At 46.2% G+C, this 72,089-nt stretch overlaps 1 protein-coding gene and 1 long non-coding RNA gene across 2 annotated transcripts; both read left to right on the forward strand.

Moving 5' to 3' along the window:
* Positions 1 to 11,771: 11,771 nt before the first annotated feature.
* Positions 11,772 to 17,296, forward strand: LOC126993007 (uncharacterized). Its single transcript, XR_007747245.1, has 6 exons — positions 11,772 to 11,915; positions 12,246 to 12,371; positions 15,168 to 15,338; positions 16,029 to 16,124; positions 16,687 to 16,909; positions 17,018 to 17,296. It is a non-coding gene; the product is annotated as an uncharacterized LOC126993007 (long non-coding RNA).
* A 6,804-nt stretch (positions 17,297 to 24,100) lies between these two features.
* On the forward strand, positions 24,101 to 48,327 carry LOC126993003 (uncharacterized protein DDB_G0290685-like). Its single transcript, XM_050851827.1, has 10 exons — positions 24,101 to 24,255; positions 25,616 to 26,417; positions 26,462 to 27,468; positions 27,985 to 28,178; positions 28,880 to 29,084; positions 29,753 to 29,865; positions 30,363 to 30,451; positions 31,105 to 31,365; positions 42,610 to 42,784; positions 47,781 to 48,327. Exons 1-3 carry the CDS (start codon positions 24,101 to 24,103, stop codon positions 26,669 to 26,671), a joined length of 1,167 nt encoding a protein of 388 aa, XP_050707784.1. The 3' UTR covers positions 26,672 to 27,468; positions 27,985 to 28,178; positions 28,880 to 29,084; positions 29,753 to 29,865; positions 30,363 to 30,451; positions 31,105 to 31,365; positions 42,610 to 42,784; positions 47,781 to 48,327.
* Positions 48,328 to 72,089: the final 23,762 nt, after the last annotated feature.

A 72,089-nucleotide genomic window follows, 5' to 3' on the forward strand; every position in this document is an offset into this window, starting at 1 on the left:
AGGGGCGTGAGAGGGGAGAGATGTTAGGGTGGGGCGTGAGAGGGGAGAGGTGTGTGGGTGGGGCGTGAGAGGGGAGAGGTGTATAGCAGGGGCGTGAGAGGGAGAGTGTGTGGGTGGGTCGTGTGAGGGGAGAGGTGTATCAAAGGGGCGTGAGAGGAGAGAGGTGTGTGGTTGGGGCGTGAGAGGGGAGATATGTGTGGGTGGGGCGTGAGAGGGAGAGGTGTGTGGGGCGTGAGAGGGGAGAGGTGTGTGGGTGGGGCGTGAGAGGGGAGGTATCAAGGGGCGTGAGAGGGGAGAGGTGTGGGTGGGGCGTGAGAGAGGAGAGATGTGTGGGTGGGGCGTAAGAGGAGAGGTGTATCAAAGGGGCGTGAGAGGGGAGAGGTGTGTGGGTGGGGCGTGAGAGGGGAGAGGTGTGTGGGTGGGGCGTGAGAGTGGAGAGGTGTGTGGGTGGGGCGTGAGAGGGGAGAGGTGCGTGAGAGGGGAGAGATGTGTGGGTGGGGCGTGAGAGGGGAGAGGTGTGTGGGTGGGGCGTGAGAGGGGAGAGATTTGTGGGTGGGGCGTGAGAGGGGAAAGGTGTATCAAAGGGGCGTGTGAGGGGAGAGGTGTGTGGGTGGGGCGTGAGAGGGGAGAGGTGTGGGGCGTGAGAGGAGGTGTATCAAAGGTGCGTGAGAGGGGAGAGATGTGTGGGTGGGGCGTGAGAGGTGAGAGGTGTGTGGGTGGGGCGTGAGAGGTGAGAGGTGTATGATAGGGGCGTGAGAGGGGGAGAGATGTGGGTGGGGCGTGAGAGGGAGAGGTGTGTGGGTGGGGCGTGAGAGGGTAGAGGTGTATCTAAGGGTCGTGAGAGGGGAGAGATGGGTGGGTGGGGCGTGAGAGGCGAGAGGTGTGTGGGTGGGGCGTGAGAGGGGAGAGGTGTGTGGGTGGGGCGTGAGAGGGGAGAGGTGTGTGGGTGGGGCGTGAGAGGGGAGAGGTGTATCAAAGGGGCGTGAGAGGGGAGAGGTGTATCAAAGGGGCGTGAGAGGGGAGAGGTGTGTGGGTGGGGCGTGAGAGAGAGGAGTTGTGTGGGTGGGACGTGAGAGGGGAGAGGTGTATCAAGGGGCGTGAGAGGGGAGAGGTGTGGGTGGGCGTGAGGGGAGAGGTGTGTGGGTGGGTGAGAGGGGAGAGGTGTGTGGGCGTGGGAGCGTGAGAGGGGAGAGGTGTGGGTGGGGCGTGAGAGGGAGAGGTGTGGGGGGGGCGTGAGAGGGAGAGGTGTGTGGGTGGGGCGTGAGAGGGAGAGGTGTGGGTGGGGCGTGGGGAGAGGTGGGGTCAAAGGGCGTGAGAGGGAGAGGTGGGGGGGGCGTGATAGGGGAGAGGTGTGTGGGTGGGGCGTGAGAGGGAGAGGTGTATCAAAGGGCGTGAGAGGGAGAGGTGTGTGGGGCGTGAGAGGGAGAGGTGTGGGTGGGGCGTGAGAGGGAGAGGTGTGGGTGGGGCGTGAGAGGGATGAGAGGGGAGAGGTGTGTGGGTAAGGCGTGGGAGGGGAGAGATGTGTGAATGGAGCGAGAGAGGGGAGAGGTGTGTGGGTGGGGCGTGAGAGGGGAGAGATGTATCAAAGGGGCGTGAGAGCGGAGAGGAGTTGTGGGTGGGCGGGAGAGGGAGAGGTGTCAAAGGGGCGTGAGAGGGGAGAGGTGTGGGGGTGGGGCGTGAGGGTGGAGAGGTGTATCAATGGGGCGTGAGTGGGGAGAGGTGTGTGGGTGGGTGGTGAGAGGGGGGTGTGGGTGGGGCGTGAGAGGGAGAGGTGTGGGTGGGGCGTGAGAGGGGAGAGGTGTGGTGGGGCGTGCGAGGGGAGAGATGTGTGGGTGGGTCGTGAGAGGGGAGAGGTGTATCAAAGGGACGTGAGAGGGGAGAGGTGTGTGAGTGGGGCGTGAGAGGGGAGAGGTGTGTGGGTGGGGCGTGAGAGGGGAGAGGTGTTGGGGTGGGGCGTGAGAGGGGAGAGATGTGGGTGGGGCGTGAGGGGAGAGGTGTGTGGGTGGGGCGTGCGAGGGAGAGGTGTCAAAGGGGCGTGAGAGGGGAGAGGTGGGTGGGGCGTGAGAGGGAGAGGTGTGGGTGGGGCGTGAGAGGGAGAGGTGTATCAAAGGGCGTGAGAGGGAGAGGTGTGGTGGGGCGTGAGAGGAGATGTGGGTGGGGCGTGAGAGGGGAGAGGTGTAACAACGGGGCGTGAGAGGGGAGAGATGTGAGGGGGGGGCGTGAGATGGAGATATGTGTGGGTGGGGCGTGAGAGGGGAGAGGTGTATCAAAGGGAGAGGGGAGAGGTGTGTGGGACGTGAGAGGGAGAGGTGTGTGGGTGGGGCGTGAGAGGGGAGAGGTGTATCAAAGGGGCGTGAGAGGGGAGAGGTGTGTGGGTGGGGCGTGAGAGGGGAGAGGTGTGTGGGTGGGGCGTGAGAGGGGCGAGGTGTGTGGGGCGTGAGAGGGGAGAGGTGTGTGGGTGGGGCGTGAGAGGGGAGAGGTGTGTGGGTGGGGCGTGAGAGGGGAGAGGTGTGTCAAAGGGGCGTGAGAGGGGAGAGTTGTGTGGGTGGCGCGTGAGAGAGGAGATCTGTGTGGGTGGGGCGTGAGAGGGAGAGGTGTATGGGGCGTGTGAGGGGAGAGGTGTGGGTGGGGCGTGAGAGGGGAGAGGTGTGTGGGTGGGGCGTGAGAGGGGAGAGGTGTATCAAAGGGGCGTGAGAGGGGTGAGATGTGTGGGTGGGGCGTGGGAGGGGAGAGGTGTCAAAGGGCGTGGAGGGGAGAGGTGTGGGTGGGTGTGAGGGGAGAGGTGTGTGGGTGGGGCGTGAGAGGGGAGAGGTGTGTGGGTGGGGCGTGAGAGAGGAAAGGTGTGTGGGTGGGGCGTGATAGGTGAGAGGTGTATGGGTGGGGCGTGAGAGGGAGAGTGTGTGGGTGGGGCGTGAGAGGGAGAGGTGTATCAAGGGGGCGTGAGAGGAGAGATGTGGGTGGGGCGTGAGAGGGGAGAGGTGTGTGGGTGGGGCGTGAGAGGGAGGTGTATCAAAGGGGCGTGAGAGGGAGAGATGTGGGTGGGGCGTGAGAGGGAGAGGTGTGTGGGTGGGGCGTGAGAGGGAGAGGTGTATCAAAGGGCGTGAGAGGAGAGGGGTGGGTGGGGCGTGAGAGGAGAGGTGTATCAAAGGGGCGTGAGAGGGAGAGGTGTGTGGGTGGGCGTGAGAGGGGAGAGGGGTGCGTGGGGTGCGTGCGAGGGGAGAGGTGTGTGGGTGGGGCGTGAGATGGGAGAGATGTGTGGGTGGGGCGTGAGAGAGAGGAGTTGTTCGGGTGGGACGTGAGAGGGGAGAGGTGTATCAAAGGGGCGTGAGAGGGGAGAGATGTGTGGGTGGGGCGTGAGAGGGGAGAGGTGTGTGGGTGGGGCGTGAGGGGAGAGGTATCAAAGGGCGTGAGTGGGGAGAGGTGTGTTGGTGGGGCGTGAGAGGGGAGAGGTGTGGGTGGGGCGTGAGAGGGAGAGGTGGGTGGAGGGGAGAGGTGTGTGGGTGGGGCGTGAGAGGGGAGAGGTGTGTGGGTGGGGAGTGAGAGGGGAGAGGTGTGTGTGGGGCGGGTGACGGGAGAGGTGTGGGTTTGGGGCGTGTGTGGGGAGAGGTGTGTGGGTGGGGCGTGAGAGGGGAGAGGTGTTTCAAAGGGGCGTTAGAAAGGAGAGATATGTGGGTGGGGCGTGAGAGGGGAGAGGTGTGTGGGTGGGGCGTGAGAGAGGAGAGGTGTATCAAAGGGGCGTGAGAGGGGAGAGTTGTGTGGGTGGGGCGTGAGAGGGGACAGGTGTGTGGGCGTGAGAGGGAGAGGTGTGGGTGGGGCGTGAGAGGGAGAGATGTGTGTGTGGGGCGTGAGGGGAGAGGTGTGTGGGTGTGGCGTGAGAGGGGAGAGGTGTGTCAAGAGGGCGTGAGAGGGTAGAGGTGTGTGGGTGGGGCGTGAGAGGGGAGAGGTGTATCAATGGGGCGTGAGAGGGGAGAGGTGTGGGTGTGGCGTGAGAGTGGAGAGGTGTGGGTGGGGCGTGAGAGGGGAGAGGTGTATCAAAGGGGCGTGAGAGGGGAGAGATGTGTGGGTGGGGCGTGAGAGGGGAGAGGTGTGTGGGTGGGGCGTGAGAGGGGAGAGGTGTATCAAAGGGGCGTGAGAGGGGAGAGATGTGTGGGTGGGGCGTGAGAGGGGAGAGGTGAGGGTGGGGCGTGAGAGGGAGAGGTGGGTGGGGCGTGAGAGGGGAGAGGTGTGTGGGTGGGGCGTGAGAGGGGAGAGGTGTATCAAAGGGGCGTGAGAGGGGAGAGGTGTGTGTTTGGGGCGTGAGAAGGGAGAGGTGTGTGGTTGGGGCGTGAGAGGGGAGAGGTGTGTGGGGCGTGAGAAGGGAGAGGTGTGGGGGGGGCGTGAGAGGGGAGAGGTGTGTGGGTGGGGCGTGAGAGGGGAGAGGTGTTTGTTTGGGGCGTGAGAGGGGAGAGTTGTGTGGGTGGGGCGTGAGAGGGGAGAGGTGTGTGGGTGGGGCGTGAGAGGGGAGAGGTGTATCAAAGGGGCGTGAGAGGGGAGAGATGTGTTGGTGGGGCGTGAGAGGGGAGAGGTGTCTGCGTGGGGCGTGAGAGGGGAGAGATGTGTGGGTGGGGCGTGAGAGTTGAGAGATGTGTGGGTGGGGCGTGAGAGAGGTGTGGGTGGGGCGTGAGAGGGAGATGTGTGGGTGGGGCGTGAGAGGGGAGAGGTGTGTGGGTGGGGCGTGAGAGGGTAGAGGTGTATCAAAGAGGAGTGAGAGGGGAGAGATGTGTGGGTGGGGCGTGAGAGGGGAGAGGTGTGTGGGTGGGGCGTGAGAGGGGAGAGGTGTTTGATTGGGGCGTGAGAGGGGAGAGGTGTGTGGGTGGGGCGTGAGGGTGGAGAGGTGTGGGTGGGGCGTGAGGGGAGAGGTGTGTGGGGCGTGAGAGGGGAGAGTTGTGTGGGTGGGGCGTGAGAGGGGAGAGGTGTGTGGGTGGGGCGTGAGAGGGGAGAGGTGTGTTGGTGGGGCGTGAGAGGGGAGAGGTGTATCAAAGGGGCGTGAGAGGGGAGAGATGTGTGGGTGGGGCGTGAGAGGAGAGAGGTGTGGGGCGTGAGAGGGGAGAGGTGTGGGTGGGGCGTGAGAGGAGAGGTGTATCAGGGGCGTGCGAGGGGAGAGGTGTGGGTGGGGCGAGAGAGGGGCGAGAGGTCTGGGTAGGGCGTGAGGGGAGAGGGGTGTGTGGGTGGGTGAGAGGGAGATGTGGGTGGGGCGTGAGAGGGAGAGGTGTGTGGGTGGGGCGTGAGAGGGAGAGGTATCAAAGGGGCGTAGGAGGGGAGAGATGTGTGGGTGGGGCGTGAGAGGGGAGAGGTGTGTGGGTGGGGCGTGAAAGGGGAGAGGTGTATCAAAGGGGCGTGAGAGGGGAGAGGTGTGTGGGTGTGGCGTGAGAGGTGAGAGATGTTTGGGTGGAGCGTTAGAGGGTAGAGGTGTATCAAAGGGCGTGAGAGGGGAGAGGTGTGTGGGTGGGGCGTGAGAGGGGAGAGGTGTGTGGGTGGGGCGTGAGAGGGGAGAGGTGTATCAAAGGGGCGTGAGAGGGGAGAGGTGTGGGGGTGGGGAGTGAGAGGGGAGAGTGTGGGTGGGGCGTGAGAGGGAGAGGTGTATCAAAGGGGCGTGGGGAGGGAGAGGTGTGTGGGTGGGGCGTGAGAGGGGAGGTGTGGGTGGGGCGTGAGAGGGGAGGTGTATCAAAGGGGTGAGAGGGAGAGATGTGTGGGTGGGGCGTTAGAGGGAGATGTGTGGGTGGGGCGTGAGAGGGGAGAGGTGTGGGTGGGGCGTGAGAGGGGAGAGGTGTGTGGGTGGGGCGTGAGAGGGGAGAGGTGTGTGGGTGGGGCGTGAGAGGGGAGAGGTGTATCAAAGGGGCGTGAGAGGGGAGAGGTGTGTGGGTGGGGCGTGAGAGGGGAGAGGTGTGTGGGTGGGGCGTGAGAGGGGAGAGGTGTGTGGGTGGGGCGTGAGAGGGGAGAGGTGTGTGGGTGGGGCGTGAGAGGGGAGAGGTGTATCAAAGGGGCGTGATTGGGGATTTTGGTGTGGGTGGGGCGTGAGTGGGGAGAGGTGTGTGGGTGGGGCGTGAGAGGGGAGATGTGTTTGGGTGGGGCGTGAGAGGGGAGAGGTGTGTGGGTGGGGCGTGAGAGGGGAGAGGTGTGGGTGGGGCGTGAGAGGGGAGAGGTGTGTGGGTGGGGCGTGAGAGGGGAGAGGTGTGGGTGGGGCGTGAAAAGGGAGGGGTGTGGGTGGGGCGTGAGAGGGGAGAGGTGTATCAAAGGGGCGTGAGAGGGGAGAGTTGTGTGGGTGGGGCGTGAGAGGGGAGAGTTGTGTGGGTGGGGCGTGAGAGGGGAGAGGTGTATCAAAGGGGCGTGAGAGGGGAGAGGTGTGTTGGTGGGGCGTGAGAGGGAGAGGTATCAAAGGGCGTGAGAGGAGAGGTGTGGGTGGGGCGTGAGAGGGAGAGGTGTGGGTGGGGCGTGAGAGGGGAGAGGTGTGTGTGGGGCGTGAGAGGGGAGAGGTGTGTGGGTGGAGCGTGAGTGGGGTGTGGTGTTTCAAAGAAGCTTGTGTGGGGTGAGAGGGGTGGGTTGGGCGTGAGAGGGGAGAGGTGTGGGGGTTGGGCGTGAGAGGGGAGAGGTGTGTGGGTGGGGCGTGAGAGGGGAGAGGTGTGTGGGTGGGGCGTGAGGGTGGAGAGGTGTGGGGTGGGGCGTGGAGGGAGAGATGTGTGGGTGGGGCGTGAGAGGGAGAGGTGTGAGGGTGGGGCGTGAGAGGGGAGAGTGTGTGGGTGGGGCGTGAGAGGGAGAGGTATCAAAGGGCGGGGAGAGGGTAGAATAACAATAATACGATAATAATAATAATAATAATAATAATAATAATAATAATAATAATAATAATAATAATAATAATAATAATGACAATAATAGCACTCACCCAAGCCTTGACGTAGATGTTGGGGTAATTTTATCATCTTGTTGTTCTTCCTGTTCTTTATGATAACAAACTTGGTGATAACATTGACTTGACTGATCAATCTTAATTTATATAATTACGTAGCCGCGAAGACACACGCACGCACACAACACGCACACAAACATTTTCTAAGCTCTTTTCACCTTCTTCTCTTTTTACTTTCCTAACTCTCCATCACCACGTCCAGCACCACTTGGTCACCGGCACCTTCCTGCACCGTCACGCCCGGCAAACACGCAATTCTGAGGTAAATTGAAAAATCCACCATTAACACTCACTCCCGCCATTCCCCTTCACTTTTCTCTTATTTCCAGCCTTTTATATGCTTTTTCAACACGCTAGATTGGGCACTATGAGATCACTGGCACCTTTGCTTTCCTTTCCTCGCACCTCGGCACTTTGGGGATACACGTAAATCGCACGAAAACACGAAAATAACGTTGGCACATCGGGTTAAGATCTTCCTCCCCGCCATCTTCCTTCCTCCCCACAATACGCATTTAATTCTCCTTTCTAAGCCTTCCATGGCGGAAAAGGAATGGCACCCAAGCAATCTCTGGCACTTGTTATACTTTGCTGTGGCGCCATGGCTTCGCTGGCGAATCATGCGTATTTACAGTAAAATGAACAAAAATGATTCGCGGGATCACACCGGACGAGCAACGGACGCCAAGCGGGAACTGCCGAGCCGGAGGTTCTTCTTCTTCTTCTTCTTCTAATTCTCCTCCTTCTCCTTCCTACTGTTACTATAATTCTTGCTTCTACTTAATTTTCTCCTCCTATCCTTCTCTCTTCGCTGTTCATTTTTTTTCCTCCTTTATCTTATTTTCCTCCTCCTCCTCCTCATCCTCATCCTCCTCCTTCTCCTTCTTCTTCTTCATCATCTTCGCTGTTCTTCATCTTTTCTCCTCTTCTCATCTGTCTTCTGCTGTTCATCTTTTTTTCTCCTCCTCCTTATCTTTTCCTCCTCCTCCTTCTTCTTCTTCTTCTTCATCTCCTTCTTCGCTGTTCTTCATTTTTTTCTCCTTCTTCTCATTCGTATTCTTCTTCTGTTCATCTTTCTTTCTCCTCCTTTATCTTTTCCTCCTCCTTCCTTCTTCTTCTTCATCATCTTCTTCGCTGTTCTTCATTTTTTCTCTCTTCATTCTCATTCGTCTTCTTCCACAATTCATCTTCTTTCCTCCTTCTTTTATCTTTTCCTCCTCCTCCTCCTCCTTCCTTCTTCTTCTTCTTCTTCTTCATCATCTTCTTCTTCGCTGTTCTTCATTTTTCTTCCTTCTCATTCGTCTTTTCGCTGTTCATCTTCTTTTCTCCTCCTCTTTATCTTTCCTCCTCCTCCTCCTCCTTCTCCTTTCTTCTTCTTCTTCTTCATCTTCTTCGCTGTTCTTTCATTTTTTTCCTTCTCATTCGTCTTCTTCTGCTGTTCATCTTTCTTTTTTTCTCTCCTTTATCTTCCCTCCTCCTCCTCCTTCTTGCCCCAAAAATTTTATATTCATCAAGATCATAAAAGGACGAGGAGGAAAACGGAAAAAAAAAGATAAATGCTGTGGTTTCCAAAGCTTTCTTTTCACCTCACTCACGGCAATAATATTATTACCACTGTTATTATACCGTTATTTTTACTGTTATTGATATTGTTATTAAGATTCGTCAAGAGAAAAGACGAGAAACACTACATGGCAATAACGTGAAATAGATGATCGAGTCCCAATGGTAAGAAAGGATGACATTTCTCTAAAAATGGTCAGAGGTAAACACTTTGATTATCGATTTCTCTCTTCTCGTGAAGGAAAACAAGGAAAGAAGAAAGCAAGAAAGGAGAAGAGAATATATAGGTAAATTATAGGAGAGAGAGAGAGAGAGAGAGAGAGAGGAGAGAGAGAGAGAGAGAGAGAGAGAGAGAGAGAGAGAGAGAGAGAGAGAGAGAGAGAGAGAGAGAGAGAGAGAGAGAGAGAGAGAGAGAGAGAGAGAGAGAGAGAGAGAGAGAGAGAGAGAGAGAGAGAGAGAGAGAGAGAGAGAGAGAGAGAGAGAGAGATGAAGAAGGACAGAGGGAAATAAATATATAAAATAACGAGAGAGGGAAAGGAAGAACTGGAATAAAGAGAGAGAGAGAGAGAGAGAGAGAGAGAGAGAGAGAGAGAGAGAGAGAGAGAGAGAGAGAGAGAGAGAGAGAGAGAGAGAGAAGGAGAGGAGGGAGAGAGAGAGAGAGAGAGAGAGAGAGGAGAGAGAGAGGGAGAGAGAGAGAGAGAGAGAGATGAAGGAAGAGACAGGAAATAAATATATGTAACAACGAGAGAGGGAAGGAAAGGAAGAATTGAATAAAGAGAGAGAGAGAAGAGAGAGAGAGAGAGAGAGAGAGAGAGAGAGAGAGAGAGAGAGAGAGAGAGAGAGAGAGAGAGAGAGAGAGAGAGAGAGAGAGAGAGAGAGAGAGAGGGAGAGAGAGAGAGAGAGAGAGAGAGAGAGAGAGAGAGAGAGATGAGAGAGAGAGAGAGAGAGGAAAAGAGAAAGAGAGAAAGAAAGCAACGGACAGCTGTATGGGGTTAAGAAGGGCACACTCCAAGGTCAGGAGGAGGCGCCTTCCTTCCCTTCCTTTCTCATCCCTTCCTCATTCCTCTCCCATCCTTTCATACCTTTTTTCCTTCCATCCTTCCTTCCCAACCCTTCCCTTCCCTATCTCACTTCCATTCCTTTCCTTCCCATACCCTTTTTTCCCATCCCTTCCCTTCCCATCCCTTCCTTCCATCCTTCCCATCCTTCCCTTCCATTCTGTTTCCTTCCTTCCTTCATATCATCCCTTCTGTTCCATTCCTTCCCATCCATTCATACCCTTCCTTCCCAATCCTTCCCTACCTTTCCTTCCTGATCCCTTTCCTTCCCATCCCATTCCTTCCTTTCTCCCATCCCTTTCACCTTCCTTCTCAATCCTTCCTTCCCTTCCCATCCCTTCCCTTCTCATCCCTTCCTTACTTCTTCTCAACCTATCCCATTCATACACCTTCTCTTCCAATCCTTCCTTCCCTTCCATCCCTTCCTTCTCATCCCATTCCTTACTTCCTCTCCCATCCATTCATACCCTTCTCTTCCCAATCCTTCCTTTCTCAACCTTTCCCTACCATTCCCTTTCCTAACCCTTCATTTTCGTTTCATTCTCTTCCCACTCTCTCTCTCTCTCTCTCTACTCTCTCTCTCTCTCTCTCTCTCTCTCTCTCTCTCTCGTCCTGACAAACCGTTACGCTCTAGGCTAGCCAATGTCATGAACACACACACTTTTGTCTCTATTTTTAGCTCTCCCAAACCACCTCCCTCCCTCTCCCCCCCTCTAGTGTAGCCTATTTAATTAGTAGGGGAGAGCGGTGATGATTCGGACAGTGGGATGGTCCGGCCATAGCACTTATTGTAAAGTGTATGGGACTGAGTGCCGCGAGATTTTGTGTGAATGTGCAAAACTTTGTTGCCTTGGCCCACAAAGGGACAGCCACGCCCTCAGAGCTGTTATTTTCGATGCAAGTCCTATTTTATGTTTTTTTGCATCTCGTATGTAATATTGTCAGGGTGTATCGTAAGCTCTCGCTTCAAAAACGTGCCAATTAGCGAGATGTAAATTATTTCGGTGACGCAGCGATGCCCGGCGAAGGTGTTGCCGCATATCACCCGTGAAGCCTCGTGCTGGAAAAGGAGTGTGGCCACACATTTGCTTTTTACAGAGTCGTGATGATTCGGACGGTTGATTTTTTCATGATTTTTATTAAATTTATATCAATTTAAACATTATAGGTGTTGCAACGATTATAAAAAGGTTAATTTGGTTGATTTATATTCAGATATTATGCTTGTGAAAAGAGAAGGAAGCCATAATACCAAAACTTTTGAGATATTTCTTGTAGTTCTCCTTTTATTTTTTTCCTCTCTAAATATTGAGAGGATACTTTTGTCCTTAGACAAATGTTTTGTAGAAGATATAATCTTGTTTATTAGCCAATCAAGCTTAAGTTATATTAATATTATGGCGAGTATTGTGAGTGTCCGTTCCACCCACCTCCCTGGCCGAACCATTACCACGGGTGGGGATGGCTCGGGCGATTTAGAGACTTGTCTCTCGTCGCCTACATACATCTGAAAACTGGAAATAGCTACGAGCGTCATATTAGCAGCCTAAAGAGCCAGATGATGGAGGAACATTTTGAGATCTACAGAATTACAGTACTTCTTAAACTTCTTCTAAAAATATTTTTCTGAAAAGAGAAAGGGAGAGAAAGAAAGGGAGAAAAGGAAACAGAATGGAGGAGATAAAAGAAGAGAAAAAGAGGGAAAGGAAGAAGAGAAAAGATACGAAGGGAAGAATTAAAGAGGAGAGAAAGGATAAGAAAGGAAGGAAACGAAACATACAGAGAGAAGGAGAGGAAAGAGAAACGGAAAAGACAGAGAGAAAAGAGAAAAACGATGCCATAATTAAGGGCTGATTATATTATCTTTATATTTAAACTAACTTGATATTCCTTAATTCAACCTTAAAAGTCAGAATAAAAGATAATTAAGAGAAAAAAATACATATAAAAATGAACCGCTAGAACGAAGAGCGGGATAGGAACGGAGGAAAAGAAGAGAAAGGAAGGAAGAAGAAAGGCAGAAAGAAAGGAGGAGAAAGAGAAAAGAGAGAGAAAGGAAGAAAGAGAAAAAAATAGAACCGCTAGAACGAAGAGAGAGATACGAACGGAGGAAAAGAAGAAAAAGGATAAAAAAAAGAAAGAGAAAGGAAGATAAGGAGACAAAAGAGGAAGAGAAAAGGCAAAGAGAAAGAAAGAAAAGATGAAGAGACAAGGGAAAAGAAAAAAAGGAGCCGCTAGAACGCGTCGACTCGGTTTGTTTACGTTTTGCCGCGGGGAGTTGCACGTGTGGGCGGCGTTCAAAAAGATTTACGTTTATTTCACGTTCCTGACCTCGCCCGCCTTTAAAAGTAAGTAGGCCTATGGGAGAGACCTTGGGGCATCGGTAAGCTTATAGTAGGGCGGTCTAGTGGAGCGGTAGGCCTATAAATATGGGTGCTAGGTGAAGGTAAGGTAAAATTTTCTACGTTACTCTCTTCCTTCTCCTCCTCCTCCTCCTCTTCCTCTCTCTTCCCTCTTCCTGCAGACCTTAAATTTGAGTGTAAGGTCAAGTTTAGGGCTTATGCTATAGCTGCTACTACTACTATAGGTGCGCGTCGCCTCAGAGCTCATCTTTGTCACATCCTGCGTTGTAACAGGGCGGGCGTGACATCGGAGTTACCACAGTGTGCCTTCCCCAGGTCCTCGTTGCTCCAGGGCGTAGCTCCGTTACCCTGGGGGGCCTATGGGGGTGCGGGGTACAGGCACCCATCGCTCCGGGACACCTTGCCTCAGTGCTCATCTCTGTCAAATTAAAGACTCAAGAGGTAAGCTTGTGACAGGTGAAGTTTGGGGTCTAGAGCATAGCTACTCATTGCCTTGGTGCTCATCACTGTCACATTGGGTTACCACAGTGTGTTCCTTACCCAGGGGTCCTGAGGTACACCTATGAACCCCAGGAAGGATGAACAGCTCAATACTAAGTTACATGAAGAGAGAAGGAAGGAAGTGAAAAAAAGGATTAATATATAAACAGATGATTGAAACAGCATTCAATTAATAAGACTGACTCTGCAAAATATTTAGGAAAGCGTGCACAACCACCTCTGGCCAAGTTAATACTTACAACATGGATTATTTTTAGTCCCTGAATGCAGTGCATTAACAAGGGACTTCCTAGAAATAGAAGGGGGTTGAGAGGGAGCAAAGTCCCCCTGTTTGCTAGGTTACGTAAAGTAAGGCTTGGTTAGTTTAAATATACTGGGCAGGCAGCGAGGGGTGGCGGGAGTACACAGTGCAGGGCGGGGGTGGCCCACTACGCGGGCCGGTGTTGTGAAAAATGCCTCCTGCAGAAATGGGTGGCTGTGGTGTCCACCATGCATGGGGCAATACACAGCAGGAAAACATTAATATGCCTGGTTTTGTTCTGGTTTGTCCACTTTTTTCCTCAATAAGCTTGGGTGTGATTCTAGAGATTTTGGATAAGTAAGTCACTGGCGTCCAACGCTCACTGGGGGAACACACACACAGCGGCAAAAAACATTAATTTGCCTGGTTTTGTTCTGGTTTGTCCACTTGTGATCTTGATGAGCGCTGAGTATAATCAGTAAGCAAGTTGAACCTCTCTGTCAGCTATATAGAGGCAGTGGGAGGTGACGGGTGTACAACAGGGATTGAAAAGTCAATCAAATAGTGATATCTGGAAATGAATACTATCTCCATAATAAACAGCATCATATTTTGTCCAGAAATAAGCAGTCAGCATCTCAAAATTAGTAGGCGACCCTCTCGTGAATAATCCCACCTGAGGTTTTGTGCCCCGGGAGGCCTGGAATGCCTGTAAATATGAGTTGATGGTGGCAGGAATGCATATTCCTGAAGTCTGTACGGGTATGTTCCGCCTACTCTTGAACAGGGCAGGATAGATAAGTTTTTTTTTTTTTTTTTTTTTTTTTTTTACATCTCCGCCTGTAACTCCGGTAGGCTTTCTTCAGGGGCCTGGATGGTGGTCGGCCCAAGGCTGTCATGGCGCAGGCAATTTTTATAGTGGCACCAGTTATGCTTGGCTCATGCTGCCCCCTTGAACTCATTCTTGAATCACTGGGCGGTTTCTTCTAGAGTCTGGATTGATGGGTGGTCTTCTGGACAGCATGTGGGTAGTCTGTGGCCACTTGGCGGTTAGGTTATGTAAGGTTTGGTAGGAAGTATTACAGGGAACGTTGAGCGGGAATCACAATGAAAGTATTTTCCAGAATGGCCCGTGGTTAGTTTTCAAGTTACAGCCGAGTGTCTTCACTCAGGAACCACATACCTGCAGAGACTTCAGGAATATGCGGCCCGGCGGTGTGTTTAGGCAGGAAGGCAAGGCAGACAGACTGGTTACATTGATAGCACTGTGTCTCCTGATGCAGGCAATGCTATTTTGTTCCTGGTGGCTCCCCTGTCTCTCTGTTGGCACCTTTTGTTCTTGCTTACACTAAATATAAAGTAATAAAGAAGAAAGAAAAGCAAATGTTGTAAATGTATAATTTAGTTCTGCCGCCTCAAAATATCACCATGATGTGAGAAGGCACACAAAACTAACTTAATAAAGTAATGGTAAATAAATGACGTAATAATTGATAAATATATAACTGCTAATGAGTTAAATCTTAGTTATGTCATAAGTGCCATGCCAATTATTATTATTATTATCATCATCATCATTATTATTATTATTATTATTATTATTATTATTATTATTATTATCATTATCATTATTATTATTATATTATTATTATTATTATTATTATTATTATTATTATTATTATTATTATCATTATTATTGTTATCATTATTATTATCATTATTATCATCATTATTGAAGGAAGGAATATAAGGTTCTAGTCTTTGGTAATTGTTGCTGCTACTACTCCTACTACTGCTGTTACTAACTAACCTAAAGTAACCTTGATAGTTTTGTTTTCTCCCTTGAAACAGTGATTGACCCAAAATAATCATAAAGAAAAAAGGAAAAAGAAAAGTCAGTCCAGGTATATAAATGTGTAGCATAGTTCAGCCACCTCAGAAAGCCACAACAAAACCAACCTAACCTAACCTGGATAGTTTCGTTCTCTCTCTCTCCTGAAACTGAGAAGTTGTGCGTCAGTAAAACAGCCTTGCAAGCCTCCCTGCCTCATGTAACTGCCATGATGGGAAGGTTCACAAAACTAACGTAACCTTACCTAGATACATTTTCTCTCTCTGTCTCTTTAAACTCAGAATCTTGGTGTCAGTAACACAGCTTTCCTGCCTCCTGTAACTCATAACACTGCCATGGTGGGAAGGTTCACAAAACTAACTTGACCCAACCTGGATACTTTTTCTCTCTCTCTTTAAACTCAGAATCTTGGCATCAGTAACACAGCTTTCCTGCCTCCTGTAACTCATAACACTGCCATGGTGGGAAGGTTCACAAAACTAATGTTACCTAACCTGGATAAGTTTTGTTTTCCTTCTCTCTGGAAAATAAACAATTGAAATACCTAAACAGAAATAAAGAAAGATGGCAGTGTGACCCTTCTGGTGTACCATGAACCTATAGGAAAGTATTATCATTATAACTCTGTGCCCTGTGTCCCCAGCTGTGTGAAGAAGCTGAGCAGCGTCTCCCTGGCCTGGGCGTGGAGTGAGCTGGTCCCCTCATCACCAGCACCATAGATCATAGACCAGGGGATGAGGTGCTCCTGGCCCTCCACCACCACCTGGGTGCCGGCACACCCTCCTGGGTGGACCAGAGGATGTCCACTGTGTTGGTGAGTGGCCTGACCCTTGCATCTCTCTGGGTCATTGTAGTGCTCCAAACTTGCTCTATTTCTGTGGCCTGACCCTTGCATCTCTCTGGGTCATCGTGGGTCATTTCAATTTCAATTGCATATTTTTTCTTCATTGTTCTATTGTTCTCTCTCTCTCTCTCTCTCTCTCTCTCTCTCTCTCTCTCTCTCTCTCTCTCTCTCTCTCTCTCTCTCTCTCTCTCTCTCTCTCTCTCTCTCTCTCTCTCTCTCTCTCTCTCTCTCTCTCTCTCTCTCTCTCTCTCTCTCTCTCTCTCTCTCTCTCTCTCTCTCTTTTTTCCCCTTAAAAACAAGCTTGACCAACACTTCCTTCACCTCAGTATCACTAAAGTAGAAATGCAAAGTCTTGGTGCCATTTGATTAATATAATTTCACTCAGGGCAGGTTTAAGGGCAGACCGCCCAGTGTGGACCATAAGGTGTGTGTGGTTTGAATATCTGTGTAAATCTCTCTCTCCCTGAGATCAGCAGCAGCAGCAGGCAAGGTCAAGGAGGGCAAGGTCAAGGACTTCTGCCAAAATGTGTGACCCCAGCATGCAGTAAACTGTGATAAGGAACAATGTTTTGCCCTGTGTGTGTGTGTGTGTGTGTGTGTGTGTGTGTGTGTGTGTGTGTGTGCAATATGCCTACAAGTTACCTATTGTCAATTTTTTAGGTCACTCTACACTCCTATCAAGGCTGTGCTGTACAGGCTCAGTGATGACTTAGACACACGTCAATTATCTTCCCTCAGGCTCAGAGGCACTGACAGGTACGCCAACACACTTTGTATATCTTAGGAAGCAGGCTCACCATTCCTTGTATACATAATATTACTAGTATTATTATGCTACTACTACTACTAATAATAATATTGCTGGTTTTGTTACAGGAGATATACTATTACAGTTAGCCTTATAACTTCCTGGACCTCTACTTATTTCACTATATTAACTGCTTTTTACATTGCTTAACTTATTTTCTGCTCTCTCTGCTGTTCCCAGGCCACTCTTATGCTGCTGCTACTCAGTGGGATTCTGTTTACAATTCTAATTCTCTGGTTCTGTGTGTTGTGTGTGTCCTTGTATAGAGTCTCCTGAGGTAATTTGAGTCTCCCTTCACTTGCCCTCAGTAACCTTACACTCTGCCATAACCTCTGATACTCGTCAATGGGATTCTGTTTTCAATTCTTATTCTCTGGTTCTGTGTGTTGTGTGTGTCCTTGTATAGAGTTTCCTAAGGTTACTTGAGTCTCCCTTCACTTGCCCTCAGTAACCTTACACTCTGCAATAACCTCTACTACTACTACTACTACTACCACCACCACTCCGCAGGCTTCTACAGTGGTAGGGCTGAAGCGACACATCCTGGCGGGGGGCACCTTTGACAGCCCAGGGCACACCTCCGCCCCTGCCAGCAACCTCATCACCCGACTGCTAGTTCAGGACCCAGTGCAGTGGTCCAACCCAGAAGAGATTGCTGCCACGAGTACCTGGCTAGTGCCCCCCCCCGTATGTACTAGCCCTGACCTTCAGCGACGACCCCGACCCCATGGAGGTAAGTTTAGGGGAGGGAAGGGGAGGGGAGGAATGGAAAGGAAAGGGAAGGGAAGGAAGCATTTGTGTGTGTGTATTTACCTAGTTTACCTAAAGTTGTGATTTACAGGAACGGAGCTGTGCTGGTGCTGTCCTGCCTTTCCAACTACTTCCATCTAATGTGGCCATAAATGCGCTTATTGACTTAAGCGCCTATCACACTGGGCACTTTTTCCTCCGACCTCCGACAAATCGGCGGTACCGCCTACCTCCAGCACTTTTTCCGCCGACTGTCGGAGCAAATTTGCAGCCCGTACCATTCGGGAAAAAGTCGAAGGAAGGCGGAAGAAACTACCGAGTCAAATGACATCCTGTAAACATTACTGAAAAAAATAAACTATTTGCCATGGTTAATGTATTTATTGCACATTTTGGAGTGACATATGGAACATAAATAGACAGTATTACAAACAAAACACAACTTTATGGTGTAAGAACATAGGCTTTCAGTTGACTTCGCGGGGAACCAAACAATAACAAACTCACATGGCTCTCTCTCCTTGCAAGCCACTGCCGTCTCCACGCCCGTTTCTTCTTCTTGTCTTGAAGATGAAATCGCTCGTATAGCAGTGCTGCGACGACAATATTACTCGAGTTGGAGGGCAGTAGCTGGAACAGGTTGGCCATTGCTGCTGGAGCTGGAGGTAGGATGTAAACAAGCGAGTGTGCTAGCAGGTGTCGGCGGTACCGCCTGAAATCGGAGGTCGGAGGTAGGAGGTCGGAGGAAAAAGTGCCCAGTGTGATAGGCGCTTTAGCCTGCACCACTTCCCTTTCCAGCCCATTCCAGACCCCCACACATCTCTGCGGGAAGCTGTTCTTCTTGATGTCTCTTCTACAAATTCCTTTTCTCAACAGTTTTCCATTGCCTCTTAAGTTTCTCTCTTCTCTTACCAAGAGGTCATCTCTATCCGATTTCTCTACACCATTCATCACCCTATACACTGCTATTAAATCTCCTCTTTCTCTTCTACTTTCCAATGTAGGGAGGTTCAGCCTCAGCAATCTTTCTTCATAAGGCAGGCCGCTCAGACTAGGTGCCATTTTTGTTGTCGCTCTCTGTATCCTCTCCAGTTTTCTAATGTGTTTCTTAAGTGATGGCAACCAAGCCACTGATGCATATTCTAGTCTATGGTGTATCAAGGTCACAGTTAATTTCCTTGCCATGTCCTCACCAAGGTATGTGAACGCTGCTCTGATGTTCCTCAGCAGGTTGTATGTCTCAGCTGATATTCTATTCACGTCTCTCTGGAGACAAGTTCTCTGTGATCATCATTCCAAGGTCTTTTTCTTCTGTCTTCTTGTCTAACTTATCCTTACCCAACTTATAATGTCCCTCTACTCGCATTCCACTCTTTCCAAATTCAATAACACTGCACTTTTTGGTATTAGATTCCATTTCCCACTTCCTGCTCCGCCCCCACACTGTGTCAGGTCTCTCTGGAGCAGCAAGCAGTCGTCCTCTTTTTCCACTCTTCTCATTATCTTAGCGTCATCGGCAAACAGACTCATATAACTATCCACTTCTATCATATCATTAACATGTACTGCAAACATAATTGGGGCCAACACAGAGCCTTGCGGAACTCCACTCATGACATTTTTACAATTTGATTTCCTGTCTGTAATAGTTGTTCTCATCATCCTGTTCTTCAGAAAATCCTCCATCCACTTTAGAAGTCCTCCTCCTAATTTACCCACCGTCTCCAGCTTCCACATCAACCTGCTATGCGGCACCTTGTCAAAGGCCTTTTTCAAGTCCAGGTAGACAGCGTCAGCCCATCCATCTCTCTCCTGCACATCTGTCACCCTTGAATAGAAACACACCAAGTTTGTCAGGCATGATCTTCCTTTCCTAAATCAGAACTGTCTTTCTGTGATGATTTCATTTTCCTCTAGTTGCTTCGTCCATTTCCTTTTCACAGTTCTTTTGCATATTTTTGACACTACGCTCGTAAGGGAAGCTGGTCGATAATTAAGTGGGTCGTCTCTTCTTCCGCTCCTGCAGATGGGGACTATGTCAGCTTTTTTCCAGTCCAGAGGGACTACACCCTCAGCCAATGATCTCTTTATAACTTTGTGTATTTTGTCCGCCAATTGATTCCTACACGCCTTCAGCACCCAGTTGGAAACACTGTCAAGACCCTGTGACTTCCTCACACCTAGATTCTCCATTTCACTAGTTATCTCCTGCACTGTGATTTCTATGTCACACAGGCAGGGCTCTCTTGGGCCTAGCCCAGATGGGACGTCAAACTCGCTTTCTCTTGTGAATACTTCTTGAAAGCTTTTGTTCATTTCTTCCGCCATCTCCAACTCGTCCTCATACACCTCGCCATTAACTTTCAATTTTGTTATTTCCTCACGCTGTTTTAGTTTCCCGTTTATAAATCTGTAAAATAGCCTCGGTTGGTCTGTGCATTTGTCTGTTATATCCCTTTCAAAATTCAATGTTTCCTCTCTGCATATTATAATATAGTAATTTCTTTCTTGTTCATATAGTTCCCAGACATTCTGGCACTTCACTCTGCTCCACCTTCTCCAGGCCTCCTCTTTCTTTCTCCTTGCTTCTTTGCATCTCATGTTGAGCCCGTCCTTCTTTTTCCTGCAATTCTCTTTCACTTTTGGCACATACTTCTTAACCCCTTCATTGCAAACCTCTAATAATATATTCCATTTTTCTTCCACTCTGCTTGCTTCTTGGAATCTGGACCAGTCTGTGCTTTCAAAATATTTCCCCAGTTCAGTGTAGTTAGTTTTGCCAAAATTATACCTTCCAATTCTGTGTCTTTTCTTCCTTGCTTCTCCTCTTTCTTGTTTTATCTCAAACTGAATCACCACATGATCACTTTCCAATTGATAAGTTATAGTCAATGTTTTCAATCACATTTACTTCATTTGTGAAGACTAAGTCCAGGCTGGATGGCTCATCCTGTCCACTATACCTTGTGAAATCTGATGCCCACCGGGTCACTATATTCTCCATCATCAGCTTCAGTAACACATTACCCCGTGCTTCCCCTTGTTGTCCAGTCTTCCCAGCTTACTTCTTTACAATCAAAGTCTCCCATAATCGTTAATTTGTTGCACGCTTTCATCATGTTGTTCAAACAGATTCTAGTAACTCCTAGCATGTTGTTATAGTCCTCCACTGACCATGATGATGTCTTAGGCAGCACATACACAACTACATGTGTGTGTGTGTGTGTGTGTGTGTGTGTGTGTGTGTGTGTGTACTATATATATAAACTTCCTCACTCTCTCTTTCTCTCTCTCTCCAGGGGCCTTCGTGGTGCAGTGGTTAGCACACTTGGTTCACAACTGAAAGAGCCCAGGTTCGATTCCCGGGCGGAGTGGAAACATTTGGGCGGCTTTTCCGATACCCTACGCCCCTGTCCACCCAGCAGTGAATGGGTACCAGGTATTAATCGGGGGTTGTGTCCTGTCTCCTGGAATATGTTCCCTACTATAATTCCTTCCCTTCCTGTCTCTCTCCGGCATATGACCACAGATGTTGCGCCCAATAAACAAAACTTTCCAACTTTCTTCTCTCTCTCTCTCTCTCTCTCTCTCTCTCTCTCTCTCTCCTGCAAACATAATTGGGGCCAACACAGAGCCTTGCAGAACTCCACTCATGACATTTTTCCAACTTGATTTCCTGTCTCTAATAGTTGTTCTCATCATTGTGTTCTTCAGAAAATCTTCCATCCACTTTAGAAGACCACCTCCTAATTTACCCACTGTCTCCAGCTTCCACATCAACCTGCTATGTGGCACCTTGTCAAAGGCCTTTTTCAAGTCCAGGTAGACAGCGTCAGGCCATCCATCTCTCTCCTGCACAACATCTATCCTCTCCTAAATCGGAACTGTCTTTCTGTGATGATTTCATTTTCCTGTAGGTGCTTCGTCCATTTCCTTTTCACAATTCTTTCTCATATTTTTGACACTATGCTTGTAAGGGAAGCTGGTCGATAATTAAGTGGGTCGTCTCTTCTTCCGCTCTTATAGATGGGGACTGTCAGCTTTTTTCCAGTCCTGAGGGACTACACCCTCAGCCAATGATCTCTTTATAACTTTGTGTATTTTGTCCGCCAATTGATTCCTACACGCCTTCAGCACCCAGTTGGAAACACTGTCAAGACCCTGTGACTTCCTCACATCTAGATTCTCCATTTCACTAGTTATCTCCTGCACTGTGATTTCTATGTCACACAGGCAGGGCCCTCTTGGGCCTATTCCAGTTGGTACGTCAAACTCACTCTCTCTTGTGAATACTTCTTGAAAGCTTTTGTTCATTTCTTCCGCCATCTCCAACTCGTCCTCATACACCTCGCCATTAACTTTCAATTTTGTTATTTCCTCACGCTGTTTTAGTTTCCCGTTTATAAATCTGTAAAATAGCTTCGGTTGGTCTGTGCATTTGTCTATTATATCCCTATTGAAAATCAATCTTTCCTCTCTGCATATTCTAATATACTCATTTCTTTCTTGCTTATTAGGGATGTACCAATACCAAAATTTTGACCGATACCGATACCCCAATATTTGACCGATACCGATACCGATACCTGTGCATTATTTTTTTTATACAACAATTCCAGCAGCTAAAAGGCAATACCAAATGTTAAGAAAAAAAAAAAAATACTCGTTTTTTCCACCATAGAAGGGAAGAAAAAAAAGTAACCAGTGGTGGCCTGAAAAAAGGTGTTCATAGATCCGTAGCCAAACGTGCCGACCACTGCACCACGGAAACGCATATTAACCCTATACAGCGCGGCGAGGCAGCAGTGCATGGTTAACCCAAGTGTTAAAACCCACCCCCATTTTCGACAAGGGGCGAGGGAGGAGGCGCCTCGTGAGGTCTAGTTGACTCAGCAGGGTTAGCTTTACCTTAATTGCCGTACATTTAGGCGGCCCTGGCAGCATGCCCCGTTGCGGGGCGACCGTCTCACTGACTGAGGCAGCCAAATGAGGCGAGTGGAGGGGCTGCGCCAATCCCGTGCCGAAGCTACTAAATCTGTATTGTATGCGTCCGCGGTACCAAAGGCTATACTGTATACTAAGTATTATATATTTGTATTCAAAGTAATATGAATATTATCGTTTAGAGTGCTGAAAATTAAATCGCGTGAAATTCCAAACTATGTAGTATCATGATACTAGATAATTACACTTTTCTAATATTCTTTCAACAATTTAGAAAACCCAATTTCTCTTGAACAAAATTATTTGCAACGACTGACATGCGACGTACAAAACTCCTTCAAGTATCGGTAGTATCGGCAGAAAATCAGCCGATACCGATACCGATACTCTTAACATGTGCCGATACCACCGATACCGATACCGATACATAGGTACATCCCTATTGCTTATATAGTTCCCAGACATTCTGCCGCTTCACTCTGCTCCACCTTCGCCATGCTTCCTCTTTCTTTCTCCTTGCTTCTTTGCATCTCATGTTGAACCCGTCCTTCTTTCCCCTGCAACTCTCCTTCACTTTTGGCACATACTTCTTGACTCCTTCATTGTAAATCTCTAATATATTCCAGTCTGTGGTTTCAAAATATTTCCCCAGTTCAGAGTAGGTAGTTTTGCCAAAATTATAACTTCCAATTCTGTGTCTTTCCTTCCTTGCTTCTCCTCTTTCTTGTTTTATCTCAAACTGAATCACCACATGATCACTTTTTCTAATTGGTAAGTTATAGTCAATGTTTTCAATCACATTTACTTCATTTGTGAAAACTAAGTCCAGGCTAGATAGCTCATCCTGTCCACTATACCTTGTGAAATCTGATGCCCACCGGGTCACTGTATTCTCCATCATCAGCTTCAGTAACACATTACCCCGTGCTTCCCCTTGTTGTCCAGTCTTCCCAGCTTACTTCTTTACAATTAAAGTCTCCCATAATCGTTAATTTGTTGCACGCTTTCATCATGTTGTCCAAACAGATTCTAGTATCTCCTAGCATGTTATAGTCCTCCACTGACCATGATGAGGTCTTAGGCGGCACATACACAACTACATATATGTGTGTGTGTGTGTGTGTGTGTGTGTGTGTGTGTTTACTATATATATAAACTTCCTCACTCTCTCTTTCTCTCTCTCTCCAGGGGCCTTCGTGGTGCACTGGTTAGCACATTCGGTTCACAACTGAGAGAGCCTGGGTTCGATTCCCGGGCGGAATGGAAACATTTGGGCGGCTTTTCCGATACCCTACGCCCCTGTCCACCCAGCAGTGAATGGGTACCAGGTATTAATCGGGGGTTGTGTCCTGTCTCCTGGAATATGTTCCCTACTATAATTCCTTCTCTTCCTGTCTCTCTCCGGCATATGACCACAGATGTTGCGCCCAATAAACAAAACTTTCCAACTCTCTCTCTCTCTCTCTCTCTCTCTCTCTCTCTCTCTCTCTCTCTCTCTCTCTCTCTCTCGCTCTCACACACACACACACACACACATCTTCCCTTCCCTTCCTTTCCCTTCCCATCCATTTCCTTCCCCTTCCTTCCCTTTTCTCCTCTTCCCTTCCCTCCCCACACATTCCCCCTCCCCACATAATCTCTTCCCTTCCCTACCTCCCCCTACACCCTCTAACCCCCCTCTCCCCAGAACAAGGTCTTGAAAATCCTCCCTTCCCTTCCATTCCCTCCCCTTCCCTCCCTTCCCTTCCTCCTCCCCCTCTTCCCCTCCCCCCTACACCCCCTAACATCCCCTCTGCCGTACAAAGGCAGAAAGCATTAACTCCAAAATCCTTGTTTTGAGAAAATCGACGGTAAAGATTTGAGCTCACAATTTTTTTACTATAATTTTGTAGAGCTATAGATTTTCACATGTACCCTTGATTCATGGTACTAGCTTTCTGATAATCTTTAGTAGACAGCCAAATTTGTTGTCCAAAGTACACCAACTACTACTCTGTGTGGAGGTAATGCATTTTGCTTTGTGGTCATTTCCTGCAGGTATTACCAGACTATTGTGGTGAAATGTTGTTTGTCCCTTTTAGGAGGTAAAACACGTTATCTCCACCGTGTTTAGTTTGTAGAATAACAGAGATTAAATGAGTCTGGTGTAATATTTTGATAGTATTATTAACTTGACCATTGTGGCAAATAGTAAGCAAGCAGACAATCTAAAAGGCATTCATGATTAGAAATGGATCTTGATGAGGTCAGTAACAGGTCATGTCTTGCCTTACAGTGTTCCTGTGACCACGAGTACCACAAGAACAGCGCTGTGCTCCCTGTGGAAGGCTGTGACCTGCCCACCATCACGGCCGGAGGTCACCAGGAGCAACACAGCACCAGGAGGTCAGGGTCAGGCTTTGGGGGTGGGAAATGACGCCACTCAATGTAATAATATTTGTGAAGATGAATTGTTGTTTCTTTCACTCAAGTTTATTTGTTCTTGTTTATGTAAAAACAGTTTTTACTCTAATGTCTTTACCCTCACTCCCTTTTACTTATTTTTTTGTTTTTATTTATTGCCCTTGAGCTGCCTCCCTCGCTGCTAAGATAAAGTAATCTCACAGTCCACTTACCCAAGAACTGAACATCACCAGCAACAGTCTTCACCCTGATGCCTTCACCCTTCCTCCACAGCCCGGCAGCCAAGAGGAGGAAAACAGCCAAGAAGGGGACGACTTTGAGTGTCACGAGGAGGAAAACAGCCAAGAAGGGGACGACTTTGAGTATTACGAGGAGGAAAACAGCCAAGAAGGGGACGGCTTTGAGTGTTACGAGCAGGAAAACAGCCAAGAAGGGGACGACTTTGAGTATTACGAGGAGGAAAACAGCCAAGAAGGGGACGACTTTGAGTGTTACGAGGAGGAAAACAGCCAAGAAGGGGACGACTTTGAGTATTACGAGGAGGAAAACAGCCAAGAAGGGGACGACTTTGAGTATTACGAGGAGGAAAACAGCCAAGAAGGGGACGACTTTGAGTATTACGAGGAGGAAAACAGCCAAGAAGGGGACGACTTTGAGTATTACGAGGAGGAAAACAGCCAAGAAGGGGACGGCTTTGAGTATTACGAGGAGGAAAACAGCCAAGAAGGGGAAGACTTTGAGTGTTAGGAGGAAAACAGCCAAGAAGGGGACGACTTTGAGTATTACGAGGAGGAAAACAGCCAAGAAGGGGACCACTTTGAGTATTACGAGGAGGAAAACAGCCAAGAAGGGGATGACTTTGAGTGTTACGAGGAGGAAAACAGCCAAGAAGGGGACGGCTTTGAGTATTACGAGGAGGAAAACAGCCAAGAAGGGGACGACTTTGAGTATTACGAGGAGGAAAACAGCCAAGAAGGGGACGACTTTGAGTATTACGAGGAGGAAAACAGCCAAGAAGGGGACGACTTTGAGTATTACGAGGAGGAAAACAGCCAAGAAGGGGACGACTTTGAGTATTACGAGGAGGAAAACAGCCAAGAAGGGGATGACTTTGAGTGTTACGAGGAGGAAAACAGCCAAGAAGGGGACTTTGAGTATTACGAGAGGAAAACAGCCAAGAAGGGGACGACTTTGAGTATTACGAGGAGGAAAACAGCCAATAACGGGACGACTTTGAGTATTACGAGGAGGAAAACAGCCAAGAAGGGGACGACTTTGAGTATTACGAGGAGGAAAACAGCCAAGAAGGGGACGACTTTGAGTATTACGAGGAGGAAAACAGCCAAGAATGGGAAGACTTTGAGTACGAGGAGGAAAACAGCCAAGAAGGGGACGACTATGAGTGTTACGAGGAGGAAAACAGCCAAGAAGGGGACGACTTTGAGTATTACGAGGAGGAAAACAGCCAAGAAGGGGATGACTTTGAGTGTTACGAGGAGGAAAACAGCCAAGAAGGGGACGACTTTGAGTGTTACGAGCAGGAAAACAGCCAAGAAGGGGATGACTTTGAGTATTACGAGGAGGAAAACAGCCAAGAAGGGGACGGCTTTGAGTATTACGAGGAGGAAAACAGCCAAGAAGGGGTCGACTATGACAATTACGAGGAGGAAAACAGCCAAGAAGGGGACGACTTTGAGTGTTACGAGGAGGAAAACAGCCAAGAAGGGGACGACTTTGAGTATTACGAGGAGGAAAACAGCCAAGAAGGGGACGACTTTGAGTATTACGAGGAGGAAAACAGCCAAGAAGGGGACGGCTTTGAGTATTACGAGGAGGAAAACAGCCAAGAAGGGGACGGCTTTGAGTATTACGAGGAGGAAAACAGCCAAGAAGGGGACGGCTTTGAGTATTACGAGGAGGAAAACAGCCAAGAAGGGGATGACTTTGAGTGTTACAAGGAGGAAAACAGCCAAGAAGGGGACGACTTTGAGTGTTACGAGGAGGAAAACAGCCAAGAAGGGGACGACTTTGAGTGTTACGAGGAGGAAAACAGCCAAGAAGGGGACGACTTTGAGTATTACGAGGAGGAAAACAGCCAAGAAGGGGACGACTTTGAGTGTTACGAGGAGGAAAACAGCCAAGAAGTGGGACGACTTTGAGTGTTACGAGGAGGAAAACAGCCAAGAAGTGGGACGACTTTGAGTGTTACGAGGAGGAAAACAGCCAAGAAGGGGACGACTTTGAGTGTTACGAGGACGAGAGCAAGACCAGTGAGGCGGAGGGCTGTGACGGGGCGGACCACCCCATGCCCGCCCAGCACTTCCAGCTCCCACTCAGAACAGGGAAAAAAAATGTCCGGAGTGCAAGGAGGAGTTTTCCACGAAGAAGGCCGCCCTGAGCCACCGCTGCCACCAGACCAAAAGGAAGGAGCGTGAGAAAGTGACCTACTCCTGCAAGGGCTGCCTGCGTAGGTTCCTGCTGCGGAGGGAGTACTTGAAGCATGCCGACGCCTGCTGCAAGAACACTCCCGTCGCCTGTAATCTGTGCCTGGTGAGGAGAGGACACACTCACTTCTTTCTCACTCTGCTGTCACCCCTGTGGTATGAATGTGATGTCTGTTATCCATGTCTGTATCTGTGTCTATATCCATGTCTGCCACAGTCTGCAGTGATCCAGCTGATACAGAAAGACCCCAAAATCTACTTGGCTGTGGTACCTCTTTAGCAACTGGGTAGAGAGTTGTCTTCCCGTCTGGCTGGTCGTGGGTTCAGTCCCCAGCACCGGAGAGTTTATTTCCCTCTTTCCAGGCTAGATCAATTGCTTGTGTTTCAAGTCACTGAGACAATGTATAAATAAATACATTCAAGAAGCTTTCAGTACACATCAGATACGTGTAATCCTGAGCTCAACCTGAGGCATGGTGATTCTATACGGCTGAAAAGTGTAGCAGCAATTTCTTCTGCACCCACAGCCGTGATATCTTTGATGGACGCTTCTCTGCCTTTCCTCATGTGTGTAACTTGTCACTGACATGGATGTGGACCTGAACATTGACGTGGATCACACACAAATGGATGCCCAGCTGAATGTTGAACTCATAGGTAGTGTATTGTTCTCTCTTTTCCTCAGGTAAAGTTACCCAGTGCTGCTTACCTGCCTGGCCACCTGGCTGCCCTGAAGCCTCCTCTCAGCAAGGTGAGAGATTACTATTGCTGTTGAGTAAGTGAAGGTTGGGGCATGCACTAAGCTGTGCATGGCCTTAGTGCTCGTCTCTGTGTCATTGGCCCTTGAACTTGTTATAGCTAACAAGAACCCGTCACTCTGGGACACAGAGCCAGTGTGAAATCTGTGCTGCTACTTTCCCCAGATACCCATTTATCCTCCAGCCTGAAAGAGAGGATGAACAGCCAGGGGAGCCGGGCGCTGGCTGACCAGAGCCAGGATCAAACCCGGGCCATGGATTCAGAGCTAGGAATGCTAACCATTACACCACCTGAGACTGTAGAGGCCAAGGCAGACAGGGAATCAATAGGAGAGTGTAACAAAACAGACTACACTAAAATCAGACTGAGAAGTGGAGAAAGTTGGGACAGACCTCTTGTCATGCAGTGTAGCTATTATCAGCTAAAGATGATGACAACATGTTTTTTGTGTAGATTGTGACGTTGTTGGTGGCTGATGCGTGTGTTGAGGCTTCCCTGTCCCTTGCAGGGCAGCACCTTGTGTGAGGCGTGTGGCTGAGGGATCAGCAGAAAGGAGGCGCTCCAGCGGCACGAGGCGAGAGTCCACGGGAAGGCCCACGGCAGCCACCAGTGTGGCCGCACCTTTCCCCACACCTCCCCGCTGGCCAAGCACCTCAGGCCACACCAGGGATGCACTTGTCCGGAATGTTCCAAGGTGTTCAGGTAGGCTGCAGGGAGTGGTACCTTTTATTCCTAGTTCTGTCAGCTGCATGTCTCCCCCCAGGGGTGAAAGTAAGATTAGATTCTTGCCGGTACTGTCTTCAAAAGTGTACCCCTGCGTACAGGCTGTAGACGGCTGTATATCTCTTACCAGTACGGTGTACCACTGCGTACCGGCTGTATATCTCTTACCAGTACGGTGTACCACTGCGTACCGGCTGTATATCTCTTACCAGTACGGTGTACCACTGCGTACCGGCTGTATATCTCTTACCAGCACGGTGTACCACTGCGCATCGCTGTATAGCTCTGACCAGGACGGTGTACCACTGCGTACCGGCTGTATATCTCTTACCAGTACGGTGTACCACTGCGTACCGGCTGTATATCTCTTACCAGTACGGTGTACCACTGCGTACCGGCTGTATATCTCTTACCAGTACGGTGTACCACTGCGTACCGGCTGTATATCTCTTACCAGTACGGTGTACCACTGCGTACCGGCTGTATATCTCTTACCAGTACGGTGTACCACTGCGTACCGGCTGAAGACGGCTGTATATCTCTTTCCCATGTGGTATTGATGTGCTGGATATCCCCTTCCAAGGTGCAGGACTTTACATTTTTCTTCATTGGAATGTAGCAGCCACTTTGTTCCATTCCTGTATCTTGATGATGTTTTCTGGTAATAATTTATTTTTCAGTCACTGCCGAGTGGCCTAAGACTACCCACATGCTGTCCAGAAGACCACCCATCAACCCGGACTCTAGAAGGTCCAGTGAATCAAGAATGAGTTCAGGGGAGCAGCATGAGCCAAGCATAACTGGCGCCACTATAAAAAATTGCCTGCGCCATGAGGGGCTTGGGACGACCACCTGGGCCCTGAAGAAAGCCTACCGGCGCTACAGGTAGAGATGTACAACAAAGAAAAAAAAAGTGCTATTTATTGAATTACCAAAATCATGAACACATCCGCATCCGTGAGGATGTCATAATCTGACATCCGCATAATATGTAAATGTGACATCCGCACACACATTCGCATCCGTGAGGATGTCATAATTTGATATCCACATCCGCATCCGCAAAATATGTAAATATGACATCTGCATACACATCCGCATCCGTGGATCTAAAATATGACATCCGATACATGACTAATCTATACAACTGATTTTCGTTGAATTCTAATTAACTCATCCGCTGTGATTAGCATGGATTTGGCTTTCACTGGTAGCCTGGAAACATATACGTATTCCCAGGTCTTTCTCTGCCTCTGTGGTGGATAGAGGAGTGTTTCCTATGTGGTATTGATGTGCTGGATATCCCCTTCCAAGGTGCAGGACTTTACATTTTTCTTCATTGGAATGTAGCAGCCACTTTGTTCCATTCCTGTATCTTGATGATGTTTTCTGGTAATAAATCCACAGTCAAGGGGTTAAAGAAGTCTTGATCGTAGAAGAACTCTTGCAGTGATCCGTGACACCCGGAAGGGGTGGGGCTCAGGGGACAAGTGGCCTGGTGTCTCTTGTGGTTATGAACAGACTCATGTTCATTGTTTTTCCCGGTGTTTCAGCTGCAGATCCAACCTCACGCTGCACCGCCGGGCCCACCACATGCGCCTACCACTGCACCGCCTGCAACAAACATTGGAAGTTCCACGCCAGCTACACCTACCACATGAAGAAGGTGAGGGAGGGCCAAGGGACCACTCACATCCACTGCCATGGCCTTGGAGAGTTAGGGTGTGGCTTGGAGACTGTTTTGGCACCTGTTTCAACACATCTTAAATGAGGGTTCATATTTACCTGATTTGATAGACCTAAATGTGGTTGATGCATTAATAAAAAAGGGGAGTCTTGCAGCAAATGAATGATCTGTAATTTCATGTATAGATTGGAAAGAACAAGAATCATTGAGCAATCAGTTCAGTTAGTTAAGTGTCTTTGTAACCAGTAACAAGTGAAGGTGCGAGCATTGTGTGTAATCCCTTGGGGCCTATTTATCTATAGGGACCCCATAATATTTAGAAATTAATGAATAAAGAATATTGTTCATCACTATTGTCAGTTAATCTAATCAAAGTGTGTATATGCAGGAGGGCCACACTATTGTGTTCCTGAACATAATCCAGCCTCAGAATACATGAGGCGGCAGTGTTTGTAAGCTTCACTTTGTCTCGTCAGTTCCACGGGAGCAGCGGTGTGGCGGGTGCCGGCCGGTGGTGTGCTCTGTGTCGGCACTCCCTGACCTGCCGCGTCCACCACACTCAGAGGTAAGCCAGGGGTGTTGTGAGCCCTAACAGTGGACAGTAAGATGAGCCGTTGCATCTTTAATGAAGACTGAATTTATTCAACAAAGTTTGTTCATGAATATAAATAATTCATATTTTTTTCTTGACAATTCATGTTGTCCTTTGATAGAACAATATTTAAAACAATGGTTAACATAATTTTATTTTGATGAAACAAAAGAATATTAAACACAAAACAATACCTTTTGCTTCTATTTGATACTAGCTATTGATATGTTTTGATTCAACAAACATTGGTGTGTTGAGCAAAGTGTTCCCTGTTACCTTTTCTGCTCCCCTGAAGACCACCGGAGCACTCACCGCTTCTTCCTGTTACCATTTAAACTTGTTTTTATATCAGACTATTCTGACTCCTACAAGTGGTGGGTTAATAATAAAACAGTAGCAGCCACTTTTTGTTCCATTCCTGTAGCTTGGTGACGTCTTCTTGTAGGAAATCCGCACTCAAGGGGTTAAGCCGGGAGTGGAAATTTGAGGCTCAGGAACGTGCCAAAGCTGCAGTTCAAACTCTTGTCTTCAGTGGCCCAAGCTGCTACACCTCCTTCCTCTTGGAGCTGATGCAAGGCTGTGATGAGAAATTTTGTACACCCATGTCATCACCAAGTCTCCCGCAGGTTGTGGCTCCCTGCTCAGCCCTGCCCTCCTCAGCAAGAAAGGGACTGACAGCCTTGTCCCGCTGTCAGAGATGAGGAAGATTCAAGTGTACCCACCTCCAAACACCTCCCACCAGGCGCCTCCTGTGGGGGAGATCATTGTGGAGGTGTTGGAGGACACGGATGCAGAGTACCAGTACATCATCTTGGTAGAGGACGCTGCCGTGGCCCACTTCACCATGACGGACACTGCTGCCATATGGAACACCTCAGGCCGCCAGTGTAAGTGTTCTCTGTCAGTGTTGTAGTTAGGTTAGGTTAAGTTTAGGGTATCTTCAAACATGATAGCCAGCACCTTATGGTATAAATCAACAAAGAATAGCCTCACTTTGTTGTATAGAAAGTGGGTGTTCATCACTCCGGCATTTGTATCTGTCACCTCAGTTCCTGAGCTTGTGGTGGGTAAGAGCTTGGTACCCAGAGGTACTGCTAGTGTGACATCCAGGTCACCACAGTTTACCTTCTCTAGATTTTCCCAGGTGCTCATTTCCTGACCTTCCTGAAAGGGGAGCATGAAGAGTTTGGTAGACTGGGCGCCAACTGCCTCAGGCTGGGATTGAACCCAGGCCTGCTGGCTCACAGCTAGGCATGCCAACCACTGCACTGCTAAGGTGCCACTAAGTAGGCAAGGGTAAGAATAAGCAGCAAATTATCACCATATCTATAATACTTGGTTTTATTCATAAAAACTACAAAATTGGTCATCTGTGTAAATGAGTATATCATAACAATAACCTTTATAGAATATACATAAGGGAAACTTAAATAGCAAAATAATTGTTTAGCATCAGTTATTCTGGCCCCAGTGATGCCTTGTAGCACATGCCTCTCTGTGTCCTCTTTAGAAGTCCAGTAGTCGTGTAATGCCGGGATGTGAAGGCCGGAGAAGAAACTTAGAAGTACAAGGAAAAGACTTAGCTTAAGTCATTATAAGTGATTACAAGTAGTTGTAAGTGAGCATAAGTAGTTGTAAGTAATTATAAGTCACTGTAAGGCCATCATAGATGTGTAAGAAAATGTAAGTAGGTATTCTTGATCACAACCTATAACAGAGTACCCCCCCCCCCCACCCACCCCTCAGACAACAATTACACAATATTGTGCAATGCCACGCCAAGACTTCCTGCCAGAGAACTTAGCGTCTGTCGTCCCTCCCTTTCCCCCCCTTCCCCCTACCAGCCCACGCACCTCGGAATTGTTACCAGCCCTTGCTTGTCAGTCCCCTATCAGTTAAAGTCATCAACCCTTACATAGATTTTTTCCGCTGCTCCACATGAAATTTCATCACCTTGCACGTTAAGTGACCGCACCCATATATAAACTACCCTAGTTTTCCCTTCATTTTGAATTAAAACGTGATAGATTATAAATCAGCTACTTGGCCCCCTTGTCTGTGCGACGGGGCTGCCCCAGGACGGGTATAAAAACACGGGGCAGCGTTTCCCGGGCAGACTCGAGGCTCATCCGCTGTGTTTTACAGGTCCGGGCGACCCACTCCCTCTGCCACACACACACACCCCACACACACCTACACGAACCCGTGTATCCATCCCGATGTGTTCTTTTAGTTGTTAATCTCAATATTTCTCTTCTTTCCGCGGTAGGAGCTGTAGGAGAGAGCCCTGTATGCATTCTTGGAGCCATACCAAGGGTAGGAAACGGGGAGTCGAGTCCCCCTTACAATTCCCTCCTGTACTCCTATTGCGGGAAGAATTGTGGGAGTATATAGGCCAGTAATCTGTGCTTTATCTGTAGTGTAAGACGTGTTAGTGAAATAAGAGGCTGTATGTTTTGTCTTTACGGCGGAGATGGTTCTCGTCGTGTATGGGCTTTCCCGGAAATGTAACGTTCCCTCTCTGAGTCTCTTTCATACATCATATGAAGGAGATGCAAGAGCTTCGTGACGTCATCAAACAACGAGACTCAAGGATCACTGATCTTGAAAAGGAGGTAACTAGCCTGAAAGAAGCGTTGGACCACCAGGAGCAGTACTCACGGAGGAACAACCTTAGAATTACAGGCATTGAAGAAAAAGAAACCGAAGATGTTGCACAAATGACAATGGACCTGATTAACAAGAATGTGTGTGAAATGGAGCCCATTACAACTGATGACGTTGATCGAGTACATCGTGTCGGACGTAGGAGGGATGACGGAGTGCCTCGGCCTATACTGATACGATTCTCTACATATAGCAAGACAGCGGGTATATGCCAATAGAAGAAAACTGAATCCGAGACAGAGACAAGGAATTCCAGGAAGACCGTGGACTGGGACGACCGAGAGTGGAGCATCAAATGTGCAGCAGCAGGCCGCTACCCAGAACGTCTACGTCAACGAGGACTTGACTAGGCTTCGTGCCTCCTTGCTGTGGAGGGCTCGACGAGGCAAGTAGGCGAACAAAATCAAGGACTGCTGGTCATCGGACGGGAACGTGTTGGTGAAGGATTCAAAAGGTACTGTGAGGTCTGTGAGAAATGAGGATGAACTAAGGGCTATGATGTCACAATCTGGCTGAAAAGGTGTTGATAGAGCAAAAGTGAGTCATTGTGTGTGTGTGTGTGTGTGTGTTTATATACGCGTTTAAGGTGAAAAGCTGTTGATAGAGCGAGTCATTGTGTGCGTGTGTGTGTGTGTGTGTTTAGAGTGTGTGTGTGTGTGTGTGTGTGTGTGTGTGTGTATACCTATATGTGTAATTATATACGCGTTTAAAGTGAAAAGTTGTTGATAGGGCGAGTCAGTGTGTGTGTGTGTGTGTGTGTGTAATTATATACGCATTTAAAGTGAAAAGTTGTTGATAGAGCGAGTCATTGAGTGTGTGTGTGTGTGTGTGTGTGTATACGTATATGTGTAATTATATACGCGTTTAAAGGACAAGTAAAATAATGTGAAAACATTAATATACATATGTGTTCTGCGGCTCGATTTAAGAGTAAAAACAAAGTGAAACAGTAACGCCACTGAGGTGCGTCACCTAACTGTGTGTGCCTCTGTGTGGGGCCTGTGCACACTGCTGTGGGGAAGGCGTAGTGGTTGAATAGCCAAGAACGAGAAAGTTAAGGGGGACTATTATTATTATTATTATTATTATTATTATTATTATTATTATTATTATTATTATTAGTGGTGTTGGTGGTGGTAGTAGTATTACTACTACTATTTTTATTATTATTATTATTATTATTATTATTATTATTATTATTATTATTATTATTATTATTATTATTATTATTAATGGTGTTGGTGGTGGTAGTAGTATTACTACTACTATTTTTATTATTATTATTATTATTATTATTATTATTATTATTATTATTATTATTATTATTATTAATGGTGTTGGTGGTGGTAGTAGTATTACTACTACTATTATTATTATTATTATTATTATTATTATTATTATTATTATTATTATTATTATTATTATTATTATCATCATCATCATTATTACTATTGTTATGATTATGAAAACTATTGCATTTATATTTCTTATGAACATTGTATCAGATTCCGATTATGAATTTTGCTGCTGAATACTCATATATATGTGTATATGTGTGTGTATGTGCATGAGGCGTTTGCAAGTATGCAAGTATGTACGTATGTGTGTATGTATGTATGTATGTATGTATATGTGTATGTATGTATGTACATATGTATGTGGGCACATGGAAGAGAGAGAGAGAGAGAGAGAGAGAGAGAGAGAGAGAGAGAGAGATCTGTCATTGTTGTAATTGATATTCGTGATTGTATATTAAATGGTGTATATCAGAGCTGGGCACTTCCGTACCTCTGTCCGCACCTCCGCTCCTCCGGACCTGCGGACCTTTAAACGAGGTGCGGAGGTCCGAAGTGCGGAAAGTTTTTCAAAAGTGCGGAAGTAACAGGTGCGGAACGGTAGTATTTTAAGTCCGTACCTCCGCACCTGAGGTTTTCAAGGATAAAAAAAATGAAAACGACAAACAGTCCGCGCTCTGCAGTAATACTTCCGGTCGTTTACGCGGTCTGTGCTGCAGGGCATGTTTTCCGCCACTTGAGTGACGTCACTCATTCAGATTTCGACCCGATGTTGCATGTGTACTGAGGTATGATAATTATGATGAGTGTAAAAGTAGTTACTTTACATCAGGTGGTGGAGATTCTATGCGTTAAAATGACAATAATGATAACAAAAATAATGGTAATAATAATAATAATAATAATGATAATAATAATGCTGCTGCAGTATTGCCTTGTATTTCTTTTTTTTAAGGTACGGACTAGATTTTTCAGGCGCGCTTTAATAGTTTTGGGTACGGTACCGGAGGTGCTGATGAGCGGTACCGAACGAGTGAAAAAATTTTAGGCGCGGAAGTACAGGTACGGACTATATGTGTTTCGAGGTGCGGAGGAGCGGTACCGGACTACCCGATATCCAGTAACGCGCCCAGCTCTGGTGTATATGTATTCACTTGTATTTGCTTGTGTTTAAGGACTATTACTTTATGACTAGTTTGGGTTGTAGTTTAGGGATTTTTCGTTATTTCTTATATATTATTATTACTTTTAGGAACATAGAAGCTACTGAATATGAATGTTTTTGTATGTATTTGAAATACCCATGCATGATGGCTGGAGCAATGTTACCATATTGTGCAGTGTGTAATGGTGAGGTGCGGTGTGTGTGAAGCTGCCATTGGTGGGGAGGGGGAGATGTGTGTTGCCTGTTCTGCTGCTGTATCTCCATTTAGTGCACTAGAGAGTACCGATGAATTTATTAACTATTTAAAAGGAAATTTTGGCCCTTCGCAAATTCCTGAGTTTCAAAATTATGCAAACTTTAACCTTACAGATGAAAATGAAGCACAATACAATAACTTACTCGAACAGTTTGATCCAGATATAAATTATATGAATACTATACAAACAGACAACTTATCAAATAAGTACTATGATGGAGATAACTTTAACACGGAGATTAAAGCAATAAATGAAAACAACAGGTTCGCATTACTACATATGAATATCTGTAGTGTCCCTAAAAATCTTCAAAATTTATTATCGTATCTACAATGTCTGGACATGAGTTTTGATGTCATAGGCCTAACTGAAACATGGATAAATGAAACAAATAAAAAGTTGTATAGCATAAAGAAATATGTGCATAAAGAGTCATCTAGAAAAGTTAAAAGGGGGGGTGGGGCTCACTATATGTTAAGGAGGGCTTATCCTTTACTGAGAGAGAGGATTTATCAATCAGTAACAGTCACCTTGAGTCACTATTCATTGAGCTGGATTCCGGAAAGAAACTTAACAACAAAACCTTGATTGGTGTACTGTATAAGCCTCCGTCAGCAGCAGTGGATTCCTTCCTGGAAGCTCTAAGTGATGTTCTAAGTAAAGTGCAAACTGATCAGAAGGAGAGCTACATTATGGGGGATTACAACATGGATTTACTAAAGAACAAAGTAATAAGCAAGTGTCTAATTTTATAGATATATTTTTGAGCTATTCATTTCTACCACTTATTAACAAACCAACCAGAATTACCAGTTCCTCTGCCACACTTATTGACAATATATTCTGTAATTGTGTTCACAATAATAATTTTCTTTATGGTATCTTTGTACAGATATTTCCGATCATCTACCTATATTTTGCATTAAAAAGACGATTCAGCAAAATGAAGAAAATGCTAAATATGTAAATAAGAGAATATTTAATGACAGTAACATTAATAAATTTAGAGTAGTATTGATGAATAACATTAAGTGGAATAACATTATAGACATAACTGATTGTCAACAAGCTTTTTCAAAATTTCAAAGCCACTTTACAAATTGTTATGAAGAAGCATTTCCAATTGTCAAAATGAAGTTATGTTATAAAACAAGAAAAGATTGGCTATCAGCAGGTTTAAAAAAAGTCAATCAAAATGAAAAACAAACTTTATCTGATCCAGGTTAAGAGACCAACACCAGAAAATAAGAGAAAATATTCTACCTACAAAAGATACCTTCAAAAAACACTCAGACAAGTGGAAAGGGATCACCATAAGGAAGCATTTAACGATAACATTAGTAATGTTAGGAAATCATGGGACTTAATTAATGAAATTATTAATAAAAAGAAAAAGTGTAATTCTTTAACAAGGGAAATAATTATTAACAATAAAAAGGAAGTATGCCCCGAAAATATAGCAAATGGTTTTAATGAATATTTTGTGAATATAGGGACTAACTTATGCAATTCTATACCTTCTGTAATTCAAGGCCAGGCTGCTTATATGCCACCACCAAATCCTAAATCAATGTTTTTGTATCCCACTGGCAATAATGAAGTAATAAATATCATAATGTCATTGACAAGGAAAAGCCCAGGATATGATGGCATTGCTACAGAAATCATTAGATTGTCTCATCTTAATTATATTAGTGCATTGACTCATATAACACTGGGTAACAAAAAAATATTTTTTGAAAATTGTCCAGGGTTTTCCAGCTGAATTAGACTAATTTTGATGCTCTGAGTCCGAAAATGACCTTGGTTTTGCTCAATCAGGTCAAGATTTTTTGCTACAGAATTTTTTTTATAATCGATTTTTCGTAAAAAAACAAATTTCTGCGGATCATCAGCTGAGAAACCCTGACGATTTTTTCCGTTTTCCTCAAGAAATAAAAGTCAACGTATCCAAATTCATTCAGTTTTTATTTACTCCATCAAATTTGATAAGCATATAATACTTCTAAATAAACGTTACGTGACACAAAATTTCAGAGTTCACGGCATAAATCGGCGTTTCTTCGATTCCCGTGCGTGAGCAGCTGCTGGGTTGTCTCTCTTCAGCGACCAGCAGTAGTCCGCCAGCATGACTGCATCCCACCTCCCCTGGTACCTCTCCTCCATTTGGCGCATGTCCTGATGGAACCTTTCTCCCTGCTCGTCGCTCATCGCCCCAAGGTTTTCAGGAAACTTCTCCATGTGTGAGAATAGGAAGTGCATCTTTATACTCATCAAACACCCGAGTTTTTGAAAAGCCTCTATCATGCTGCTGATGAGTCTGGCGTGGTTTGCTGCCTTCGTGTTCCCCAGGAAGTTGTTCACCACCTCCACAAACGATTTCCAGGCGCACTCTAGCGTGTTCATGGAGTTTTGGAACTCTGTGTCGTTGATGAGCTGCCGTATCTGTGGGCCATCGAAAATGCCGGCCTTCAGCTTCTCAATGGTCAGTCGAGGAAAGGCTCAGCACAGGTAGTTGAAGCACCTCCCATCCTTGTCCAAAGCGCGTGAACTGTTTCATTAACCCAAGCTTCATGTGCAGCGGTGGGATCAATATCTTCTCCCGGTCAACAAGAGGTTCGTTTATGATGTTTCTCGCCCCAGGTACTAACTGCTCTCGCGCCGGCCACTCTTTCTTTACATAGTGCTGGGCTCTGTCTCGACTGTCCCACATACATATAAAGCATGGGTACTTTGTGAACCCGGACTGCTGACCAAGTAGAAAGTTCACCATCTTGAGGTCGACGCAGATGATCCATTGGTGCTGCTCATATTGGATTTTGTCGAGCACGTACTTCACTGCTTCATAGTTCTCTTCGAGAGTTGTGGAGTGCGCAAGAGGGATTGAGGCGAACTGGTTCCCGTTGTGGAGGAGCACACACTTCAAAGAGTGCTTGCAGCTGTCAATGAAGAGTCGCCAATCTCTCGGATCGTATTGAGAAGCGCCGAGTTTAACAAAAAGACCGGCGACATCTCGGCAGTACACGAGGTCTTCCTCCTGGCAGAAGTAGCCCATGCAGTCCTCATGCCTTCTACGAAAGAAAGTGATACGCGCGTCCTCGCCAAGTAGATTTTTCTCTTTGAGTCTAGAGGCCAACAGCTCGGAGGAAGTCTTCGACAAGCTGAGATCCCGAACCAGATCATTAAGCTCACCTTGTGAAAAGGGCTGCGGACCATACTCCTCTTCTGTATCTCCTCCCTCGTCTGTAGTGGTGGTACAGGAATTTCTTCGCAGTGAGCAACTGGACGGCGGGCAGATGGAAGGTCGGGGTACTGGAGGCTGTGCCGATTCTTCCGGTTGATGCCAGTAGTATTGATGGCGCAGAAGTAACAATCCGATGCATGGTCAAACGGCTCCCTCCAAACCATCGGAATCCCAAACTTCAGTGAAGTTTTCGCGCCCTTCGTCCACCGCCGGAGGTATTCCACGCACGTCTTGCACACCGTGTGCGGTGCCCAGGACTTATCTTGGTCACCCAGCTTGACTTCAAAGTAAGCCTGGTAGGCGCGCTTCACAAATCCTGTGATGTTCTTCCTGTCCACTGACAGCGTGTATTCTCCGCAGATGTAGCAGAAAACGTCAGGATTATTCCTGCATGACCGTCACGCGAAGCCAAATCAATGACCTGAAAAAAATTAAAAAAAAATATATGTAATATGTAATAGCAGGATGCAGCTGACTGTCAGCAGGATGACTGACTGACACGTATGCAGCTAATTTAGAGAAGTAAGTTAGTTTTGTAATTCGATATATTCTTCAAGAAAAATATGATTGAACTCAAAACCCCTGATATTAGCATATGTATAGCTCGTCAGGTAGGCCTATGGCTGTATCTCAAAAAGTTGACCTGATAGAGCAAAATCAGTGTGATATTCGGACTCAGAACACCAAAATTATTCAGAATCAGCTGAGAAACCCCTGACGATTTTTTGGTTGTTACCCTGTGTAATCAATCAGTCTCTGTCTCAAGGAGTATTCCCTCAAGAACTCAAAACTGCCAAAGTCATTCCCATTTATAAAGGCAGCGATGCTACTTTGATGTCTAACTACAGACCAGTATCGGTACTCACAGTATTCTCTAAAAGTTTTGAAAGAATCATGTACAAAAGGTTGATGGAATTTGTAAAATCATGCAATTTGTTATACAAACATCAATTTGGTTTTCGGGAGCAGCATGGTACTGATCTTGCATTAATCACTCTAATAGACAAGATATCAAAGGCATTGGATGAGGGGGATTATGTATTAGGGGTATTCTTAGATTTAAGCAAAGCCTTTGACACAGTTAGTCATGAAATACTGTTAAATAAACTAGAAACACATGGGATCAGGGGCACAGCTCATAAATGGTTACAAAGTTATCTGTCACATAGAAATCAATTTATAGTTTATAATGAAAACAAATCCAGTACTTTGCACATTAAATCTGGTGTACCGCAGGGATCCATTTTGGGACCACTGTTGTTTCTACTATATGTAAACGATATTGCAAATATTTCCCCAAATGTTACAACAATACTTTTTGCAGATGATACAAATTTATTTGTAAGAGGATCAAGTTTAGTTGATTTGTTTCATTCCATTAATTCTGAAATGAAGACTCTGGTTAAGTGGATACAGGCTAACAAGCTTTCTTTGAATATATCTAAGACCCATTATATGGTATTTCGAGCTAGAGGCAAAGAATTTAATACTAACACAAATGTGTATATTGGTCAGACAAAACTGAAGAGAGTAGAGTCTACAAAATTTTTAGGCATTATACTTGATGAAAAACTAAATTGGTTTAATCATATTATACATATTAAAAATAAAATTGCAAAAAGTATTGGGGTATTATGCAAAGCTAGGAAATATCTAAATTTTGAAACGTTAGTTACTCTGTATAATTCTTTTGTGTACCCATATTTAACCTATGGACTGGAGGTTTGGGGTCTGCCAGCAGTTGTCACATCCAAGTAATAGAAAAGATTCAGAAAAGATCCATAAAAATAATAACTTCTTCAGGAGCTAGAGATCATACTGCCGAATTATTTAAGGCTCTTAATATTTTGCCATTCAAAAAAGTATCAATATTGTATCACAAAACTAATGTTCAAGTTTGCAAAACAGATGGTTCCTAGCTCCATGAGGGACATGTTTTCCACCAACGAAAACATTCACTCCTACCCCACCAGGCAGCGGGGAAACCTGCGTGTGCCTCAGGGAAGAACCTTGCTAATACACAGGACCTTCCGCTACATGGGTGTTCATATTTGGAATGAAATAACATTAAATGTAGACCATCAGTGTTCAATGTCAACTTACAAACGTAAAGTTAAAGAATACTTACAGGAAAATTAGGAATGTATTTTGTAGCTTGCTAATTTGTACATGGGACATGCATTATTATTACTGTTATAAAGTACCTGTCGCTTCAATAATGTACTCTGTTCATTTAGGATTTTCAATAATTATTTTATTCTCAAGTACGAGTTAATGTTGGAGATTGAAACTATACTCTTTTGCAAAGTTAAACTTTTGGGGGTAAATATGAAATATAATGTCTTCCATATCTTAGCAAATGAAGTGGAAATGTATTTCATAACTGAACAGGGTATAGCAAACTATTAGAAGTAATGAGGGCAAAATATACCTTTTAGGTATCAGTCCTCATTGCCATGTGTTCTAATGTATATGTATGAAATCCAATAATATGAAAGTTATGTATGCTCATGGCAATAAATTATTATTATTATTATTATTATATGTACCTGGTTTTACAATGATTGTACACCCGCACAAGGGTAAAGATTTCGTGGAGAATCCTCAGCCTTATTCTGGTTACCATTGTGAGAGGAGAAAACTAGAAATCAGTCGTGTGTCCATTCGCCCACTTCCGTCAGTTTCGGGTAAATCGTGCCTTAAGTGAGGAATTAATTGTAAACCGTGTCGCCAGGCATGCCTATGTATTACCTTCTAAACTAAGTCACAGGAATAAATGTAAGCACTCCTATATATAGGCCTTTATTTCTTGTCACTCCCTGTTGTGAGATTTGTCTGGCCGGCTGTGAGTTAAACTAACCATTTACCGCCCCCGAGTCTGCCCCGCTCACCTCGCTACTCTGCCCAAGGGATCAGAGTCTCACTCTGGGTCATTTTAATCCCTCATTAAATCCTTAGTCCTTTATATACACATACTCTTAAGGTTCCCAGTGAGCTACCAGTGACATAGTACATCGGTAGATCTCTGGGTGGTGGCAGCAAAACTACCCCTAGGGTGAGTCCCCCTTGTTTTTCCCCAGATATCCATTAGTTGAACTTCCTTTTTTTTTTACATCATTTAGTGCCCCGAATTTCCGGGCACGACAGTCAGTAGTCAGAAGTGTGGTACAAATAGACAGAGGAGCAGCTTTTTTGACATTCAACAAGTCTTCTGTCTCAGAATATTTGCACCCAGTAGCTGCCACACCATTACCATTTAAGTAATTCTTGACACCATGAGTGGTTAGGTTGGGAAACTGGCCTTTAAGCTCTGGCACACTTCAGGTTATTGACAGATGGTGGTATTGAGAAAGAAGGGTGACAATAATTTCTTCCCTTTGAATGGTCCTTACAGATGTTGTCTATTGTCTGGTACTGTTGTCCTGATCAGCACTGGTGACAAGACATGTAGACGAAGCTAATACTCATTCTTGAGCTTGTAAGATCTCTTCCATACTTCACAGAGGCAGACAGTGACATGGAACGGGTATAAGATGGCGAAAGGCACTAATGTATGGGAGATGATGATCCAGGCCGAGATGCCGCAGAAGTTGAGTTGTGTTGGGTGGGCGGGCATCAACGATGGACGTCTGGAAGGAGCTGATCGTCCACACGGCAAGACTTCACACCTGGAGGAAGGTAACCTGTAACAAAGCATGCCAAGATGAGACGTCCCCGCACACAGATACCTATTGTGTTTTTTTATTCATATATTATTGCCAGAATGACATTTAAGAAATCCCATTGATATCTTAATTGTAGTTTCCATTTCACTTTATGCATCCTCCTCAGAAAAGTAACCCTAGTTTAAAATGAGAGCTGCCAGAGCTCACAAGAGGTGTGATGGAGGAGGCAATATAATGTTGTCACCCTGAGTGGCCAAATGTACAGCAAGTTTAGCAGTTTAGGCTAAGGCCTATCTATGGTATATATTATATCCACTCATTATGATTTACACCTTATTATAATGACAATTTTAAAAAAATAATAAAGGGGGCTTCTTACCCCGCATGTGGGGTAAAACGCCCACTGGGTAGGCCTTTTACCCCACTCTGGCTCACAATAATAAAACTCACAGAAACATAAGGAAAATAGTTTTTTCACATTATAGAAATATATTATGTATTCCCTTTTTGAAAACTATACCCTATAAATCTCTCTTGATGTGAAATATAGGAACACAATCAAATTTGTGTCTCCTGATAAACAGAATGTAAATTAAACATTTAATTAATTTTCTAAAAGGTATCCCCTTCTTTTAGACTAGTAATATTAGACTAGCTTCCCTTTCTTCTGAATTTTTGTAACAAAAGGAACATCTACTTTCATGAGAAATATATGGAACTAAATATTCAATTAGTTTGATAAAGTATGTCCTTTCTGTTGCATATTGATATCTGAAACAGTTAAAAACACCAACTTCCTTATAGTCTTAAACTCAAAAGTGTTCAAAAACTTAAACAAATTCTATTTATAGCAATACTGTAATGCCTAATCAGACTCGCAGTTTTGACATACATACAGATCTAGGCCTACTCCAGTTGTGCATTCTGCATGTGGCCAATTTCTACAACCCCGACATTGGACCCATTTTTCTGATGGTCTGCTATTAGCAAATAGTTCCCCACACCAGTGGCGTATATAGATCCATGGAGAGGGGGGGGCCACAGTCACCCGGCCCATAGGAATAAATCTAGGATTTTTCAATGTGTGAGCAGCGACCAAAACGAGCCTCTAGAGTTGGGGGTTTGGTGAATATTTTTTAAAATGAAGCATTTTAAGGGTTACTTTGTAGTCTCAAGATCGGTATATTGCACAATTAATATATATTAATGGTAAACCAATTTAAAGAAGCTTACGTATACCTATACATACCACTATACAAATTCACTAACGCACCAAGCATATACAATTGTAGCGTGTGGTGACACTTTCAAGGATTTGTATGAGCAACGATAAACTAGCAAGACACAAGTAATTTTGTTTCAACATCACTATTTTTGTTGTCAATCAGGATCAACAATTATCATCACTGTCCAGCACAAGAGTTATTAAAAATAAAAGAAACTTTCATGCAGGGCAAGTTGCAACAACACGTAGTACCACACGGTCCACACCACTGAACGCCAAGTTTCCTCATTTTGAAAGTCAACACTAAACTCATCACAAATTCACAAGCCAGTCTTCGGCAATGACCGGGGTTTGATCACTGTCTGTCTGCCCGCCAATGATCACTGGTTATTACATGATATGATGGTATACACAACACAAGGCTATCACTCGTATTTCACCCAGATAGCGAAAAATACAGACCAGTCACCGTCACCACTCACCCAGTACACGCCATTCAAACTCAACTTAGCTCAGTGTTGCACGCTGGTGACTGTGGCTACCTACATCCACGGAATTTTCCCTACACATTCCCTACACGGAAAAAAATAATATAAAAAAAAATTTGTCATATATATAAATATATATATATATATTTATATATATTTATATATATATATATATAGATTGATATATATAGATAGAGTGAGAGAGATAGAGAGAGAGAGAGAGAGAGAGAGAGAGAGAGAGAGAGAGAGAGAGAGAGAGCGTCTCAATATTTAACTACGTATGGTAGAAATGTATGAAAGACTGAAAGTTGATAAATACATAGTATATATATATATATATATATATATATATATATATATATATATATATATATATATATATATATATATATATATATATATATATATATATATTGTGTGTGTGTGTGTGTGTGTGTGTGTGTGTAAAAGTAGAGTCTATAGAATTATATACTACAATATAATGAACAAAAGTTATTAAATTATACTTACATTCACGATACTGCCACTGGACTTTCTAGAAGGATGTTTGAGTCTAATCTGAGAACATCATTTCTTTCATTTTCTGAGTATTTGGCAAAGTATCTTGACCTTGCACAAGAATAATGTTTAACCAAAGACGATGTCACATCAAAGGTTGAGGGAAAGCTTTCAGAAGTTTTGATAATTGATTCCAATGTCTTTACAGACGTCAATGGTCAGCCGTCTGTCTGTCTGTCTGTCGCTGACTTTTTCCCCACGTTCCCCTACGAAAAGACGATTTTCGCCGTAGGTGCCCCTACTCCTACAAAGCCCTGAAATCCCTACCGTAGGATTTTCCCCACGTGGCAACACTGACTTAGCTCCGGTGACCCGCTCCTGAAACCGACCAGCCAATAGGAACATGAAAATCTGGTAATCTCTGAATTCTGATTGGCTCGTGCTCCCCAGGCCTTCCATTTCTAGAAACTAGAGCTTTCATAAAGTCAGCCGATGTCAGCAAACTGTCATCGGATCCCACCCTCTTTTCTTCTCTCTTCACATTTTTAGACCAGGAAAACACATTTCTCCAGTCTATTATTATTTTCTTCTATCAGTTTAAGAACGGAATTAACTAATGTAGTATGTAATGAGAACACTGTTTTATGGGCTGGTTTTCTTATGATAGAAAACGTATGGAGAAGTAATGCAGGAAAGAGAACGGAAAATTGTAGGGGCTCTATGGGGATCTATTCTATTTATAATAGCTAAATAATTTAGCTATTATAAATAGGTCCCCATCAGCCTAAATATGAGTTTAATGTAAGAAGGGGGCTCTGAAGGGCACATTACTGATGTTGAAGACTTGGAGAACTAATAATCAATATCAATAAAAAAAAAAAAAAATCGCCAAATTTTAACAGGATAAAAAAAAAAAAAAAACTGAACCAAAGGGGGGGGCCATGGCCGAGTGGCCCCCCCCTATATACGCCGGTGCCCCACACACCAAACAAGGCCATCTGCCAATTTGCTGATAATGCGGTATAAGGCCCACATGTGGGGTAAAAGGCCTCCCTGTGGGCAACTTACCCCAAAGGCACAGGGGGCCTCTTACCCTGGAAACTCATATATACACAAAATGTCACCATCTTTCCTACAAGTAAGTAGACAGAGTATAATCACATGCAATATGGTCTAGACATCTTAATTAGAGCAATTATCCATAGCCATCAGGCTAACTCTAAAGTTCTTTGTCGTTAATTAGGTATCATTAAAATCACTGAAAACTTACAAGAAATTAGTCAAAAAGAAGAAATGTCCCCTTGTGGCCAGAGCAACTGTCCATTGTTTACTCCAGTAGTTCCTGTGAGCACAGAGAGTTGGCGTTGCCTGCTTGATCATGTGACTGCTTGAGAAAAGAAAGAAAGAAAGAAAGAAAGACAAAACCAAGGGAGGCCTTTCACCCCAGGGGGGCATCTTATCCCCCCAACCTTACCCTACTAAGTATTGAGGTCACCAGTAGGGTTGCACCGATAAGCAATTTGGCGACACGACATCGATTAATGTAACCAATAATAACGATACCGATTAATCGGCCGATTATTTATAAATTGTAAATGTGATTAATCTTCACTAATTACTGGACATTGGTACCACAAAGTTAAAGACATACCGTAACCCACATGTTTACAACTTTGTTTACTGCCCAACTGTCATCTCCTGCATGGCGAACAAATACGTCTAGTAATTTGTTACTTATAATTTAGCCTTGCTTTGTGGAAACATCCTGCTTTTAATTGTGGTGATCCGAGATGCTACTAGGAATGGTAGTGTACAGAAAGTTTATCAATCTCTCAAGTTTTCTACTAATTTACTGTCTTATGCACGGCAGGCATGGTGAAGGATGTTACCCAATTAATGTTTTTACATTACAATTTAAGAGTGTTTAACATCAAGTGCTGAGTAAAATCACTTGTCTAGCTCCATACTTTTCATGATATATTACAATAACTTATTTCCATATGCACGGCAGGCTTGGTGAAGGACATTACTCAGTTATTGTACTAAGCAAGTTGAAATAGGTATATAATTTTTCTTGGTTGTAATATAAAGTAATATGTTGATTTTTTTTCTAGTTTCAAAGTTGAAGCAAATACCAGTACTTCAGTTCATATCATAATTTTATATATCAATTTGAATTACATAATATACATTTGCATAGGGACTTGTTGGAAATAAATGCTGTGGAAAGGTATCAGATTTTTGGTAACATCACCATCCTTACATTAACATTATTAGTATTGTGTTATGTACAATGTATTATAAAAAAGAGATTATAAAAGAGAGAAAAAATAATAATCGGCCCCGATTAATCGGTCAAAAGACCGATTACCGATTAATCGGCAAAGTGGCCGATTAGGCCGATTACCGATTACTTACCGATTAATCGGTGCAACCCTAGTCACCAGCCTGAATCTTGGGTGTCTAGCCATCATGGACTGGACTAGGTGATAGGAGGAAGTTATGAGGTTATGGAGGAGAAAAGTAATGCTCATTGAATTGGAATAGTTTGTTAAACATTTATTTATTTTCCACTAATATGACAACTTCCCGTTCCCACCTAGCCCAGTTCAAGGTAGCTCCTAACATTCGGTATCTAAGTTAGGGCCGGCAATGTGAATCCTTCATTAATAAGAGAATCATATTTGCATATCTCTGTTGCACATTCTCACTGACACAAGCCAGCAGGTGTAGATGTGTTTGTACATTGCAGGACCATTGAGATTATTTTTATTAAGTGGTGCAAAATTGTTTTCCAGGCCATCCAGGATGAAGGTGGTCTGCAGGGTGGTCTGACGGCACAGCAGCACCATCAACTATCAACCCTGAGGAGAGATGCGTCATTAGCTGGCAGGGCTCGCGGCACGGACAGTGGACAGCCAGTGGGCATGGCAATCAATTTTGAAGTGTTTCCTACAACTTGTAGCTGTGTCACCGATGAGCCCAACACCCTGAAAACATTTCTTGCTTTAAAAGATGTAAATGGTAATGTCTCGAACAATATGGAGGATGCAGTTATTTGGGATGGAGAAAAACTACATGGAGCTCATGAAGAGGTCACTAGTGAAGAGAATGAAGTGCTAAGCTTGGAAGTTCTCAGTGCAACAGCAGATGAATTAAATAAAGCTGTGCAAGGAATGAGTGAAGGAAAAGCAGGAAGAGGAGATGGCCTAGTTAAAGATGCTAGTGATTTCATACCTATTAAATTTAGTAGAAGTTCTGCATTGTAAGTAACACATCAAACCAATCACATCAATACACTTTACCATTTGGTGCTGTAAAATTAAATAAACCTTAAAGACAGTATTTGATCATCTTAAGGAACCCTCCTGGCAGAAGCTGTAGAGGAACAGTGAATGAGGAGAGCTGAGCCATGGGGAGCAGTGAGTATGTGGCTGCCTCTGTAATTGGCTGACAGCCCTCATCCATGCTGGCTCCAGTTTCCTATTATATATGTAAGGGTTAGAATGGCTTCCTTTGTGCTAGGGGGGAGGGTGGACAGTGCTAGGAGGAAGGAATGATAACTTTAATGTGTTGTGTAAGGATGGGAGGGAGAAAGGAATGAAAGCTTGTATCAGAGGTTTGGTGTGGGTGTAACAGTCATGGATGTATATTGTGGAATGGTTGAATGGGTGAAGTGTGGTGCTCTGAGATGGTTTAACCCCTTGACTGCAGATTTCCTACAAGAAGACATCACCAAGCTACAGGAATGGAACAAAAAGTGGCTGCTACAATTCAATGAAGAAAATGTAAAGTCCTGCACCTTGGGAGGGGAAATCCAGCATATCAATATCACATGGGAGGCACTCCACTATCCACCACAAGGCAGAGAAAGCCAGTGAAGGCGAAATATGTGCCAATTGGGTTAAACATGTGACAGGCACGAGGGAGGGTGTTAGAGGCGGACCACCAGAGAAATGGATCAATAGAGTGGACAAGAATGAGAGAGATGGTAGATGAGGGACTAAGTGTGCTGAGAGATATAACAGGGAAAGCTGGAGATATACTGTTGTGGCCACCCCCTTGAGGGAAGCTCTCATAGGGGGACAAACACTGTGTCAGATGCAGAAGAAACAACAACTCAAATTTAATAACAAGAATTTAAGGAGTCTCCTAGAGGCCGCCACCACTGACCCTTGTGCTGAAGCCTTGTGAATTGGTTTAAATTTATGTAAGATGAATAGCCTACATGTGCACTATGTCTAAACACAGCAATGATTAGGTTCAAGCATTTGTGCAGTATCGTGACATTAGTGAATCCTACTATGGTTAAAATAACACTAAAATAAACTTCCATCATTGAGCAAGTTTTAAAGTTAGGATAAGTGTCTGCAGCCATGGATCAGCAAAGGAAGAGATCGCCTGGCTGCTGCTCGCCTGGTAGTTCCCAAAAGGTCTATAGTATTCTTTTTACAGCATAGGAGGCAGCTGAAGGCAAAACAATATGACAAGAAGCATGCAACTCACCATCCCGATAATGTTAGCAAAGGTGACCGCTGGGAAATCCGTGACGTCATGTGTTAACTATTGAGGCAGCGACCTATTACTGGGCATCCAATAATTGTTTGTCATTGTTCAAACTTTTATTTTCCTCTTCCAAAATATTTCTACGTGATATATATGCACGAGAAGGGAGGAGAATGCCTTGACAGGAGGAAGGAAATATCTTAAGTCCGTATTCTCAGTGACAACAAAAACATGGTTTACGGTCATTTCGTCCACACGTCAATTCGCCCACATGTCAGAGTCAGTTCGCCCACATGTAAGTCAATTCGCCCACACGTTTCACGTCACGTCTACATTGTTGGAGTAGTCATATAGTACCATGTCATTGGTGTGTAGTTGGAGAGGCCGCCATCAGGGCAGTGCAGCAGTAGAAGGCTTGTTGGGGCTTTTATCGAGTGGTAAATAGAGAATTAAAAAGAGAAAAGCTATATGTAAGTTTATTAAACCCATGTGCCGAATACAAATATATGATTAAAACCTTTAAGACCTACTTAAATAACCTTTGCTAATACATGCAAGATTCAGCTGCACACTGGGCCATTGAGATGAGCGCAAGCTTTCAGCAGTTGATCATATGATGACCTCTCGCCCCTTACATGCTCATCCCAAAAAGCGAATATTCTACGCTGCATTATTTTCTCTCGTTTACAAATAAATAAGAAAACGAGAATGATCAGCTACATTTTTATTAACAACAGTGTTACTCATTGTATTGAAGTGTAATTAATTGTTACAAGTCCCAGAGAAACACGGGTAATTTACGATAACTGAAAGAATATAGTTCAAGTCTTCTGGGCACAATAGCCCATTCACTGCATGCTGAGAATGAATATACCACATTGAAACGCGTGAGAGGTAAATGAACCACCGGTAACCTTTGGGGAAATGACTCCATAATGTGGGCGAATTGACTCCATAGTGTGGGCGAAATGACTCCATAGTGTGGGCGAAATGACTCCATAGTGTGGGCGAATTGACTCCATAGTGTGGGCGAAATGCCCCCTCTCCCCTTTCCTCCACCTCTTCCCTCCCTTCCGTCTCTTCCTGCTCTTCCTCGCATTCTCTCTCCTTGTCCTCCCCCACATCACCTCCCCCCTCCTCTGCTACCACTACCTCCCCCGCCTCCTCCTCCTCCTCCCCCGCATCCCTCCCTCTCCCCTCCTCCCCTGCCTCCCCACCACCTCCGCCACCACCTCAGCCTCCTCCTCCCCTCCCCTCCGACGTCATCCCTTCCTCTCTCTCCTTCTTCCACTCATCGTCCTCCTCCTCCTCCTCCTCCTCCTCCTCCTCCTCCTCCTCCTCCTCCCTCCTCCTCCTCCTCCTCCTCCTCCCACTCCCCTGCTGCCGCCTCCCTCTCCTCCTGTAGCGGCTTCCTTCCGTCTACTGACAAAGTTAATAAGAGAAAAGTACTGGTGGGTGGGGACGCTCAAGTCAGGGTCATTGACAGGTACTTGTGTTCAAGGGATAAGGAAAATAGGCTTGAGTGTGCTTTCCAGGGCAGGCATCCAGCACGTATCTGACAGAATGGAGGAAATTTTAGCAGGGAGGGACACAGCCAATCGTCTTCTGCAGTTACGGTGGTAATGACATCGGTAAGGTGGGTAGCGAAGAGATATTTCGGCTCTTCAGGGAATCGTTTGCTAAAGTGAGGGACTTCGGGGGGGTGCCGGCTGTTTGGGGTTTTGCCGAGGAGGGGTTGGGAGAGGATGGCTTTCAGAGCCTTAGCAGTAAACAGCAGGCTGGCGGCCCACTGTAAGCGAAATGGTTGGCTTTTCCTTGACAATTGGGACCTCTTCTACAATAAAGGCACCTTGTATGCCAAGGATGGCGTGCACCTATCACTCCAGGGGGTGGAGGTTCTCGCAGACTCCCTCGAGCGATCACTTAGCACCCTACAGGATTTTTTAGAGTAGGCGAGGGGGGAGGGCCTGTCAGTGCATCGCAGACTGGGACTAGGGGGCGCAGGAGAAATCGAAAGGATATAAGAAAGGATGGGCTAACGGCTTATTACACCAACAGTAGGAGTCTCAGGAACAAGATAGATCTACTGAGGGGGAAAGCATGTGTCGAGAAATTCGACATTATAGCTATCACGGAAACATGGGTAGATACTGCCAACAAAAACTTCATGTCTGAGTATGAAATAGATGGTTACCAGATGTTTCACAAAGATAGAAAGGGAAGAAGGGGAGGGGGGGTGGCACTTTATGTTAAAGACACTTAAATGTTCCGCTTACAACTCTATTCAAACAAATGGCGACTCGAATCAGTTTGGGTGGACGTCCACAAAGGGAAGGACAAACTAAGTCTAGGGGTTCTTTACAGGCCACCCAACCTCAGCAGGCAGGACCCTGATATATTACTACAAGAGGTAGGCAGGGCGAGCAGGAGCAAAATGTCTGCATAATGGGGATTTAACTATAGGAATATAGATTGGGAAGGCGTGGTGGGTGATCTAGAGTCTGAGGATTTTCTGAAAGTAATACAAGATAATTTTCTCAAGCAGACAGTAACAGAGCCCACCAGGGGTAACAACATTCTGGACTTGGTCTTAACTAACACTGAGTATATGATCAGCGAGCTAGATGTTGGGGAGAATTAGGTGGCAGTGATCACAAGGAAATTAGGTTTAAATTAGACTGGGCGGTGACCCATGAACTCAACCTGGTGTTGGTGCCTGACTTTAGAAGAGCTGATTATGAGGGGCTCAGAAAACACCTTGAGGAGGTAAATTGGGAAACCTTAGGGCTGGATGAGGGCCAGATCTCAGGGCCTGGAACCGGAAAGACAGGGGAACCATGTAGAAATGACCTACAATAATTTAGTTAGAGAAATTGCAGAGGGTCAGAGACAGCATATCCCTTACCAAGCACGTAGGAAGGAAAATAACGACCCCAAATGGATGACCCGCAGACTCAAGCATGAAATAGGCTTGAAGAGAGGAATTTATAGGAAAATAAAGAACGGAGAGGTCCACCTCAGGGGTAGGTATTGTTACGCCACCCCCCCACACACACCATCCACGGGCAGGCAGGCGGCGTGATCCCCACCAGAACAACCACACGGGCACCAGTCACTCACAGCGGCCCACACCGAACACCGAGGGAACGAGGCAGGGCACAAAGGATACACGTTCAACACTAAGTTCTAGTTTAATGACAGGTTCCTCACACAGTACAGAGTACAGCAACTTTCAAGGGCACAGAACAGTTAATCAGGCACAGTACAGGGGCACGGCAGACACGCACACACGGATGCACACAGCTCGCGAGCGGAGCAGCTCAACACTCTCCCAAGCCCAGACACGCGTCTTCTCCCCTACAACTCCTCAGCCACCCTTGCTCCCCACTGCCGACTCAGCACTTCCTGCCAGGCGGCCAGTCGGACACGGGCCCACTCCTGTCTCTCTTGTCCCAACAAGTAGAGTTGCACCATGCTGAGCTAACATTGCATCATGCTACAATTTCCTCACATTACACATACAATCATTCACATACAGCACATTCGTAACACTATCTCCCCCTTCAGAAGGCAGTCGACCCGGCTGCCCCAACATTCAACAAACAAAACACATGAAATTAATCAAACTAATCAGTCCCCTGGGACATCACTAAAGTCTCTTAACCATCCCGGCCGACGCCTCTCTCGCCGAGGGCGCCGCTGGGATGCGGGCGGCGGCAGGCAGGCGGTGGCACCCAGAGCGGCGTCATCGGCCCCAAGTCCTTGCTCAGGGTCGTCACTGACATCTGCCGCTTCGCCCGCACCGCCCATGTTCTCGTTCGCCCCGTGGTCAACCTCTGACACGTCCCCTTCGCTGCTGCTGGGGCTCACGCCCCTCTTGCGCTGGTCGTATGTCTCCTTCATGGCCTGGCCTGCCACCTTGAGCTTGCCCCGTACGCGTCGGTGCACCTCAGCCAGGCTTTCCTGCAGTGCCGCTGCGAAGCCAGAGGTGACGGTGGGCAAGCTCACGTCGGGGGGCCGCCCCGTGGCCAAATCCACCGGTAGTCTGAGCTCCCGGCCGAGCATTGAACACAGAAAAATACATGCAGTACACATAAATCAGTCTGTCCTCCACCACGTCCTCCACAGTCTCTTCTCGCGCCCCCAAGGGGCTCCGCCTGTCAGCCACGCCGTCGACCAGCCGCCAGTCCTCAGTGGGCTCTTCCACGCCATCCACTCCACGTGACGCTCGGGACAGTCGACACCGGCTCCTGGCCTCCACCCTCGGGGCAAGGTGCCCTCGCTCAGCCGTGACTACCTCCCCACGCAGCCATGCTCGAAAACCTCCTGGAAGCAAAGGGCACCATTCCGGTCACCCTCTCCAGCTCCCGTCCGAGGCCACCACGAGCCTTACTGGCCTGCGTCAGGTAGTCGAGGCCCAGCAAGCACGGCTCGTCTCGATCGGCGACGTCCATCGGCCGGCGCTCCACAGCGCTGCCTACGCCGATACGAGCCTCCACTGGCCCCTCCAGCAGCACACACTACCCCGGGTCAGGCCGCGCCGAGCACTCCTCAGCCCCCGGTGTCCACTGTCACGCGTCGTGGCTACAACTGCTAAGCCTCCCACTGGCAACACGCTGGTCGGGCGGCGGCAGCTTACACAAGGCGGGGCCCGAGGGCGGGAGACGGCTGGAAGTCTGCTCCCTTCTCCAGCCCGTCAGCGCTTCCCGCCCGCGCCGCGTCCCTGGGCCTGGGACAGGCACTCAAGCGGTGGCCTGACTGGCCACAGTCCTTACAGCGCGGCTGGTGGGCATCGGGGCTCGGCCGGTCAAGGGAACGCGTCCTTCGCTCCCCCAGGCACCGACTGCACCTATGCCCCCTCTTGCCACAGCCCCCGCAAGAGCCACGGAGACCCTCCGGGCTCGCCTTCATCGACGCTGCTTTCATCTTCACCTTCGCCATCCGGCCCCGGAAGTCATGGCAGGGCGGGGCGGCCGCTGCTAGGCCGCTGGTCATCGTCAAGGCCCCCAACTCCAAGGCCCTCGTCAACGCGTCGTCGGTCCACGGCAGTGGGTGAGAGTCCTCGCCAGTCTTGTCCCTCAGCGCCCGGCAGTCCTCACAGAAGCGCTGCGTGCCGTCCTTCTTCATATCCAGGACGACTGCTGAGGGCCACGGACAGTCTGTCCGCTCCATCACCCCCTGCGCCGCCAGCTCGTTGACGGCGCGCTGCAGTTCCTCCCGCCTGGCCGGCACGACACGTCGGGGCGGGCTCCTGGTGGGTGCACCATTTCCCGTGTTGATGTTGTGCTTCACCAACCCCGTGCAGCCCAGATCCAAGTCACCCCTGCTAAACACGTCCGCGTACTGGGCCAGGGTGTGGCGCATTTTCTCCGTCTGCGCCTCCGTCAGGTTAGCGGCGCTCCGGTGCGCCAAATCCTCCAGGAAGTCGGGCAGCGGCCCCACAGCGGCCGACTCCTCGCTGCCCGACGTCTCCTCTTGTTGTCCCACCTCTTCACAGGTGCCCAGCTTGGCACCAGCGGGTACTTTCCGAGCCTCGTCGGAGGAGTTAGCCACCAGCACCGTGACTGACTCCTCCCCCGCTCCTTCGAGACTCCGTCCGGCTGCCACACCACCAGGCAGCTGCAGGCCCTCCGTGGACTCCACCGTGCCTTCCGCTGGCATCGCGTCCGACCGGCAACACAGGACCCTAGCCTCCGTCCCCGGGGCAAGGTGCAGTCGCTCCGCCGCGACTACCTCTGCACAGCCGACCTTCGGGAGCAAAGGCGCCTGTCCGCGCAGCCTCTCCAGCTCCCGTCCAAGGTCGGCACAGGCCTCGCCCTGCGTCAGGTAGTCGAGGCCCAGCACGCACGGCTCGTCTCGATCGGCGACGTCCATCGGCCGGCGCTCCACAGCGCTGCCTACGCCGATACGAGCCTCCACTGGGCCCTCAGACTGCACGCAGTGCCCCGTGACGCCACACAGCCTCTGTGGCGCGTCCTGGAGTCGCGTAGCGGCCGGCATGTCAGGCCGCCCCAAGGTCCTCTCGGCGCTCCCCACCAAGCGGCCGGGCCCGTCCACTGAGCCCCGTAGCGCTGTCGTCAGCAGCAACGCCTTCTCATCCTCGCCCCAGCCCTGGGCAGCAGCTGGCATCTTGAACTTGGCCTCCCATGCCAACTTCCCGTCGTGCTCCGCTGGCTTAAGCCTCCCTGAGCGCGGGGAGGCCGAGGGGCCGCAGAGAGGAGCGGGCGGACCACGTGGGCTGCAAGCCGGCCGGCATGGCGGAGAGGGAGGCGGTGAGAGAGGCAACGAGGCAGGGTTAATGCTGGGTCCGACTCCAGCACCAGCTGGACCCAAGGGAGCGGCTCCGACGGCTGCCCAGCCTCCTGCAGCCTCCACCGGCTCCGCCACGACGCCACCTGGCTTCAGGGGCCCTTGCCAGGGGCCCCACGCGGAGCCCCGCCAGTACGCCACCCGTGCACCCGCCGCCAGCACACGTGACGCTTCTTGTTCCTCCCCGCACCACGGTGCCACCTCTCGCTGCTGCCATGGGAGAGAGAGCGGACTACGTGACCTGCGAGCCGGCTGGCATGGAGGAGAGGGAGGGGGTGAGGGAGGCAACGAGGCGGGGGCTCCCCAACCTCCTGCGGCAGCTACTGGTTCCGCCACGACGCTACCAGGCTCCAGGAGTCCTTGCCAGGGGCCCCAGATAGGCCCCTGCAGGACCGCCGCCCCGGCGCTTCCTGCCAGAACTGAGCCTTCTTCCTCCGCGTGCGACGGTGCCACCTCTCGCAGCTGCCTCTCCGCCTCCCTCAGGCCTCGGACCTCGCCTTCCGGGGTCCGCACCTCCTCCAGCCGTTCACTCCTCGCGCTGTCGCAGCCCTGGTCGGTGTACTGCTGGGTTTCCACCTTCAGCGACGAGAAACAGCTCTGGAGGATATCGGCAAGATGGCGTGCCTGCTCGTCTGCCCTCTCTTCTGCCCTCTGAGCCTGCTCGCGTGCCCTCTCGTCTGCCCTCTCTTCTGCCCTCTGAGCCTGCTCGCGAGCCCTCTCGTCTGCCCTCTCTTCTGCCCTCTGAGCCTGCTCGCGAGCCCTCTCTTCTGCCCTCTGAGCCTGCTCGCGTGCCCTCTCGTCTGCCCTCTCTTCTGCCCTCCGAGCCTGCTCGCGTGCCCTCTCGTCTGCCCTCTGATCCAAATCCTGCCTCATACTGGCCAGCATGGCAGCGAACAATTCCATCTGGCCCGGCTTCACCTCACCCGGGTCAGCCTCGGCCTTGCCCGTCTCCTCACCCTCACGGCGATCACTGGGGGACGCCATGACACTCGGTGCGCTTCACTGTTCACTTATCCCACTCCTTTGACACCAAATGTTACGCCACCCCCCCACACACACCATCCACGGGCAGGCAGGCGGCGTGATCCCCACCAGAACAACCACACGGGCACCAGTCACTCACAGCGGCCCACACCGAACACCGAGGGGAGGAGGGAACGAGGCAGGGCACAAAGGATACACGTTCAACACTAAGTTCTAGTTTAATGACAGGTTCCTCACACAGTACAGAGTACAGCAACTTTCAAGGGCACAGAACAGTTAATCAGGCACAGTACAGGGGCACGGCAGACACGCACACACGGATGCACACAGCTCGCGAGCGGAGCAGCTCAACACTCTCCCAAGCCCAGACACGCGTCTTCTCCCCTACAACTCCTCAGCCACCCTTGCTCCCCCACTGCTCGACTCAGCACTTCCTGCCCGGCGGCCCGGCGGCCCCGGGCCCCCTCCTGTCTCTCTTGTCCCAACAAGTAGAGTTGCACCATGCTGAGCTAACATTGCATCATGCTACAATTTCCTCACATTACACATACAATCATTCACATACAGCACATTCGTAACAGTATGTTGAGCTAGCCAGGTCGGTGAAGAAGAACACCCGCCTTGCAAAAAGAAATTATGAGATTAGGGTAGCCAACGAGGCCAAGAGCGATCCCAAGGGCTTCTTCAAATTGTACAGGACGAAAACAAGGGACAGAATTGGACCGTTGAAAACAAACACGGGCGAGCTCGTTGAGAATGGAGAAGATATGAGCCAAATGATGAATGACTATTTCCTCTCAGTTTTCACGCAGGAAAATCTAACAACCATTCCGGAGGGAGTTCAGATATATGAGGGTGACGAGAACGACAAGTTGAGGGATGTGATCATCACTAGGCAAGTAGTCCAGGATGAGATTGGTAGGTTGAAGAAAAACAAATCGCCGGGCCCAGACGAAGTATTCCCAAGGGTTCTGAAAGAGTGCAAGGAAGTCCTTAGTGGCCCTCTTGCCGATATCTTTAAAATGTCGGTAAATTCTGGGTATGTGCCCAATCAATGGAAAGTAGCTAATGTGACGCCGATTTTCAAAAGGAGACAAGTCAGCCACCTCAAACTATCGCCCAATTAGCTTAACATCAGTTGTGGGAAAGATGTTAGAGTCGATTATAGCCAGGAGCATTCGGGACCATCTAGAGAAGCATAATTTAATTCATGACTCACAACATGGGTTCACAAAGGGTAGGTCTTGCCTTACTAACCTGTTGTCCTTCTACACTAAAGTAATCGAGGCGGTTGACAGAGATGAAAACTATGACATATTATATCTAGATTTCAGTAAAGCGTTCGACAAAGTCCCTCATCACCGGCTATTACTAAAATTACAGGCTCACGGCGTAGATGGGAAAGTTTTGAGCTGGATCAGGGCGTGGCTTAGTGGTAGGAAGCAGAGAGTGCAAATCAATGGTAAAAAATCTGAATGGGGCAGTGTTACGAGTGGAGTCCCACAGGGGTCGGTGCTGGGCCCTCTGCTTTTTATTATTTACATCAATGACTTGGACACAGGAATCAGTAGCGATGTCAGTAAGTTCGCAGATGATACCAAGATCGGTAGAGTAATCCAATCAGACAGCGACGCTACCGTTCTCCAGGATGAGCTTGACAGACTATATGATTGGGCGAGGAAGTGGCAGATGGAATTCAATGTCGGGAAGTGTAGCATTTGAGTGTAGGTAGGAATAACCCTTACACAATTACTCCTTAAATGACACCTCTAAGCAGGTCTGGGCGGAGAGAGACTTAGGAGTCCTAGTGAGCGCTGACCTCCGTCCTAGGGCTCAATGCATTCAGGCTAAAATCGGGCAAACAGAGTACTAGGTTTCATCTCAAGGAGCGTGAGCAATAGGAGCGCTGAAGTCATCCTCAAACTTTACTTAGCACTAGTTCGACCTCATCTCGATTATGCAGTTCAGTTCTGGTCCCCCTATTATAGAATGGATATCAAGATGTTAGAATCTGTACAGAGGAGGATGACGAAGATGATTCAGGGGGTGAGGAACTTGCCTTATGAAGACAGGCTAAAGCAGTTAAATCTACACTCTCTAGAAAGGCGAAGGGTGCGAGGAGACTTGATCGAAGTTTATAAATGGATGAAGGGATTTAATAAAGGGGATGTCAATAAAATTTTGAGAGTGAAAGAGCCAGGTAGGACGCGTGGCAATGGTTTTAAGTTAGACAAATTCAGATTCAACAAAGACATAGGCAAGAATTGGTTCACTAATAGAGTGGTGGACGAATGGAACAGGCTTGGGAGCCATGTTGTGGGTGCCAATACCATAGATACATTCAAGAAGAGGTTAGATAAAGCCATGGATGGTGAGGTAAGGTGGGGTTGAGTGTACAGGAGCTGCCTTGTATAGGCCAACCGGCCTCTTGCAGACTCCTTACGTTCTTATGTTCTTATGTAGTGTGGGCGAAATGACTTGTGGGCGAAATGACTCCATAGTGTGGAAATCCATGGTGTAGGCGAATTGACTCCATAGTGTGGGCGAAATGACTCCATGGTGTGGGCGAAATGACTTGTGGGCGAATTGACTCCATAGTGTGGGCGAAATGACTCCATAGTGTGGGCGAAATGACTTGTGAAATGACTCCATTGTGTGGGCGAAATGACTCTATAGTGTGGGCGAAATGACTCCATGGTGTGGGCGAAATGACACCATGGTGTGGGCGAAATGACTCCATGGTGTGGGCGAAATGACTCCATGGTGTGGGCGAAATGACTCCATGGTGTGGGCGAAATGACTCCATGGTGTGGGCGAAATGACTCCATGGTGTGGGCGAAATGACTCCATGGTGTGGGCGAAATGACTCCGTGGTGTGGGGAAATGACTCCATGGTGTGGGCGAAATGACTCCATGGTGTGGGCAGAAATGACTCCATGGTGTTGGAGATATGACTCCATTGTTTGGGCTAAATGACTCCATGGTGTGGGCGAAATGACTCCATGGTGTAGGCGAAATGACTCCATGGTGTGGGCAAAATGACTCCATGGTGTAGGCGAAATGACTCCATGGTGTAGGCGAAATGACTCCATGGTGTAGGCGAAATGACTCCATCGTGTTGGCTAAATGACTCCATGGTGTAGGCGAAATGACTCCATGGTGTATGCGAAATGACTCCATAGTGTGGGCACAATGACTCCATGGTGTAGGCGAAATGACTCCATGGTGTGGGCGAAATGACTCCATGGTGTAGGCGAAATGACTCCATGGTGTGGGCGAAATGACTCCATGGTGTAGGCGAAATGACTCCATGGTGTAGGCGAAATGACTCCATAGTGTGGGCGAAATGACTCCATGGTGTGGGCGAAATGACTCCATAGTGTGGGCGAAATGACTCCATAGTGTGGGCGAAATGACTCCATGGTGTGGGCGAAATGACTCCATGGTGTGGGCGAAATGACTCCATAGTGTGGGCGAAATGACTCCATAGTGTGGGCGAAATGACTCCATGGTGTAGGCGAAATGACTCCATGGTGTGGGCGAAATGACTCCATGGTGTAGGCGAAATGACTCCATAGTGTGGGCGAAATGACTCCATAGTGTGGGCGAAATGACTCCATAGTGTGGGCGAAATGACTCCATAGTGTGGGCGAAATGACTCCATAGTGTGGGCGAAATGACTCCATGGTGTGGGCGAAATGACTCCATAGTGTGGGAGAAATGACTCCATAGTGTGGGCGAAATGACTCCATGGTGTGGGCGAAATGACTCCATGGTGTGGGCGAAATGACTCCATAGTGTGGGGGAAATGACTCCATGGTGTGGGCGAAATGACTCCATGGTGTGGGCGAAATGACTCCATAGTGTGGGCGAAATGACTCCATAGTGTGGCGAAATGACCTGTGGGCGAAATGACTCCATAGTGTGGCGAAATGACTCATGGTGTGGGCAAATGACTCCATGGTGTGGGCGAAAGGACTCCATAGTGTGGCGAAATGACTCCATGGTGTGGGCGAAATGACTCCATAGTGTGGGCGAAATGACTCCATAGTGTGGGCGAAATGACTCCATGGTGTGGGCGAAATGACTCCATAGTGTGGGCGAAATGACTCCATAGTGTGGGCGAAATGACTCCATGGTGTGGGAGAAATGACTCCATGGTGTGGGCGAAATGACTCCATGGTGTTGGCGAAATGACTCCATAGTGTGGGCGAAATGACTCCATAGTGCGGGCGAAATGACTCCATGGTGTAGGCGAAATGACTCCATGGTGTAGGCAGAAATGACTCCATAGTGTGGGCAGAAATGACTCCATGGTGTGGGCCGAAAGGACTCCATAGTGTGGGCGAAATGACTCCATAGTGTGGGCGAAATGACTCCATGGTGTGGGCGAAATGACTCCATAGTGTGGGCGAAATGACTCCATGGTGTGGGCGAAATGACTCCATGGTGTGGGCAGAAATGACTCCATGGTGTGGGCGAAATGACTCTATGGTGTGAGCGAAATGACTCCATGGTGTGAGCGAAATGACTCCATGGTGTGGGCGAATTGACTTGTGGGCGAAATGACTCCATGGTGTGGGCGAAATGACTCCATGGTGTGGGCGAAATGATTCCATGGTGTGGGCAAAATGACTCCATGGTGTAGGCGAAATGACTCCATGGTGTAGGCGAAATGACTCCATAGTGTAGGCGAAATGACTCCATGGTGTGGGCGAAATGACTCCATAGTGTGGGCGAAATGACTCCATAGTGTGGGCGAAATGACTCCATGGTGTGGGCGAAATGACTCCATGGTGTGGGCGAAATGACTCCATGGTGTGGGCAGAAATGACTCCATGGTGTGGGCGAAATGACTCCATGGTGTGGGCGAAATGACTCCATGGTGTGGGTGAAATGACTCCATAGTGTGGGCGAAATGACTCCATGGTGTGGGCGAATTGACTTGTGGGCGAAATGACTCCATGGTGTGGGCGAAATGACTCCATGGTGTGGGCGAAATGATTCCATGGTGTGGGCGAAATGACTCCATGGTGTGGGTGAATTGACTTGTGGGCGAATTGACTTGTGGGCGAAATGATTCCATGGTGTGGGCGAAATGACTCCATGGTGTGGGCGAATTGACTTGTGGGCGAAATGATTCCATGGTGTGGGCGAAATGACTCCATGGTGTGGGTGAATTGACTTGTGGGCGAAATGACTCCATGGTGTGGGTGAATTGACTTGTGGGCGAAATGACTCCATGGTGTGGGCAAAATGACTCCATGGTGTGGGCGAATTGACTTGTGGGCGAAATGACTCCATAGTGTGGGCGAAATGACTCCATGGTGTGGGCGAATTGACTTGTGGGCGAAATGACTCCATAGTGTGGGCGAAATGACTCCATGGTGTAGGCGAAATGACTCCATGGTGTGGGCAAAATGACTCCATAGTGTGGGCGAAATGACTCCATGGTGTGAGCAAAATGACTCCATAGTGCGGGCGAAATGACTCCATGGTGTGGGCGAAATGACTCCATGGTGTGGGCGAAATGACTCCATGGTGTGGGCAAAATGACTCCATGGTGTGGGCAAAATGACTCCATGGTGTGGGTGAAATGACTCCATGGTGTGAGCGAAATGACTCCATGGTGTGGGCGAAATGACTCCATGGTGTGGGCAAAATGACTCCATGGTGTGGGTGAAATAACTCCATAGTGTGGGCGAAATGACTCCATGGTGTGGGCGAAATGACTCCATGGTGTGGGCAAAATGACTCCATGGTGTGGGTGAAATGACTCCATAGTGTGGGCGAAATGACTCCATAGATATATTGTTTGATTTTTCCTTGAATTGTCGGATCAGTCTATAATACTTTTCCATTAATTCTTCTGAACGATTGGCCTTTACGTCGGTCGTTCCGACATGGATGACGAACAGTGAGTTTTGGTCTGAGCCGGTCATAACATCGTCGCGCGCCGCAGTGATGCCATCTACACCTATACCGGGGAAACACATGCGCTTACGTTTCTCATATGAAGCACGACCGCAAAATTCTGTTAACTGACCTCTGGTCATTGAATCGCCAATCAACCGGGTTACGTGTTCCTCTTCAACTTTCTCCTTTAAAATATCAAATCGATTGAAGGTCGTGAGTTTCTACATTTTTCTTGGCGTATAAGGCCTGGCTCCATGAAACCGTCATAAGGTGCTTCCGTACTCGGATTTTTCGTGACTTGGGCATAGTCGGTATGGTCGGGTTGGGCAAAGAAGGGGCAGTGTCGCTAGTCTGCGGCACAACTATATTGGCCGCAACAAACTCCTTCAGGGATTCGTGTTGTTTTCTAAAATGTCATATTTCATTTTCAAATTTTCAAATCGTTAACGCAAAAGCGACAAGCAGAGGAGTTTCTAAAATACTTAGGAGCGAACTTCTCGCAACATACTTCGCAATCTTTAGGTTGGGACGGCATTTTGGATTAGCAATTTCTTAACTAACAATGAAAGCAAATAGAGCGCAGTTACTGTAAACCTAAGGGTGGCACCATAACACAATTTTGAAAAGTTAAATGCATAGAAAAGAGATACTGCGGTTTCCCAGTGCCCCAGGAAAATATCGGTATGGAGACCTCCGCTGGGCCAGAAAAAAAAACAGAAAATGGCCATTTTGAGTGATGGGCCTTCGGATTTGAAGCTGGCAACCTTGTCAACCCGGTCAAATTTGTCCTTTAGCTTTGTTTCCAAAAGACTACGGCCGCCGTGGTTACTCATCACCCACACTGGGTAGAGAGAAAGGAGTCAGCCACCCAAGAGCATCACAACATGTGTCCCCCCTCAACCACGAGCCTTGCGAGCCCTGGCCCAAGGCACCTGTCACCAGGTGTGCTCCGAGGACTCCAGCAGAAAAAAGAATACCTGTAGAAAGGAAGGAAAGGAAGAGATGTGTCCTCAAAGTGTAAGGGAGGGTGACAACCCTTGGATAGACTACACAGAGGAAGGAATAAAAAAAAGGTAAGAGTCCGGAGAGAAAGGAAGAAGTCCCTTTTAGTCGCCTTTTACGACACGCAGGGAAAACGGTGTGGAATTATTTCACCCCCAACCACAGGGCTGGGGGAGGAGGAGGAGGAGGGAGGAAGGTAGGAATGACAAGGGAGAGTTTGCGAGGGGAAAGGAGAGAGAGAGAGAGAGAGAGAGAGAGAGAGGACACAGACGCCAGCAGCAGCAACGACAACAACCGCGGCTCCCCTCGCTCCCGCCCTAGTGACGGTGACGCTGACGGCGCAACAAGAAGAGGGAACAGTCGAGACAACGTCCGGGGAGTACACTCCAACCGACAACCGCAGAGGTGGCGAGGAGCAAACAGGAGGCAGCAGCAGGAGGCGGAGAGACATCCATCGAACGCTGCTCACCGCGGTTCCTCTCGGCAGACGCCTCCCCCACCTCGTCGTCACCCGGCCAGACAAGGCCACCACAGCAGACCCGCCCACGGACACCAACCCGCTCCTCGACGCCGCGACAAGGTGTGTGACTACTGCTCCCGTCGGGGACACGCAGCAGAGGAGTGCCACGCGAGGGCTGCAGACGAGAGGCAAGAACACCTCCTCAGACGTGTGATTGCTGAGGTTAGGCAGCCTGTCTCCAGTCACCTGCCCCCTCCACCGGGACCCTCACACATCGCGCCACAGCCTCCTTCCTGGGGCCATACACCTGGCTGGCAGTGGTCGACCCCTCCCTCCTACCTGAGTAGCTCCAGCACCCATCACCAACTCAGGTAGGATGGCAGACACGCCGAGGACTCGTCACCAGCTGGTGCTTCTCTCCGCCAACGTGCGAGGCCTCCGCACCAACATCGGGGACCTGACCCACAGCTTTGTCCTGAGGCACCGCGTGGACATAGCTGTGGTGACTGAAACGTGGCTCAACAGTGAGGTGGAGTTATCCTTCGGCAGGATTCCAGGCTACACCCACTGGATCAGGAGAGACCGGCAGGGAAGACAAGGCGGCGGTGTGGCAGTGTGCCTCAAGGAAGGAGTGCAGGCCCAGAGACTTGAAGTAGAGACACCACCCACGACAGAGGCGGTGTTTCTCAAAGTAATTCTGGCAGATGGCACTGCCCTCCTCCTGTGTGCCATGTACCGCCCCCCAAGGCAAGGGCCTGCCCCCCTGGATTTTCTGACGGAGCAAATGGACGACCTGCTGACTCGCCATCGCTGCAGGCATGTCCTAATCGTGGGCGACTTAAACCAGCACATGGAGGGAGCCGCCTACGAGAATCTCCTGACGGTGCAGGGTCTGACAGATCATGTCACCTTCCCGACCCATGAGCGAGGCGGGACGCTGGATCCCGTTATCTCGGACCTGGGAGAGGGCAGGGTCACGTGCCAACAGCTTGGGCCGGTAGGCAGCTCTGACCACCACGCCATCCTGACCCGAGCAGACGTGGGCGTGGCGCGGGATGAGGCCACCTCCCACACTATCTGGCTGTGGGACAGAGCTGACTGGCCCTCCCTTAAAAGAGACCTGCAGCAGACAGACTGGCACACCCTTCTGTCTGGGCGAGCAGAGCCCATGGCGAAGGCCTTTACTGAACGTCTCAAAGCTCTCCAACGAGAGCACATTCCACACCGCCAGTACACCTCCAAGCCCACCGATCAGCCCTGGTTTGGTTACCGCTGCCGCCTTGCTGCAGAAAGAAAATATTCTGCGTGGCTCCGCTACAAAAGGAGCCCAACCCGCCGCAACAAAGCCCTGCATCGAGCAGCGTGCAAAAATATGGTGGCCACCAGTAAATGGGCGAAACGGAGGTGGGAAAGAGACCTCCGCGCCAAGCTGTGCGGGCCAGGGGTGGGCAGCAAGACCTGGTGGACCCTTGTTAAGGAAAAGCAAGGCAGCAGCCACCAAGAAACAATCCCTCCCCTCACCAAGCAGGACGGCACCACAGCCACCAGCAGCAGGGAGAAGGCAGAGCTCCTGGCTGACCTTTTCTCTGCCAAGATGTCCGTCGCCGACCCCACCAGACCTCCACCACAACTGCCACAGGAATGCAGCCAGACCCTGACAGAGGTTGCGGTACACCAGGAGCAAGTGGAGCGCCTTCTAAGAGCGGTGGACGTCAGGAAGGCCACTGGTCCTGACAACGTTAGCCCACATGTGCTGCGTCACTGCTCCAGTGAGCTGGCAGGACCCCTCTCGGAGGTGTTCGGGGCCTGTGTCCGGGAGAACACCTGGCCCTCTATATGGAAGGAGGCTCGCGTGGTGCCGGTTCACAAAAAGCGGGCCAGATCTGACCCTCCCAACTACAGGCCTATCTCCCTCCTCTCTGTAGTTGGAAAAATCTTCGAGAGAATAGTGGTGGAGGCCATCACCCGCCACCTCGAGAACAACGCCCTCATCACTGACCAGCAGTTTGGGTTCAGATCTGGCCGCTCCACTTCAGACCTCCTGCTGCTCCTCTCCAGGGATTGGAAGGACTCACTAGACACCGGGCTGGATACCATTGTCGTCGCTCTCGACATCGCGGGTGCTTTTGACCGGGTGTGGCACGCGGGCTTGCTGGAGAAGCTTCGTGCCAAAGGCATTCAAGGATACCTGCTGATGCTGATGAGCGACTACCTTCAAGGAAGAAGCCTCCACGTCGTCGTCGGCGGCCAGCAGTCCAAGGACCTCCCAGAGGGTGCCTCAGTCCCTCAGGGATCTGTGCTGGGACCTGTCCTCTGGAATCTGTACGTCGCCGACCTTCTCAGGAGTCTGCCAGCAGTCTCTGCATACGCTGACGACTGCACGCTCTCCCTCTCCCACCCTCGCCAAGAAAGCCAGCAAACGGTTGCTGAGGTCAACCAGCAGCTACGCTTGATACGGGAGTGGGGGGAGCGCTGGCAGGTGAACTTTGCTCCTGAGAAGACTCAGGCGATGGTGATCTCTCGGTCCCCGGCAGCCACACAAGCTGTCGAAGGAAGGGTGATGTTTGGCTCCGTCACCCTCCCGCTCCAGGATTACGTCAGGATCCTCGGAGTGGACTTGGACCGAGAGCTGCGCTTCGACCGCCACCTGAAACACGTCGCCCACCAAGCCTCCCTACGTGTCTCTGCCCTTCGTAGAGTGGCTAATTTCCTCGACAAGCGAGGAATTATGCTCCTCTACAAGGCCCAGGTAAGATCCTACCTGGAGTACGGGGCTCTGACCTGGATGTCCAGCGCTGCCACACACCTGCAGAGACTGGACAAGGTGGAGCGACGGGTGCAGCGACTGTTACAGGAGAACAACCCCCAGCCGCCCCCTCAGGATATTATACATCTAGACACTCTGGAGCGCCGCCGGGACGTCGCTGCGCTGGTGGTGTTCCACAAGGCCCAGGTACAAGGAGTACCACACCTGGCGAGACTGAGGCCCCCCCCGCGAGAGGCTGTGAGAGATACGAGAGCGGTACTCTCCAGCCACGAGCAGGTCGGGGTGCCGAGGTCACGCGCCAGCCAGCTCCAATGGACCTTCACCTCCAGGGTGTCCCGCCTGTGGAACACATTCACTGCAGCAGGGCCAACAGTGAGGGAAATGTCCACCCAGCAGGTAAAAGTGGCTGCTCACAGGTGGCTAAGAACATGCCCCACACCACTAGTGATGCTAAATACACAGTGAATTAAGGAAGCTGAAGTCTTAATCAACGCCCTTGGGTAGGCGGTGGCCGAAATGGTAGCGTACTGGGGCCACATTCACCGCGTGATGGACGACGCGGGTTCGAATCCCCACGCTACCACTCGGATTTTTCAGTCACCGCCGAGTGGCTTAAAACTACCCACATGCTGTCCTGAAGACCACCCATCAACCCGGACTCTAGAGGAAGCCGTCCAAGCGAATCAAGAACGAGTTCCGGGCATGAGCCAATGCAAGATGGCGCCACTATAAACACTCGCCTGCGCCAGAACGGGCTGGGCCGACCATCAGGCCCCACCTGGAAGAAGCCTTGGGCCGACCATCAGGCCCCACCTGGAAGAAGCCTTGGCCCGACCATCAGGCCCCACCGGGAAGATGCCTACCGGCGCAATAGGCAACTACGTAAAAAAAACAAAAAAAAAAAAAAAACGCCCCCCGGTACCCCGTTACATTGTATATCTATTTTCATACAAATTCAAATTATTTTTGTGTATTTTTGTATATATTTTTATACAAATTTTAGTTTTTTGATGTGTATTTTGTATATTTATTTTCCTACAAATAAACATTCTTTTATTGGAATTTTGTTTATTTATTTTGATACGAATTTACATTATTTTAGATGTATTTTGTATATATACTTCTATATGGATTTACATCATTTTATGTGTATTTTGTATATATATTTTCATAGAAATTTACGTTACTTTATGTGTATTCGTATATATATTTTGATACAAATTTATTTTATTTTATGTGTATTTTGCATATCTATTTCAATACAAATTTACCTTATTGTATGTGCATTTTGTATATATATTTTAATACAAATTTAATTATTTTATGTGTATTTTTGTATATATATTTTAATAAAAAATATGCGTTATTTTATTTGTATTTTGCATCTTTATTTTCATACAAATTTACATAATTTTATTGATATTCTGTTTATCAATTTTAATACGATTTTACATTATTCTATGTGTATTTTGTATATAATTTTATACATATTTACATTATTTAATGTATATTTTGAATATGTATTTTTATACAAATTTAAGTTATTTTATTTATATTTGTTTATTTATTTTGATACAAATTTACAATATTTTATGGGCATTTTGTATACATATTTCAAAACAGATTTTCCTAATTCTATGTGTATTTTGTATATCTATTTTCATACAAATTTAAATTTTTGGGGGGTATTTTTGTTTATATATTAATACAAATTTTAGTTATGTTATGTGTTTTGTAAATTTATTTTCACACAAATTTATATTATTTTACTTGTATTTTGTTGATTTATTTTGATACGAATTTACATTATTTTATGTGTACTTTGTATATATATTTTTATACGTTCTTACATTATCTAATGTGTATTTTAAATAAATATTTTTATACATATTTATGTTATTTTATGTGTATTTGTATACATATTTTCATACACATTTTTATTTCTTTATGTGTATTTTGTATATATATTTCATTACAAATTTACCTTATTTTATGTTTATTTTGTATATTTATTTTCATTAAAATTTAAATTATTTTATGTGTATATTTGTATTTGTATTTACGTTACTTTATGTTTATTTTCTATATATATTTTCATTCCAAACTACATTATTTTATAGGTATTTTGTTTATTTATTTCGATACGAATTTAGATTATTTCAAATGTATTTTGTATACATATTTCTATACCCATTTAAATTATGTAATATGTGTTTTGTATATATAATTTTATATAAATTTATTTAATTTTATGTGCATTTGTATTGTTGTTTTTATACAAATATAATTATTTTATATGTGTTCTGTATTTTTTTAATACAAATTTGCCTTATTTTATGTGTATTTTGTATATTTATTTTCATACAAATTTTAATTGTTTAAAGTGCATTTTTTTACATATATTTTTTATTGAAATTTGGGTTATTTTATATGTATTTTTTATATATTTTTTCATACAAATTTACATTATTTTATTTGTATTTTGTTTATTTATTTTGATATGAATTTACATTAATATATGTGTATTTTGTATATATTTTTTATACGTATTTACATTATTTAATGTGTATTTTGTTCATATATTTTTATGCAAATTTACGTTATTTTATGTGTATTTGTTTGAATATTTTAATACATATTTACATTATTTTATTTATTTTGTATATATATTTCATTTAAAATTTTGATTTCTTTTATTGTATATCTATTATCAAACAAATTTAAATTACTTCTGTGTATTTTTGTATATAGTTTTATACAAATTTGCGTTATCTGATGTGTATTTTGTTTATTTATTTTGATGCAATTTACATTGTTTAATGTGTATTTTGTATATATTTTTATACGTATTTACATCATTTTATGTGTATTTTGTATATATATTTTTATAGAAACTTACGTTATTTTATGTGTATTCGTAAATATATTTTGAAACAAATTTACATTGTTTTATGTTTATTTTGCATATCTATTAAATACAAATTTACCTTATTGTATGTGCATTTTGTATATTTTTTTTTAATACAAATTTAATTATATTATGTGTATTTTTCAATATATATTTTTAAAAAAATATGCATTATTTTTTGGGCATCTTGCATCTTTATTTTTAAGAAATTTACATTATTTTATTAATATTCTGTGTATTTATCTTGATACGATTCTACATTATTATATGTTTATTTTGTATGTATATTTTACAAATTTACGTCATTTTATGTGTATTTGTTTATATATTTTCATACAAATTTATATTATTTTTTGTGTATTTTGCATATGTATTTCAATACAAATTTACCTAATTTTATGTATCTTTTGTATATCTATTTTCATAGAAATTTAAATAATTTTTGTGTATTTTTGTTTATATTTTTATATAAATTTTAGGTTTTTTATGTGTATTTTGTATATTTATTTTCCTACAGATATACATTCTTTTATTGGAATTTTGCTCTTTTTTTATACGAATTTACATTATTAAAGGTGTATTTTGTATATATATTTTTATACATTTATTTATTTTGATACTAGTTTACATTATTATATGTGTATTTTTTATATACGTTTTATACGTATTTACATTACTTAATGTCTATTTTCTTTTTATATTTTTATACAAGTCTACGTTATTTTATGTGTATTTGTTTATACATTTTCATACAAATTTACATTATTTTATGTGTATTTTGTATATGTATTACAATACAAATTTACCTAATTTAATGTGTATTTTGTATATATTTTTATACAAATTTTAGTTATTTTATGTGTTTTTTGTATATTTATTATCCTTCAAATACACATTCTTTTATTGGAATTTTGTTTATTTATTTTGATATGAATTTACATTATTTTAGGTGTATTTTGTGTGTGTGTGTGTGCATATATATATATATATATATATATATATATATATATATATATATATATATATATATATATATATATATATATATATATATATATAGATATAGATATAGATATATAGATATATATATATATATATATATATATATATATATATATATATCTATATATATATATATGTATTTTATATATTTACATTATTTAATGTGTATTTTGTATATATATTTTGATACAAATTTTTGTTATTTAATGTTTTTTTGTAGATATATTTTGATACAAATTTACATTATTTTTTGCGTATTTTGATGTATATTTTGTATATATATATATTTTTTTTTAAATTATACGTTATTTTATGTGTATTTGTTTATATATTTTCATACAAATTTACAATATTTAATGGCTATTTTGTATATATATTTCAAAACAAATTTACCTAATTTTATGTGTATTTTGTATATCTATTTTCATACAAATTTAAATTATTACTGTCTATTTTTGTATAGATTTTATTACAAATTTTAGTTATGTTATGTTTATTTTGTAAATTTATTTTCTCACAAATTTATATTATTTTATTGGTATTTTGTTGATTTATTTTGATACGATTTTCCATTATTTTAGGTGTACTTTGTATATATATATATATATATATATATATATATATATATATATATATATATATATATATATATATATATATATATATAAATAAATTTCTATAAAAATATATGTACAAAAATGCACATAAGATAATTTAAATTTGTATGAAGATAAATATACAAAATACACATAAAATAATGTAAATTTGTAAAAAAAAAAAAAACACAAGTGCACATAAAATAAAGTAAATTTGTAAAAAAATATATATACAAAACACTCAATAAATAATGTATAATGTATAAAAAATACACATGAAATAATCTAATTTCGTATCGAAATAAATGAACAAAATACCAGTAAAATAATATAAATTTGATTGAAAATTTCTGTACAAAATACACATAAAATAACGTAAATACAAATACATACATATATACACATAAAATAATTTAAATTTGAATGAAAATAAATATACAAAATAAACATAAAATAAAGTAAATTTGTAATGAAATATATATACGAAATACACAAAAAATAATGTAAATTTGTATCAAAATATGTCTACAAAAAAACATTAAATAACAAAAATTTGTATCAAAATATATATACAAAATACACATTAAATAATGTAAATACGTAGAAAATACATATACAAAGTACACATAAAATAATGTAAATTTCTAACAAAATAAA

Source organism: Eriocheir sinensis, unplaced genomic scaffold (genome assembly GCF_024679095.1).
Source record: "Eriocheir sinensis breed Jianghai 21 unplaced genomic scaffold, ASM2467909v1 Scaffold54, whole genome shotgun sequence".
NCBI classification, from domain to species: domain Eukaryota; kingdom Metazoa; phylum Arthropoda; class Malacostraca; order Decapoda; family Varunidae; genus Eriocheir; species Eriocheir sinensis.

Bases quoted from the DNA above. Each gene is read 5' to 3' on its own strand.
- LOC126993003 (XM_050851827.1), top strand. From the start codon at position 24,101: ATGGATCTTGATGAGGTCAGTAACAGGTCATGTCTTGCCTTACAGTGT. The intron at 24,256-25,615 runs GTCAGGGTCAGG...GGAGGAAAACAG, and splicing joins GAGCAACACAGCACCAGGAG to CCAAGAATGGGAAGACTTTG. The intron at 26,418-26,461 runs GTGGGACGACTT...ACAGCCAAGAAG, and splicing joins AGGAGGAAAACAGCCAAGAA to TGGGACGACTTTGAGTGTTA.